At 42.7% G+C, this 60,948-nt stretch overlaps 1 protein-coding gene and 1 non-coding gene across 2 annotated transcripts; one reads left to right on the top strand and one right to left on the bottom strand.

Moving 5' to 3' along the window:
- The first annotated feature begins 16,877 nt into the window (after positions 1–16,877).
- Positions 16,878–57,680, top strand: LOC145398973 (centromere protein I-like). Its single transcript, XM_080271704.1, has 16 exons — positions 16,878–16,977; positions 19,857–19,997; positions 21,544–21,644; positions 28,672–28,809; positions 29,023–29,150; positions 30,749–30,938; positions 32,822–32,931; positions 36,768–36,931; positions 43,298–43,467; positions 44,317–44,500; positions 44,893–45,047; positions 46,701–46,825; positions 50,404–50,548; positions 53,832–54,005; positions 56,828–56,901; positions 57,608–57,680. Exons 1-16 carry the CDS (start codon positions 16,935–16,937, stop codon positions 57,678–57,680), a joined length of 2,115 nt encoding a protein of 704 aa, XP_080127830.1. The 5' UTR covers positions 16,878–16,934.
- Positions 32,357–32,475, bottom strand: LOC145399174 (5S ribosomal RNA). Its single transcript, XR_013897242.1, has one exon. It is a non-coding gene; the product is annotated as a 5S ribosomal RNA (ribosomal RNA).
- Positions 57,681–60,948: the final 3,268 nt, after the last annotated feature.

Here is a 60,948-nt window from a genome sequence, read left to right as displayed (position 1 = left end):
GTAAATACTGTTCAGGTACTCACCAGTCGCATTAGGGGTTACACTAAGAGATTCCGCCTGAAAAACTGCCTTGTAAACACACACCATGGTCATAACACACGTGTGTGCAATGTCTAGCAATTTGCAGTACTGCAAATTGCACCAGTCCATTGTTTACCGAATTACTGTATTCATTGTATGTACTGTACTCATAAAAATTGAAAAATAAAATAAAGAAATAAAAGCTTGAACATTTATTAGTGAACTGATGATGTGTTAAGACTGCACTGTAGAATTATCACAACACCTGTGCCGTGAGTTTTGTTTACGTTTCTGACCCCGACTGTTCTTCTTCTTCCCCACCTGACCTCCATCACTCCTCCCCTCACCTGCCACTCAGCTGTTTTGCAGAAAATAAAATAAATGATGTACGTATGAAATGCAGGCATATTATTTATTTATTTTTCTTCCAACAAAGTAAACTTTCATTCCTATTAACATTTATATTCAGCCATTAGTGTTTTATAATGTTTGCCTTTTTCAAGTCTGTTGCATATGTCCAGCTTCTGTTTCAAGGTAAGCACAATACACTTACGTTTAGTTTGCACTTTAGGCATTTTGGAGTGTACAAATTACCGTCTATCTGAGGAACACAATAGCAAGAGAGCTTGTTTGCTGTCTGGTGGCAAAAAGCAGACTGGTGATTTTTGGAGGGTGTGGAGGATGACTGAATTCAAGTAGGGGAAAGAGGGGGAGAGGAGGGGTGGTTAAGAGGATTTGCTAGGGATTTACATTAGCCGGAAATGCCTTCACCTCGCTTTGTCTGACTTCACCCAGCCTCGCGTGACACGATCAAACGGCGGTTTGGCGGTCCATTCAAATTGGCGCACAGTTATAACTTACTGACATTTTTACCAGCCCTTGAATTTTCCCGTTTTTCTGAGTATTCCGTTTGTCTGGATACCGGATAGCTGGGATTGTACTGTATATGAATTTAGTCCGGTAGCTCCTCGATTTTGATAAGAACGAATTCTGGTCTATTGAAGTCCGTTATATCGAGGTTTTACTGTAGGTACAGTAGTTTCTTGGAATGGTCAGAATTCAAAAATGTAAATAGCCAAATGAATGCCTAAGGAGTACTGTATTTGGGAGCTTCTGTGAGCAAGTTCTGTAGGAAAGACCTCATATCCATTAAAAGTACTAGTGCATGTTTTTTTTTTTTTTTTTTTTTTTTTTAACAGAATAGGCCTGTATCTACAGAAGTTATCAAGTTTATCACTATGATTTCCACTGTAGCAGTATTGTGATATTTCTCAATTGTATTTCAGCTAGAGAATTTAATACTGTACCTGCAGAAATTTAGAACTGAAGGGAATGAACAGCAATATCATTTTTATGTAAGATGCACTTGACATGCCAAGGCTTGAATTATACTGTGAATATTTGTGAACTGAAGTAGGCTTCAAATGGGGACCAGTGTGTCATTGCCCATAATAACAATTAATATAAACATTTGTTAATGTAAGTCATGCCTTGGCAAGCTGAGTGAATGTAGTTCCTTAATAGTATACTCGTGAAGACTTCAATAATCTCCTATATCAGTCTTTAGGCCAGCTGAGCATTTGTGAAAAAAGAGGTCCCCATCATTCAAGGTGTAGCTCATCTTAAGCCAGTGTCACAGTGTGTGAAGATCCTATTGATCCTAGTACTGTACATCTTGAAAGCACATTCTTTGATAAAATCCAGGAACATCAATTTTTAGTTTATTAAAATATTGTTATAGCAGCCGTGGCTCAGTAAGTTAGAGCGCTCCACTCTGACTGAAATCGTTGAAGTATCAAATCCACCCAAGGGTCATTGGTAGACATCAGGAAGTGCATCCAGTCATAGAATGCTGCATGCTCCAATCCAAAAGTCCTCTACCCAGAGGCAACACCTTAGCCCTTCAGGGACACCAGGCGTAAAACAAAAACAAAACAAAACAAAATTGCTGTTTCAAGATGATTTTCTTCTCCATAGGAGTGACTTTTTGACATAAGGAGGTTGACCATAACATTCAGTACCTGGTTCACTGCAAAAAAAATCTCCCCTAAGTAAAAACGATTGGAGACAGTAGGAATAAAACAAAACATACATCTTTGGATTAAATAGGTCAAGTCTTGGACAACCTATTCATTGTGTATTGTGACCATGCATGAGAAATACTGAAATACATACCAGAACTATTCAACAAAATTGGTGTCATAGTATTCATAAGATTATAGAGTACTAAGGTCAGTAGAAACATAACTCAGTGTGATGATCCCTTTAGGTTGCAGAGGGTAGCTAAAGTGTACTTAGCCTTTACATCCACATGTGCTGGTGGCCATCTAGGGTGCCAAATGTTATGTAATCATGTGTAATATTTGTGCATTGATATTTTATGTAATTACAGTATATTGTAAAGATTTCTGACACATGCTACAAGCGGTAACAATAGTCCATAAATAGCTGTGATATGCTATCCTTTTAACATGTTTGACATTTCACATAAACTAGTTTTGCAGACTGTAGAATTTGATGTTTGTTAAGATGACCAATATTTTCAGAAATCTGTTTTTTGGCCATGTGATGATGAAGAGAGAGAGAGAGACTGACAAGGAGTGTGTATGCGAGTGATGTGTAGGGGGGGAGAGGGAAGTGGAGGCCAAGGATGAGATGGAGGGATAAAATGGAGAAGTATATGAGAGAGAGGGATGTGAACTGGGAGCAGGGCAGTGAAATGGTGGGAGACAGGGCGAGGATTTGTTTGTAGCCACCGCTTACGGGATTAAGGCGTCCGGCAATAGATAGATAGATAGATAAATGTTTTTTGGCCATTTCATACTTTGACTTTAAATCCCTAACTTCATACATTGTGTTGATAATAAGTACCTCTTGCTAGAATGCCATATAGTAAAAACCATATGAATATACAGGTAATGTATTGGTTTTAGGAAGGGAAGAGGTTGTGTAGATCAGATATTCATTCTTAGATCTTTAGTGGAAAAGTTTCTAGAGAAGGGAAAGAAGTTGTATGTGGCCTTCATGGATTTGGAGAAAGTATATGACAGGGTGGATAGACAAGGATTGTGGAACATATTAAGAATATATGGAATAGATGGGAAGTTGTTAAATGTCGTGAAGAGTATGTATGAGGGTGCTAAGGCTGCAGTGCGTATGTAGAGTGAACTGAGTGAATTTTTCTATTTGAAGGTTGGATTGAAACAAGGATGCATCATGTCTCCATGGTCATACAGTCTGTGTATGGATGGGGTTATGAAAGAGATACAAGGTAGGGCAGTGGATGTTGGAGCAGCCCTAATGAGAGAGGGCAGTGTTTGGAAACTCCCTGTACTGTTGTTTACAGATGATACTGTGTTGTTAATTGAAGACGAAAGGGAGCTGCAAGGCTTGGTGGATGTGGTTGGGAGAGTACGTGAGAAACGGAATCTAAAGGTGAATGTAGGGAAGAGTAAAATTACGGTCTTCGAGAGAGGTGAAGTCAGTCAATGCGGAGTGACGTTGGATGAGGAGGAAATGGAAAATGTGAGTGCACATAAGTACTTGGGTAGTGTGATGAGTAAGGATTTAAGTTTAGAGGGTGAAGGGCTTGAAAGGGTGCAAGAGGGAAGAAAGGTTGCTGGTTCTCTGAAAACAGTGATAAGAAACAGGGAAGTGATCATGGAAGTGAAAAAGTTACTTCATGACAGTATTGTGATACCAACTCTAATCTATGGAAGTGAAGCTTGGACCTTGTTGGAGGGACAGAAGTCAAGAGTGAGAGCTGTAGGAATGAGTTATTTGAGAGGAGCATGTGGAGTCACATAGAGAGACAGATTGACAAATGAGGAAGTGAAGGATCATTGTGGTGTGGATATGGATGTGATAGGAAGCATTAGGAGAAACACATTGAGGTGGTTTGGCTGTGTGGAGAGGATGGAGAATGAGAGACTAATGAGGAGAGTGTATGTGAGTGAGGTGGAGGGGGGAGAGGGAGGGGGAGGCCAAGGATGAGATGAAGGGATGGAGTGGAGAGGTGTATGAGAGAGGGGGATGTGGGCTGGGAGGAGGGCAGTGAAATGGCTGGGGACAGAGCGACATGGAGATGATTTGTTTGTGGCCACCCTTTGCGGGATTAAGGCATCTGGCAATAGACATATAGCATAAGTTGCCCTGTGAGTGGCTGTACAGCAATGACTTCATGATAAGATCTGCATCATAGTGTATTGCATCACTGTTTATGACATAATTTGCACTTCAGTGTCTTGCATTTCAAAGTGACTCATTATATCTCCATGTGTGTGTCTGTGAATTAGTTATGGTCAAGTTTACTGTATATCAGTTATGGAATCATTGTGCTGTGGATGTTAGTTTTCTTTAACCCCTTAAGCGCGGACATGTCGGAGGCAGTCCATGCACCTCACACGGGGATATTCACTCACCGACTGACTTTTAAAAAATATTTGCCAAAAATCAGTTATTAGTCCTAGAATATTATAATTAAATATGCATATGGCACACCTTCAGCTTTCTCCTGGGATGCTTGTTGAGCCTTCGTCAACTACCATAGGACTCGTGGAAACTTCTGAAGTTGGTTAACAAAGTCTCCAATTGACACTTCCCGACACCCTGTAATATGATTACCACAGCCTGATATTATCACTAGAAACACTATTCTATGATTTTCAAGTATTTTGGAATCCATACTCCAAAAAAAAAACACTGTGAAAGCAATGTAAATTACGAGCGCGTACCAGCCTCCCACCCGCGATTGTTCCCCGCTGGTATTCTATCATTTATTATTCATAAACACACTCACACTTTATATTCCTAGTACTTTATTACACTTACAGATATATATATACAGTATTTATCCATAAGTTTCCTTCAGTAATAGTAGTTTATTTTCACTCCAGGCATTCACTTTCTCATTCACTAAACTGGCGTAGAGAGCAAAACTTTCACTTAAACTGTCATTACTCCAAGTATTTGTACTCATATTCTTATATTAGTAATTATTTACATTTCTATTTTATTTACACTATGTTATACACTGTTACTTCCAGTAACTAAGGGCTCCTTTCCCTTGGAGCCAGAATGAACTTGGGACACTGAAGCACTTGTAGTTTATCACCATTTCCTCCACTGGCTTATCACACGATTCACCAGAAAGATTGTAGTCACTGTCCATCATTATCATGGATAAATTAGCCAGTTCACATTCCACAGCAGAGTCACTTAGTCTTTTACTCCTTCCCACACGAGGTTTAGTAGGGGTAGAGGTCACATATATATATATACAGCAATCCCTCCACTATCCGATGTAATAGAGCCAAAGGCATGTCTGGAAAGTGGTCTCGTCTGGAAAGTGGGCCTCTGCCTGCTGCACTGGTACTTATGACCCTAACCCAGCCTAACATTGAAAGCCACCTAAAGAACTCCCTACCGGACATGCATAGCACTCATAGCACTTATTTAACCCGCCCCATCCCGACGTTTTTGGACCTTTTTTTTTTTTTTTGCTCAAACATCCGCTTTTGGTGAGAAACATCGAAAATTCATGGAGAAATCGCTCACCTGAGGTTTAAAATACGCGCTTTAGGTGTGAGTGCTCCCTCACCTGACTGGGTTTTCTAACAGGCTGGCACCAAAGAAAACGAGTTCTATGGGAGGGTAACTATTTTATCCACTCATAAACAGTATTTATTTATTTACTTGGTGCGAATTTATATGTAGTACAAGAGTATATTGGTTTTCAAACAGTAATCTAGGCATTATAAGCATTGTTTCACTCACTAACTCATCACCATTCATGACCTTTTTTCCCACATTACCTGATCATCATTTCTGGCTGTTTATTCCTCTGATGCTCAGTAAACTTTGTCCTCCACATTGTCATCGATTGGGGAATCATTCTGGCCCTAAATGTCTTTATTGGCCAGGTCACTGGTAACAGGGGAATTGCCAAGACAATGGCGTGCAGGGGGGGGAGAGGTTATGCAGTGTAAGGCATTGTTCCTGCTTGGCATCTTGTAGAGGAATAGAGGAAGGTGTCCCGTGTATACGTGCCAAAAATCACTCGCGAAAATTGAAAATTGTGCAAATTAGGGACCTTGCAATGTTGCCGCGTTAATTCACGTCGCCGGGAAGGCGCGGGTTAAACCAATTTAAGACTCTATTCACACCAATAATGGACATAAAGCGTGAAATAAATGAAAAGACATCAAAGAATGAGGAATTAGAAGTATGGAAAATACTTAGCAGTGTACAGGCTACTTACAGTACGTCTGTGGCCACCTCCTCTAAGGTTCTGTTAGTTGTGAAAATGCTCTTGAAGCACATACAGTAATTCTGTGTTGTGCTACACTTAATTCTTTGCACTGTGAGTTATAATTTTTTAACACTGCACATTCTGTTCTTAATGGCACCACGCCAGTTTCAACTGCCAGTTTCAACCGCCACTTTGCACTCCACACTTAATCCTTTGCACTCAAAATTCTAATTTCTTAACACTGCACAACACTGTAAATTTCCATGTGGTCTAGTGGCGAGGTATTGCAGTTTATTCACTGTTTATTCACAAAAACAAGCATGTCCGGCATCCGGTGCAATGAACATCTTCCCTTGACAAAGGTCAGGCAGCAACTGGGGACAAGGTTGCCAGATCTGAGCTTGGCCACATTATCAAACTCCTCAATTTTCATTACCAAATTTAAGTTTTCATTACCAAATTCTTAAAGGAAGCATTTATTCGTCACTAATTATATGTACAAATGGAAATAATCACTCTCCATACAATCAGCAGCATATTTATTGTTGTGCTATGTAGCTAAAAGATTAATCAGAGAGAGCACAGTCCACCGTCTCCATTCCCTATATCTTCATACATATGATAAATCTGTTTGGTAATGGATCATGCTGATTCACTACCAAACTAACTTTTCAATACCAAATTGACCCTCATTTGGTAATAAAAAATACCAAATGGCAACCCTGACTGGGGAGGGGGGAGGGGGAGGAAGGAAGGGGTGAAGGGGCCGTGGTGTAAACAGCTGTTTGATGCTACGCGACGCACAATTTCAAATTATATATATATATATATGGAGCCTCTGTGGTACAGTGGTAGAGTGTGCGTTTCATACACGGGTGGACCAGGGTTCACGCCCCGCCAGGGTAATAAACTTTGGGAGTGTTCACCCGGCCACGTACTGCATTGGCGGACACAAGGGGTGCTGTGGTTGAACCATTGTCGCATACTGTAAAAGTATGCTTGCACCCAGTCGGCTTGCGCGGGCTGATTACCCTTGGTTCACAGACTACACACACATCCAAAGCCACTCCAACACTACAGTTACACTTACAAGGACTTCTCACCCTACATACAATCTCTGCCAGACAGCCTAAGCCATTTGATAGAGATACATTGGCTGTATCGTCCCGACTTCGGTCAGGATAGGCCGGTCCTGCAGTGGATACTCAAATGGCTGATGATGATGATGATGATATATATATATACAGTATATGTATCATCATCATCATCCAATCCTGTGCAGGAGCGTGGGAGCCCGGGGCTAGGCAAGTTGGTTCTGACATTTTAGATGAGAGTGACCAGACTCTCACATTCCTGAGTGGCATTATGTGAGCAATAAAACTCAACCACCCCTTGGATGTAAAACATCACTGGCTCAATCTGTTTGGAGCGTCATAATTACCCACTAAACCACCGGGGGCCAAAATTTGGTTATATGGTTACCACCTAGCATAGTAAATGGTTTCCTGGTGTACAGGAAACCATTTACCACCTAGCATAGTAAATGGTTTCCTGGTGTACAGGAAACCATTTACCACCTAGCATAGTAAATGGTTTCCTGGTGTACAGGAAACCATTTGGCTTGTCACTTATTGTAGAGTCACCCACAGGCAGAAGGAAGAGGAAAGAATGAAGGAAAGAAAGACAGGAGACAATGGAAGGAAAGAAGGATGGAGGAGAGGAAAGGGCAGCACTACATCGAGTGAGTGAATTGTGAGCGTCCCAACCTACCTTATATATATATATATATATAAAACAAAAGTGATGTCTAGGATTGGTGGCGGTACTGTCAAAGATGAGGGAGAGTGGCCATGTGCAGTTTGCCACAAGGGAGTGGGAAGTAATTCCATCTTGTGTAGTGTTTGTGATAAATGGGTTCACAAGAGATGTAGTGGTATAAGAGGTAGACTGCTAGATAATGCTGATTTTATGTGTGCATCGTGTCGAGGAGAGCAGGTGGAGATTGTCAGGCGTGAAAGGATTGAACTTGCTGGTAAGTGTCTTGAGTGTGTGGAAGAGTTTTGTTATTTGGGAGACATGTTGTGTCCTGGAGGTGGGACTGGAGCTTGCTCTGTGGCTAGGGTGATAAGTGGTTGGAAGAAGTTCAGGGAGCTGTTGCCTCTCCTGACATTATAGAGGACTCTCCCTATGTGCTAAGGGGTCTTTGTATGCAGCATGTAGTAGGAGTGTAATGCTGTATGGTTGTGAAACCTGGGCGGTAAAGGAGGAGGATATTCGCAGGCTAGGACATACATAAATGACAATGATTAAGTGGATGTGCAGTGCATCCCTGTGTGCAAGGCCTGGGGGGGGCTGGGTATATGATGGAAGAGTTGAGAGGTAGGATGGGACTGGAGTGTATTGGTGTTATGATAAGGAGAAGTAGATTGAGATGGTTTGGGCATGTGAAGAGGATAGGGGATGATAATTGGGTGCAGAAGGTGAGAGGTGTTAATATTGGGGGTGGGGCTGTGAAGGGTAGACCAAGAAAGATGTGGGACAAGGTCATTAAGTGTGACCTCAGGGTTAAGGGACTGAACATGGAGGCTGCAATAGAGAGCCATCATTAGGTGACCAAGGCCAACGCATGCAAGCATGTTGGAGCCTTCAAAAACGAAAATGAAAAAGAATATATATATATATATATAGGTAGATAGATATATATATATAGATAGATAGATAGATAGATAGATATGTATATATATAGATAGATAGATATGTATATATATAGATATGTATATATGTATATATATAGATATGTATATATATATATATATATATATATGTATATATATATATATATATATATATATATATATATATATATATATATATATATATATATATATATATAATTTTTTGAGGGGGGGGGGATATTCCTGTTTTATCAGACAAGTGATATGAGGCATTCAGCTGCGTAAGGGCATAGTCAATCCATCACTGAAAATTAGGTTTCTTGTATCAGTAATTGCGGACATTTACAGTATATCATTCCGGGTTTTAGATGAACAGGTACATTATTCATGATATTCCAGGAAGTTTGTTAGGTTCAGAGGATCACATCTTTTTATTTCAAGTCATTTCTCATTGCTCTGCTTATAATTATGATGTGATATTTATGTCTGGAGCTGTGCATTAGTTACTGTTCTATTTCAGATAGCTCATTTGAGATTAGTGCTGAGTTGGGCCCCTCACCACAGGATGTACCTCCTAAGTTGAAGAAAATTGTTTGGTAATAGCAACAGTAACACAGAAAATATGTCATCAGATTGAAGGGATCAATCCCAGGCAACTTTTTGATACATGAGCCCCTATTTACTGTACACCATTTGGCTGATGTTCCATTATCCAGTTGAACGCTTTATATAGTTAAATGCAGCAGAGATCTGTCAGCCTAGTGAATGATTTGCCATGTGACCAGTTATTACAGGTTGGGTGTCTAACTGATTGAGATTTGCTCAATTTTGGTTAGTTGGTAGGGCCTTAAATAATTTACTGTGTGTATAACTTCTGTACAGTAGCTAATGTGCTGCAGGTATTGCAAATTATGTTTGTGGATGAACTTTGGTGTCCCAGGCAGAAGATAACATTGATTGAAGTTGCTGCTGTGTTTTGTTGTGGCTGCCTGTATTCTGATGGGTGTTTTTCTTGTGTTTGAGTTACTAATTGTTTGGTAATGTGTATATACTGCTTGGGTAGTATAAGTACTGTAGCCTTGGTAAGTTTTGTTTGATTTTGTTAATTGATGCCAGGTCCTCAGTTGTATGTACTGATTGATTTTTACATATACGGCTTATTTTGAAAGTGTGTTTCACTTCAAACCCTGTCAACACTTGAGTTGTTGTTGTTGTCATTGATCAACCCTGGTCTGTGTGGCCTAGCAGAGTCATCAACTGCAAGCAAGCAATGACCTCTACAGAGCTGTCATGTGCAGTGCACCAGAGTTCCCTTGCAGCTGACAATGCCTTGCAACAGTGAAGCACAGGGAAAAGTGTGAGGTTTGCTTCCAAGACAGACATTGCTTTGAGTTGCTCCACCCAGTTAGCAGGGCCACCATTGTAGGCTCCATATCACCTTGTTATCTTGTTATATGGTTACCATCCAGCATTGGAATAGTTCCTGATGCTTGCAGGGAAATCAATGGTGGACATTCGTGCTGTGTACTGATGTAGTGCATTAGCCCAAATTCTCTCCTGCACTCTTTCTAGATGCTTGGTGGGGTGGTGAGTTAGGCACTCCAACCTGATGTATCTCATAAAGGTCTACATCCAGTGGTGGTTGGAAGTTATCGCTTATAAAATGGTCACTCGCATTGAATATCTAAACTGAGTAGCCTAGCCCTGGGCCTCTATGCTTCTACTGGAGAAATAAAAATTTGGAAGATGGATGGATGGTTTATCATTCAGAATTGACAAAATAACAACGAACTGTTGATGATGAATGAAGAAATAACATCTCATATCTGTTACTAAGCCACTTGCTAATGGTGAAAGGGATTTTTAGACTGATCCAAAGTTTTGTTAATGTGAGTGCTGAAACCTGAAAGTAAATACACAGGAGAGTAGAGTGATAGTTGTTGAGAAACAGAATGGTTCAGTGTTATGTGCCAGTGATTGGAGAGAGAAAAAAATTGTAGATAATACTGTACAGGAGGGAGAAATGTATAAAGGATAATTGAAAAACAGATTGGCTGAAGGAAGCAAAGTGCTCATTGCTATGAGAGCCATTATACAGAACAGGACGACTGCATACAGAGGCTGTAAGAAAGGCTGTATGAAGATAAGTTATGGTAGTGTACTGAAGAAAGAATTTTGAGGAGATTAACATTACACAAGTACAAGAAAATAATTACGGTTGAATTTCACCATGTTGTCAGAGTTCCAGGTGTCTGGGTAGTAGTGGTGGTGTTTAGATAGCAATATTTGGTGATGATAGTGATAAGGTGTAAAGTGGTGGTGGTGGTGTTTGGGGTATCTAGGTAGCAGAGGTGCCAAAACTTGAAATGGTTATAGCTTCTGGATGGTGACGAATATTGTGTCTGGGCACTGATGATAGTTATCATGTCAGGATGATGGTGTTGGTGATGGTGTCTTGAGTACTGGTGGTGTTTGCATGAGGGGTGTCTGGATGGTGGTGGTAATGGTGGTGGTGACTGGGTGATGGATGATGGTGTTTGGGTGATGGTGGTGTCTAGATGGTGAGAGGGATGATGATGTCTGGGTGGTATTAGTGGTGGTGGTGGTGGTTATGGTTGCGAGGCAATGATGGTGGTGATTATGGTGTCTGAGGGCTGGTAATGGTGGTAGCAGTGGTGTTTGGCCTTCGAATGATATGGTGATGGTATGTCCAGGTGACAGTGGTGATGATGGTTTGTTGGGGATTTCTGGATGGTGGTGGGTATGATGGTAATTGGGCAATAGTGATGATTGTAGTGGCGACAGTGACAACCTGGGTAATGGTGGCAGTGGTATCTGGGTGGTGGTGATGGTGGTGCCCAAGTGGTGGTGATGGTTGTGCCCAGGTGGTGGTGATGGTGGTGCCCAAGTGGTGGTGATGGTTGTGCCCAGGTGGTGGTGATGGTGGTGCCCAAGTGGTGGTGATGGTTGTGCCCAGGTGGTGGTGATGGTGGTGCCCAAGTGGTGGTCATGGTTGTGCCCAGGTGGTGGTGATGGTGGTGATTGGATGGTGGCAATAATGGTGTCTGGGTGATGGTGATGGTGGTGTCTGGGCAATGGTGGTGGTGACAGTGTTTGGGTGGTGTTGGTGGTGGAGAGGAAGAGAAGAGTAGGAAGGGGAAGAGGAGAAAGGTATGAAGAAAAGTGAGAAGTGGGAGTACATAGGAGTCTACATAGGTTTTACAGATAGCAGTAGGTCTATTAGCTTAAAACAAAGTTGTCTGTTGAGGAAGAAATACTTTTACTACAGATCTAGGCAATGTATGTAAGAGAAAGTTAAATGAGAGGAAAGGTGTTATGCTAGGTGTTTTTAGGGTGGCTTCCCATCCCAGGAACACCTATGATATAGCTGGGTTCTTTATCTACACCGGACCTAGGATACATCACAAGAGGAACAGGGTATGAAAACTCTGGGCAACTACCTTACATGTATATTACTATATCCTTCCTTACAATACAGACAAGAGACACAGTACTCTATACAATGTCAAGGAGTGTTACACAGGACTCAGACTGGCAGGTGTATTATGTGTATCTAGCAGGATACTCACAGTTGCGAGGATATAGGACAGACACTGTAAATACTTGGCTCGAGGTTATACACAGTTTTAGTCTAGGGCTGCATGTATCTCACAGGATAGGTGTCAGTGTCCTGCTTTACTCTAAGTAATGGTGGAGTAGCGTTTCTGATGTTATGAATAGACAGGTATATGTGGTCTGTGTATTTATGACTGGAACACTGTCTTTGTCACTTACTATTTCCACTATTCACTACTCGGGCACTATGTTCAGTTTTTATATCACAGTCACTGTTTGGTGGGGGATTGTCGAGGGCTCAGGCCAGGCAGAGGTGGCCCAGGGATTCGCATGGTGTCAGCCAGGTGTAAGTGGGGTCTCCTCTGGTGTCTTCTGCACCAGAGGCCACAGGACTACCTGCAGAGGTGTCGTCGCCCGTCGTGGACTGGAGTCGGGTGTAGTAAAGGGCCCCTCACTGGTGGGGCTGGGCACGGGAATCTGGCCCCTTGGACTGGAGCCGAACAGTTCCTGCAGGCACTCCTGTCTGCGCCGGGTTGGGGAAGGGCATAGCCATCGCCTGGGCCTGGGAGGGTCACGCCCTGGGGTACTGGGGGCGCTGTCGAGGGTCTGTTGCCTATGGTCTCTCTTCCGCCGGCGTTGCCTTCGGCAGGAGTCCGTCAGGGTCTGCTCTCTTTCTGGCGCTGGCTGGAGAGCGTAGACCCCTGGGGATAACACAGGGCCACTCCACCAGTCCTCTAGGCTGAGGTTCTTCTGGGGGCTGATTTGGGTTTTAGAGGTAGAGACGCGACTCGCTCTGCCACCGGAGGGGTGGGTTGAGCAAGGGTCACCCTCAAGTTGTGAAGTCACAGGGGGTGAGAGACTTTTAAAGTCTCTCCCTGGTGCGACTACAGGCCATCGCCGAGGTCCCGTGGGCAACAGGTGGAGAGCAACTACAGGCCATCCCTTTCCTGTTGGTGTGGCTACTGGCCATCACCGGGGCCCAACTTCCTGACGGGACCGTGGATGGAGTGCAGCTACTGGCTGTCAACTGTCCATGGGTGCAGCTACAGACTGTCCTTGTGTCCTGTATGAGGAGCAATGTGTAGGCAAGGAGCAGCTACAAGCCGTCTCCTGACTACTGGTGCAGCTACAGGCTGTCACTGGTGTCGTGCTCCTCAAGGCTACTGCAGAAGGAGAGGGGGTGTACTGTTCTCTCCCCAGGTGCGGCTGCAGGCCGTCACTGGTTCTGCAGGGGGGGTGGGAAGCACTTGGAGTGGCTACAGGCCATCTCTCTATAGGCGCGGCTACAGGCCGTCACTTTATATGCGTGGCTTCAGGCCATCGCTGTGTTTGATCGGCTACAGGCCATCACTGGGATGCTGCCAAGAGCTGGGTTTTTAGCTCCACCCCGATCCTGGCGAGGGCTGGCTTGGCAGGAGGGCAATGCACCTGGACTGAGATGTTGGTGTTGGGCATGCTCCGTGGAATAGAGGCACGCAGCCGTATGGGACATATGCCCATATCGCACGGAAGGTGCGCACGCCCTCGGAACCCCTCCACAGTCGCCTCCTGGGGGTGTTGTTGTGTCCCCAGTTGCCACAGCTGGTATTTCAAAAGGGAATAAGAGAAAGGGTTTATGAAGGGGAAGAAAATAGAAAGTGGAGGAACAGATACTAAGAGAGAGGGAGGGGGGAGCAGAAGATGAATGGAAAAAGAGGTAGTAAGGGCAGTGAGGTAAGACAGAAAATAATGTGAAATACAGGGCTTTTAGTAAGCAAAGTAACAACACAAAAAGAAAGAATAAGATAAGACAATTGAAGTCCTAGGGGCCTTGACCATGAACTTGGTAATGCCTAGAGATGAAATAATATAAAAGTTATGCATCATGTAAAAGATATGAAAACTAATGAAACCAGAAGCTGATATTGACATGGGTAGGTGGATGGAAAGTGATATGAGAGGGAGGGGTAAAAGAGATGGAAAAAAAAAAAAAAATCATTCCCCCCTCTTACACTCTGCCAGTACATCAATATTGGGTTCACACCCACACACACCCACACACACACACACCCACACAGGTCACCGACAGAGACAGCTCTTTGTGGATCGTGGGGAAATAATCGCCCAATCAGCATCAAAAAGGAGACCAGCCTACTATATTGTGATTACGTGAATGAATATGTGAGTGGTGGTCCCTTCAGATATTAATAAAAAACAGCAGGTTTCGGTCATAAAAAGCGTTACGCAGCGTATATTACCCCCAACTTCTTGGGTCCAGATATGGATGTGGGCCTTGGGTTCTTTTATTCTGGACCGGGCTAGAGTATAGACAAGGGACTGGGCTCAAACACAGGCTAACCAGTTCCACACATATATTACTAAAATGCAGCAAGACATCAAAACAGACCGCAACGAGCCACCAGAAGGAGCCCACGGAGGAGTGTACATGGCGCGAATGAGCTCCAGGCGGAAACTGCTTAAGTCCACCTGGGCTGCGCACTCCTATGACACGGAACTTGCCCGCCGTCACCATAGCTGGAATACAAGACAACCTGATGGGCGAGCTGCCCACAGATCAGACCGGGATGGAACTGTTTCTCCAGTTCCTAATAGCACCCCTGAGACGGCCGATAGCCGCTCAGCATCCTACAGGAGACAGCAGGAAGCTACTCTGAAGGAAACTAGAAGACGGCCTGAAGCCGCTCGGAAGGTGCTCCTCGGAGAGATGGCCTGCAGCCGCTTGCCCTCCTACAGGAGACGGCCTGAAGCCACTCTGGAGGAAAAGAGGAGACGGCCTGAAGCCGCTCCCACCTTCGTCAGGAGACGGCCTGAAGCCTCTCGGAAGGAGCCCCTCAGAGAGGGAGCCTGAAGCCGCTCACCCTCCTACAGGAGATGGCCTAAAGCCACTCCGGAGGCCAATCAGGAGACAGCCAGTTGCCACTCCCGCCTTTGTCAGGGGACGGCAGGAAGCCACTCTGAAGGTGCCCCTGAAGAGACGGCCAGTAGCTGCTCACCCTCCTACAGGAGACGGCCTGAAGCTGCTCCAGAGGTCAATCAGGAGACGGCCAGAAGCCGCTCTGAAGGTGCCCCTGGAGAGTCGGCCTGTAGCCGCCCTGCTCTCCTGCAGGAGGCAGCCGGTACCCACTCAAAAGGTGTCCCGAGACAGCCACAGCCAGTAGCCGGGCCCTACCGCCAGAGATGGCCTGAAGCTGCTCCTTCGTCAGATGCTGAGCCCGGTCCACCTACCCACGACTTGGAGGGAACCCCCAGCCTGGAGGAGTATTGGAAAGGCCCTGTGACCACCACTGAGCTCTTCTCCCTACAGCTGGTGGAGACGCCCCTGACGGACCCCGACGCTGGCCGACGCCGCAGCTCACTCCTGACGGCATCCCCGACCTGCGGATCCCAGCCCCGTCTGTAGGGAGGCTGAGACTCCGCCGCCGCACCTGTGCCTGACTGTGACACGTCCGACTTGACAGTGAGTGAAAGTGAACACACACAGCATACAGACAGTGTAAGAGTGACAGAGTAAAGTGGGCCGGTGGTTAGAGCATAAAAGAAAGTGGTGGAAAAGATAGTGCAATAGCAAGACAGTGAAGGACGGGCCTACCATAGTGTACAGTGCCGCCGTAAGACAGTGAAGATTATACATAGGCCCCTGAGTTGAGGTTCCAGTACTGCCAGCTCCACCCGAGTACATAGTAAAAGTAATGTAAAAGTGATCTACAGGCCAAGATACTGTGAACACCAAGGTCCAAGGAGAGAACACTATGTAACAGTGACAGCACGTCTCGATAAGGTCACGCTCAGGCCCAGTGTAAAATATTAACGCTACCCTGGGAAATCGAGACAACCACCATCACCGGCCTAGGAAATCTAAACTTCCCCACCAACATACGTGTCTAGCTGAAGTGTTGTTACCCCTAACCAATCTGGTCCTGCACAGTATCCTGCATGATACTGTACTATTATTCCACATCTGCAGCCCAAGGAATAAAATTGTCCAGCTTGTTTGTGTTTGTGACATCTGCTCGTTCCTGTGTAAGATTTAATAATAAACATGTAAGGTGTTGCCTGAGTTTTTACGTCCTGCCTTTCTCTTATTTATCTAAGCTCCGGTCTAGAAAGAGAACTCAGCATGCTCTGGGGACGGGAGGCCGAGCCTAACTCCTAGCATTACAATTACCTTACAAACAGAGTACAACCGTTCTATATAAAATACAAGTATAAAATACAAGTATACTATATGACACATTACTATATAAAAATACAAGTACACTAAATATTGTATGCAGCTTGGAAAGAACCAACGCACTAGCCCTAGCTGCCCAAGTGAAGTTTAAAAGAAAACATCAAACTTCAAAGCTAGTGGTTGTCAAATTTCCTACTAATTTGTTGAAGATTTGCATCACCGTATTTGATTTTCTTTCACCATGATTGTGGACGTAGGAGAAGCCCTTACGTTCTTGATGACCAGTAAGTGTTGACTTTATTTCACATAGCCTGTGGTCGTGAAATGAGGATAGCCTTCATGTACTCTTAATTTTCTTGTAGCGAGTGTAACTTTCAGTTATATGTTTTCGTTATAATACAAACCAATTTACGGAAGTGATATTTCAGGAGCCTGTGGGATAGATACCTTGGATAAATACTGTTTATCCAAAAGTTCAGCGAAAATTGGCAGATTTTGAAAATCAGCAAAAGGAGTGATTGATGTACAGCCACGGAATGTATGGTCAGGACAGCTCAAGTACATACCGGTACTTGCTTCCACTTAAAGGCAGATGATTGTATTAATAGGAGCGTAAGTAAGCATATATAGTATGAGTGCTGACATTATATACCAAAATCAGTAATCATCTCTTGGTTGGGACTGCTTTACTACAGTACTGTTCAGACTAATGCCAGTTGATTTTATTTTGCTTGGAGTGAATGGCCATGATCTTTTCTGGTCAATTCTTTACTGAACAGGCACAGCAATTTCAGTTATATTAGAACAGACTCATGATCTCAAGGTACCATAAGTAATTTTGGTTCATATGTATCACGGAGAGTGAACTGTTGAATCTTGACTGCAAGAAGTGATTGGAAAAAATATATATACCAATTTTTGGGGTGCGACAAAATACCAAATCAGCGGCAATTTACCGAAGTGGCACTTTTAATTGGAAAATATAATTTTTATAACTGTATAGGTTCATACACCTACTTATCTGGAATCCAGTCAAAATTTTGTATTTAATTTGGCCTTTAGTGAAAAATTAGCATTCAGAGAGAAAATTAGCTAAAGTTTGCGGAGTGTTTCATCTTTAGCTCGACAACTTGCCTTAACAGACTTCTAGTTTGTATAAATATTGATTTAACATGCAGATACATTTATTTGCACTGTAAATCAATATTTATGCAAAATGATACCGTAAACTGGGGTGAATTCGGACTCGGGGCGAATTCGGATATTATTGCAATAAGCAACGTTGGGTCTGGTTAGTACTTGGATGGGTGACCGCCTGGGAACACCAGATGCTGTTGGCATCCCTACGTCAAGTGGGGTTGGTGGAGGATTAGTGCCCCTCCCTGTAAAACAATTAACTCTCAGCCCTTGGCCACCCTGTCTGGGATACATGGCGTCTGGCAATGAATGAAAATGAAAAAAAAAAGTTGTTTAAATTAATTTATAATTAATGAATAAACATATTAGAAATCTGTTTGCCCCCAATTGTTTGTAATTCTTTACTGTACTTTTGTGTATAAAGATGCTTAATATATCACGTGACACATACCAAATATGGAATCAGACACTTCAATGTTCATCCATGGCTTTACCAAGGTAAATATTGAGCTAATATTTTATTACTATATACTTTGGCATGTGCTCTCTCAATTCCTAAGACAAAATTTGGCCTTTGGGAAATTTCATTTTTACCCCTATGTCTGCGCACCACGGACACCTCCCAAAAGCCGCCATGCGCAGTTAACGGGTTAACAAGTTAATGGGTAAGCGTAACTCATGGCCCAACATCAGTTTTGCAGGAGTGTAGCCGGTAGACTCGTGATGCAGACCGATATGCCATCAGCAACGCAGGTAATTTTTGGTCCCATTCTGTTTGTCCATCAGTGCATTACTTGGCCAGTTCTTGTCCCAGGGTCCAGTTGAATTTCTCCACCATCCCATCTGATTGTGGCTTTAGGGGGATCATCCTGGTCTTCTTGATCCCCAGTAACTTGCAGTGCTCACGGAACACAGCAGACTCGAAGTTTCTACCCTGGTCTGAATGTAGCTCTTGTGGCATCCCAAAACAACAGAAAAATTGGTCAACAAACACCTGAGCAACAGTAGCCGCCTCTTGATTGGGGATGGCGTAGGCTTCTGGCCATTTTGTGAAGTAGTCCATGGCGACTCATATGGTATATGCCAGTTTCCTCTTACAGTGAGTGGCAGAGGTCCAGCAGTGTCCACTGCAAGTCTTTCCATCAGTGCACCCACTTTGTACAGTTGAAGGGGGGCGCAACCACGTTTCTTGGGTCCCTTCTTGGCACAGCATACATCACAGTCCTGACACCACTCTTCAACATCCTGACACATGCCAATCCAGTAGAATCTCTGTTGCAGCCAGCTTAGGGTTTTCTTCATCCCTAGGTGCCCACTAGTGATCTGGTAATGAGATTCATCCAAGATCTTAGACCTCATTTTCTTCAGAACCACCAGCTGCCAATACTTGCTGAGGCCATCGGGTGTCTCCCACTGATGCTCTAGTAGTCTGTTGTTCAAACAAAGAAGGTCTCACTGACTCCAGTGACTCTTGGTCACTCCACATGCCCAGACATCTCAATCTACCTCTCCTCATCACAACACCAGTACACTCCAGTCCCATCCTACCTCTCAACTCTTCCATAGTAAACCTAGCCACCCTTGCACCCAGGGATGCACTGCACATCCACATAATCATTCCCATATCAGTATGTTTGAACCTGTGGATATCATCTCCCTTTATGGCTCAGGTCTCACTACCACACAGCATTACACTCCTAACACATGCCACATACAAAGATCCCTTAGCACGGTGGGAGAGTCCTCTCAGTGTTAGGAGAGGCAGCAGCTCCCTGAACTTCTTCCAACCAGCATTCTAGCCACAGAGCTACGGTACCTCCAGCCCCACCTCCAACACATAATATGTCTCCCAAATAATAAAGCTCTTCCACACACTCAAGATACTCACCAGCAAGTTCAGTCTTTTCATGAATGGCAATCTCGTCATAAAATGGGGACGTACTGTAATATTACTTGAGTACAGTATCTTACATAAATTTGGCGGACTTCAACATACATCTTCTAATAGTTTCATTTTTTAATACAGACAGGAAGAAGCGACCACGAGACATATCACAAGCAGCTTTACAGGAGGCAGTGAAAGTCATAGAGAAGACAAGCTTGGATGGCTTTACCACCCAACAAATTACGACCTTGGCACGCAAGATTGTGTTCACCGACTCTTTCAGTAAGGACTGTGGGGTTTCTGTCTTAGATTATGTAATATTTCTGAGGGAGTGGCATTATCATTCTCTTTTCCTCTACCCATTAAGACATATTCTGAAGCTAGGCTTCTTTTCAGTGTTGTTGCATATTTTATATTTCTTAAACAGGCTGTTTGATATATGTAAAGTACATATATGTGGAAAGTATACCTGTGAGGTGTAGCCAGGAAGCATTCCGGTCACAGTACAGTCAAGTCGCCTATGGCGCATGCTTCCATGGCACAGTTTTCTATGACACAGCAAGGTGCAGGACCCCCCAAAATGAACCACATGCATAAGCTATTCCTATGGCGCGGGGGCAGCAAGGATTGAAACGCGCCTCTTGCCTTGGAACCCCCAACTTTGCCCTTTCCGTTTAAGCACTATCGTCGTCAGAGTCAGGTACATACAGTACAGTCACTACTCGTTCTACGTTGAACCAGTATACGATAATTTGCTATGACGATAACAAAAAAGTTACACCCTAAAATAAAATTTACGATGAATTTCCCACTATAATGATATTGCTGTCGGAAAATTTCGTACAAAGTGGCAGGCGCATGCAAGGCGACCGTCGCTCGTCTCAGGCAAGATGGCGGCTCCGGTGTGCAGTGCATTGTTTTGGTTCAGTTGCGCAGTCCTGCCACCCCTTCAAAGCCCTGTCTTTTCCACTCATTCACGTGTGCCCCTTTGCTATCGTCACCTCTCAGCCAAGCATTGTACTACAGAATACATAGTGTAGCACCAGGCTAACGTTATGCAAGTGAGATTATTGTGTTGTTGCAGCGATTTACTGTACGTGTGTAATGCTGCCTGTATTGGTGTGGTAGTGTTTGTTTTGGTCCTGGAGACGAGTTGGACCAACACAGGAAGCGATTAAGATGGGTTGTTATTTTTGTTTGGTTGCTTGATTGTGTACGTGTGTAAAGTAGGGAAAATATGGGGAAAAGTGGGGTGAAAAAGGGGACCTTGATTGAACATCCAGAACCAAATTGCATTTTTCCCTTAGGTTTAATTATTTGTATGGCAGGGGTTCGGTCCAGAGCCAATTAGCCGCGCCTTAGGCGACTTGACTGTACTTGAATAGTGAATGAATGCAAGTGTGGCTCATTTTATTGGGTAGGCTTTTGTTAGGTCTTAGTCTGTCAAGAATTTTGCCTTTCTCTCTGTACCCTACGTCACCCTAACCTTAGGTGGAAAAGGTCTGGATAATGATTTTTGATAATGATGTGCATTTTGTTCACAAGCTGTGTTTTATGTTTGAAGGATAACTAAGTGGTGACACATGAAATAGTACTGGTATTAGTATGCATGTATAAGAGTGCTTTCTCTGTCCTTGCATTCTGAATCCTACCTCACCCCATCCTGAGGTAGGAAAAGAAGGTCAGAATTGTGATGATTATGTATGAGCTGCATGTTTAAAAGATGTTTAATGATTTTTGTTTCTTTTCATGTCCATGGATGAGAGAGAGAGCAACTTATTTAGTGTTTATGGCATGATTTTGTCAGATATTTTCTCTCGTATCCTAGACATGCTAGTGCGGCGACGGTTATTGTACTGTTTGATACCTGAGGATGACAACTTCCCCCTGTACCTCATACCACTTGCAGTCTCAAGTGCCTGTGTTGTGGTAAGTTTTCGTCTCAAGCTGAACATTTGTTTCACTTCAGTATTATAGTAATAAAACACACTATCAAGACCTAACTGACAAGTTATTTTTTTCACCCCATGGAATGCTTATATATACTGTACAGTATTTATATGTAATTGTGCTGTATATAGTACAGTCATTCCTCCAATTTTGCGAGAATCAAAATTCGCAAAATTGAAACAATTAAATATATGTATTTGAGAGAGGTGAGGTTGGATGGTGAGGAATTGGAAAATGTGAGTACATTTAAGTACTTGGGTAGTGTGATGAGTAAGGGTGGAGGTTTGGAGGGTGAAGTGCTTGAAAGGGTACAGCAGGGAAGAAAGGTTGCTGGTTCTTTAAAAGCAGCGATAAGGAACAGGCAAGTGCGCATGCAAGTGAAAAAGTTACTACATGACAGTCTTGTGATACCAACTCTAACGTATGGAAGTGAAGCTTGGACATTGTTGGAAGGACACAAGTCAAGAGTGAGAGCAGTGGAAATGAGTTATTTAAGAGGAGCCTGTGGAGTCACATGGAGAGACAGTCTGATGAATGAGGATATAAAGGAGCGTTGTGGTGTGGATGTGGATGTGATAGGAAGCGTTATGAGGAACACACTGAGGTGGTTTGGCCATGTGGAGAGGATGGAGGGTGAGAGACTGACGAAGAGAGTGTATGTGAGTGAGGTGGAGGGGGGAAGAGGGAGGGGGAGGCTGAGGATGAGATGGAGGGATGGGGTGGAGAGGTATATGAGAGAGTATGAGAGAGTGGGGTGTGAGTTGGGAGCAGGGCAGTGAAATGGCGGGGGACAGGACGACATGGAGGCGATTTGTTTGTGGCCACCCCAAATGGGATTGAGGCATCTGGCAATAGATAGATAGTATTATAGGCAAATTGGTTAACATCACCCCAAGGTAAACACTTTTTCCCACTCCTTCTCTTGATTCTACCCAATAATTTTACGATGATAAATGAAACAAACATGAACTGGTGTACTGTACAGTAATATTAATAAAGAAAAGAAAACATCATTGGTAACAAGCGTGGAAAAAAAAAAAAAACTCATTTACATCAGTGTGAAAACTGGTGTGGTGTGTAGGACTGGTGGCAGGGCGAGGCTTGGGTGCAGCTACTATGGCCACGCAGGACCTACGTCATCACTGTCATTGTCGACAGATATATCCAAATCTTGCTGTGTTTTTTCTGCCTCTTTCATGAATCCCTCAAAGTCAAAATTGTCAATGGGGTCATCAGGTACAAAAAGGTTGGGGATTTTAGGATCGCTGGCTGCTTGGGGAGTGGTGGCAAGGCGGCTGGTCGATGGGGCATGGTCGCTTGGGGTTCTCATGAATTTTGTGATTAGAGAATGTTTCCTCCTGTTAACCCCATCTCTGTGGAGGTCAGCATAAAAGCCAAGGGCCCTGTCAACACTGCGTCATGCTTCCTCAACCCTAAATTGGTCATACTCATTGTTCACGGTGGTTTCTTTCAGCTGGTCAGTGATGGCAAGGATATTGGCCAGGTTATGCATCGTTAATTCTCGGCATGGTTGTGGTTCTGGTTGCACTGGTTGCTGTCTGGCTAGTTCATCTTCTTTGTCAACTCTGAGCATGGTGGTCATGGCACTTTCTTGTTCTTGTTCTATCCCTCACTTCCTCAGCTGTAACTTCATGGCATCCAGCAACTGACTGTGCTGCTGCCAGCACTGCCCTTTCAGCCCCTTCCACCTGCTGAACCCTGCTACCTGGCTTTTTAGGGCAAAGGTGGGGTACCAGACAGCATCAGGCATGGTTGATAGTAGCCTCATTTATTTCCTTCCATGAGGCAACAACAAATTCTAGGGCCTTCTTGACAGTAAATTGCCGCCAGAACTGCCATACTGTCATTTCTGGGGCAATGGGTTTATCTTCCGGGGCTGGGGCAGGGTCAGGCAATTCTTCCTGTGGCAGGGGGTCGTCCATATCCAGGTCTCCATGCTTATCCTTTGCCTCTATCGTCCTTATTTCCTCATTAGTTTCATTTTTTTCTCTGAGGTAGTTTAAAAGTTTGGTGCGGTAGAAGTTTTTGATGTTTGCTATGATCCAATCAAGGGGCAGCATGAGAGAGGCGGTGCTTGGGGACAGGAAAATTATTTTAACAACGGGGTGAACATCTGCGTGGTAGTGTGGGTGGCAAGGAGCATTGTCCATCAGAAGGCACACTTTGAAGGGAAGCCCCTTCTGATGGCACATGAGACGAGCATCGGGCACAAAGTGGTTCAGGAGCCATTTCTTCATGATGCTGGAGTCATCCAACCATTATTGGACTGGTACCAGTAAAAATCAGCGATGCTTTTCATACTCCTTACTTTATTATAGCACCTTGGATGCCTTGCCTTGTGAATGATCATTGGTTTCATTTTGCAGCTGCCTGATAAATTTGATCACCATGACTGTAAACCGTGACTTGTCTAGTTTTTTCCCTCTTGCTTGTTTTTGGTGCTTAGCAATGTAGGATGACCTTGGCATGGCCTTCCAATTCATTCGTGTTTTGTCTAGGTTAAAAATTTGGCCCTTGGTGTACCCTTCATCCTCTATAATGCCCCTCAAAACATTGGGAAAGGAGTTGGCTGTTTCATAGTCAGCACTGCCTTGCTCGCCACTAAATTTGATGTGTCTAAATCCTTCCTTTTGAGGAATTGGCATAGCCACCCACTTGATGCCTTAAAAGGTTTTGTTGGAGAATTTGTGGCTTTTTTAACCCACAGAGGTGTCCATGGTATGCAGACATATGGATAAAAATGAAATTTTCCAAAGGCCAAATTTTGTCATGGGAATTGAGAGAACACATGCCAAAGTATATAGTAACGAAATATTAGCTCAATATTTACCTTGGTAAAGCCATGGATGAACATTGAAGTGTCTGATTCCTTATTGGAATGTATGGTTTTCAATTTCCTGATGTAATAGAATCATTGAAATATCTCTGTCCTTTAGGAAAAAGTGATCATGTGGTCATTGAGTTCCAGATGTTAATAGGGAACGTTGAGCCAAGAGACAAGCTTCATAGACAGGGAAGATACAACTTTGGGAAAGCAAATTTTACAGGATTGAGAAACTTTTTTGAAAATGCGGATTGGAGAAAATTCAGAGAAACGAGAGATACAGAGGAAGTGGGATATCTTTCTAGACCTCTATAATTTGGGAGTGGAAAAATTTGTACCAAGAGTAAGAGGGAAAGAAAACAGGAAAAAGGAGTGGTTTAATAGAAGGTGTATGATAGCAAAAAAAGAGAGATAAGGCGTGGAACAATTGGAGAAAGAGAGTTAACAACAGAACAAAGGAAGAATATAAAAGAACAAGAAATGAATACACAAGAATACGTAGAGAAGAAGAAAGGAATTTTGAAAAAGGTATACTAGACAAATGCAAGGATGAACCCAAACTGTTTTATAGATTTGTTAATGGTAAACTGAAACAAAAGGAAGGAATCATCAAACTGAAAGTAGAAGGAGAGGTCTATAAGGATGCGGCAATGCAAGCAGAAATAATGAACAAACGTTTCCAATCAGTTTTCACTAAAGAAAAGGAGCTTGTGGAAGGGGAGGGAGTGATTAGAAATGTTCCCGTGATAAAAGATATAAAAGTGGAGGTACAGGAAGTGTATAAATTACTGGAAACTCAAGATGTAAGGAAAGCCCCAGGACCTGATGGAATTTCTAATTGGGTACTGAAGGAATGCAGAGAACAACTGGCGGATAAAATTCACGGTTTAATCGAACGCTCACTGGAAGAGGGGAAAGTGCCACAAGAATGGAAGAGGGCAAATGTGGTACCAATTTACAAGGGAGGAAACAGGGAAGAACCCCTGAATTATGGACCAGTGTCTCTAACCAGCATGGTCGCAAAATTGTGTGAGAGAATCCTGAAAGACAGATGGATAAAATATCTGGAAGAGATGAATATTTTGGCTGAATGTCAGTTTGGATTCAGAAGTGGAAGGTCATGTGTTTCTAACTTGTTGAGCTTTTACTCAAGAGCGATTGACGTGATACAGGAGAGAGATGGTTGGGTGGATTGTGTGTACTTAGACTTAGAGAAGGCCTTTGACAAGGTACCTCATAAGAGACTAATGTGGAAACTAGAATATATAGGAGGACTGAAGGGGAAACTTCTGGAATGGATGAGAGACTTTTTGAGAGACAGAAGAAGTTCAGGGAGCTCTTGCCTCTCCTGACATTGAGAGGGCTCTCCCTACGTGCTAAGGGGTCTTTGTATGCAGCATGTGTTAGGAGTGTAATGCTGTATGGCAGTGAGACCTGGGGAGTGAAGGAGGAAGACATTCGCCGGCTCAGACGTACAGAAATGACAATGATTAGGTGGATGTGCAGTGCGTCCCTGCGTCCAAGGCCTGGAGGGGCTGGGTTTACAATGGAAGAGTTGAGAGGTAGGATGGGACTGGAGTGTATTGGTGTTGTGATGAGAGGTAGATTGAGGTGGTTTGGACATGTGGAGAGGATGGGGGATGATAATTGGGTGAGGAAGGTGAGAAGTGTTAATATTGGGGGTGGGGCTGTGAGGGGTAGACCGAGAAAGACATGGGACGAGGTCATTAAGTGTGACCTTAGGGTTAAGGGACTGAACAGGGAGGCTGCAATGGATCGTGCAGCGTGGAGAGCCGCCATTAGGTGACCAAGGCCGACACATGCAAGCATGTTGGAGCCTTTAAAAACGAAACGAAAACGAAACGAGACAAATGAGGACAGTAATAAAGGATAGGATGTGTGGATGGAGGGAAGTAACAAGTGGAGTCCCTCAAGGCTCGGTGTTGGTGCCAGTAATGTTCCTGATTTACGTAAATGATATGGTAGATGGAGTGAATAGTTATGCAAGCCTGTTTGCTGATGATGTAAAGATCTTGAGGAAGGTAGAGGTTGAGGAGGATTGTAAAATACTGCAGGAGGATTTGGATAGGATACACGATTGTAGCCGGACGTGGGAAATGAAATTTAATGTAAAGAAATGTAAAATATTGGAAATGGGTAAAAGTACCAGGAGGCCATCATTGAATTATTTGTTGGGTAATGAATTAATCACAAAAAGGAGAGAAGAGAAAGATTTGGGAGTGCTGGTCCAAGATAGTTTGTCATCAGAAAAGCACGTTAACAAGATAGTTGGAGAGACTTATAAACTCTTGACTAACATAAGAGTAGCATTTCATTATATGGATGAGGAGATGATGAATAAATTGATAGTGGCCATGATCCGGCCCAGGTTAGAATATGCAGCGGTAGTGTGGTCCCCACACAAAAAGAAAGATATGAACAAGATTGAGAGAATACAAAGAACAGCAACCAAGATGGTCCCCAGTCTGGCAGACCTGTCATACAGAGAGAGGCTGGAAAAGCTGGATTTGCCTTGCTTAGAGGAAAGGAGAAAGAGGGGAGACATGATTGCAGTGTTCAGGACCATGGTGGGAGTAGATAAAATTGACCAAGAAGATCTGTTTGTATGGGATAAGAGAGCAACAAGAGGACACGGAATGAAAAAGGATGGGGAAGAGACCAGAGCAAGTTAGTTGGTTTTCAGTTCAGTTTGAGTTTAGTGCAGTGTCAGTGATGTTTGTATATTTTCAGTGCTTGCAAAAACAGTGATGTGTTGTTGGCAAATAGTGAAGTGTTACTGAAGTTTGTATATCATCAGTACTTGTGAAAATAGAGAAGTGTTTTCAAGCATTAAGTATACTGTAACTTACGAGAATAGAAAAGGGAAGTTTGAAAGCATCAAATGGAATTATTTGGAAAATAAAGAGAGTGACTTAAGAAGCTAGTGTTTATTCATGACACCTGAGCTGATCCTGTGTGCTGTACACCGGAAGGCTGCCTCTAGGAAGAACAACTCATTGGGCAACATCCGTCTTGTACTGGACTACTGCTGTTGGAGCCTGTGGCAGTGTGGGATAGGGACATAACAATAATATAAATAAATGAAATAACTGACCAAAAAGTAAATTGCTTGTTTTATAAAAATATTAGGTTCTGCTTTTTTTTTTTTTTTTTTTTTTTTTTTTTGATAATGAATGGAGGAAGGAAAAACAAAGGAAAAAAAATAAGTCCATGTGCCTAAAGGCATCCTCCTTTCATAAAGTACTTATAACAATTGGATTTAAAATTGAGAGGATTAAATGTATGTGGGAAGCAACTCCCAGGAATAATACACATATGTGTTATATAAAATGCTAAAAAACCTGTACTGATGTGTGTAAATGGTCGAACGGCAGAAGTAATTTAAAAAAAATCATAAGTTGCAGGTACTGTACAATCACAATAGTTTCCCATCAGGTATGATGGAAGATGTGTAAATTATACAAAGAAACTAATATTCTTTGGCTAATAACCTTAAATAAATAACTAATAACAGATATACATTCCATTGCATAAAGCAGGTCGAGGGTAATAGTTTGTAAGTCAGTGACACAATGGCGTGGTGTTTGATTTGCTTGATTTGGGTATGAGGTGAGTCGGACGAGGAGCCAGTGGGGCAGAGGGAGGTGGAGTGGGTGTGGGGGGCCCTGGAGGTGGAGGGAATATGCCTGCTACATGTCCCCACAATGGTATAGAGGGGATATGGGGGAGATTTAGGTGGGAGGAAACTGAGAGGAGGATCCAGTGGCAGAGGGAGGTGGAGAGATGGCCCAGGGGGGGGAGGGGCCCTCCCACCATATCTAGGGAGACCAATCATGCCAAGCACCACCAGATATTGTTGTTCCCATTTGCTGGCTTCCATTTACATCATCAAGGAGATGTGGCAACTTCTTCCTAGTTTTTTGTGGCTTCTACTAAATCGATGTGGATCGGGCTGAACGTACCTTGTCTAAAACACATCAATTATATAATGATGAACGAACTTTAAGGGTTAAGAACTCTGGGATATTTGTTAATGTAATCATAGTTCAGCAAGTTTTTATTTACATCTACAGTAAATTAATGATTTAATTTATTCTGTGATTGTTTCTGTAAAACTCATTTTCCCCTTTCTACCCGAAGCCTCGGAATTTGGCATGGCAACATGCAGTGCTGACTTGGCTGTCAGGGCTGCTGGAGTATGGGATCATTCCACCTGACCATCCAGATGTCCGGATTTGCTATACCTCAATCTTCAACCTCACAGTCCACCTCCACTTAGTATGTATTACAAGGGTACTGGTATAGCAACAGATATTTATTTGCCATTTAATCATCAATAGTTGGGGGGGAAATCAAGATGATTATGATAATGTTGATTATTGAATTACAGTGATCATTGTGTTATGAATGCTGCAGATACAGATGATGGTGTACCTTGCAATGCTGTGATATACTTTACCTTCATTTTCACAACTCCAACCTTCGTAACAGTGCCAGGTGGCATGCAAGTTACTTACCCTGATGACAGTGCGGGAGGATGTTACATCATACCGTGCCCTGATCCTCATGAGGCTTAAACAGAAACTGGGCTTCTTCATTCCAGTTTCTCAGATTCTCCGGTTAGTGCCAGCAAATGAATTTGAGTTTTAGAATCGGGTCTAGATTTCTTTGCTTGATATGGTTAATCCCTACAGGGTTAATTCTTTGTAAGGTTGTTTACCTCCTCTGAGTCATAGTTTCATAACCTCATCTGAGGCATATTGCTTGGCCCATGTAGACCTTCGTTGTACCTCATAATTATGAGGTCTGCAGCTAAGCAAGAGATAATACAGTAACACTTGCATCCAGAAACCATTATACAAACACCTGGACCTGCTCCTTATGCTCCTTCCTCCCACCCGCTAACCCCCCCATTCCTACTATCTCCACACCTCCTCAGCCTGACCCACTGATCCTTTCCACACCATTCAATCCCCCAGCCCCTCCCATTCCACCCCAGTGTAATCCACCCCAGCCCTTACCTCCATCACAACCTTTTCCTACCCGTTCCCCTCCACCGACAACCCCACCTCCCCCCACCGTGGTGCAGCAGCACCCAACACACATCGCACACACTACATAAACATCCTTCAAATAAACATAGATGGCATAAACACCCCAAAACAAGAACTCACTCAGTCCATCAAACAGCAAAATATACACATAGCCATCTTACAAGAAACAGAACTATACAGAACACAAAAAACGCCTATCTATATATCTATTTATTGCCAGACGCCATAATCCCGTAAGGGGTGGCCATTTGATTTTGAGTTATTTGTTTTACGGGGAGGGGCACTAACCCTCCACCAACCCATTTGTTGACACGTAGGGAGCACGTATGGTTTGGTTATATGGTTACCACCCAGCATTGGAAATAGTTTCTTGGCTTACAGGAAACCATTTGGCTTGTCACTCAATGTAAGCCACCCTTAAAGGAAAGAAAAGCAATTAGAAGTGACAGGAAAGATGGGAGAAATAGGAAGAGAGGAGGGCAGACACAGAAAAAGAATGAAAACACTTTTGGATGCTTTAATGGTAATGATAAGTGATTTTGCACGAACATAATGCAAAATACAATAAATTGTACAATAAAAGGTTTTAAAAATACCATACAGTACAATACCTAACAGTTTATTCATTATGTTGAAATGGCGGCTACAAGGAGCATAAGACATGCCTCCTTTTATTTTCTTGATTAATTCACATTCCTCATCTAAAGTCATTACCTTCATTTGCCTTTTGGCCTTCTTTTGTGCATTTCTCTTTTTTCGTTGGTTATCTAACTTGCGTTTTTGGGCCATGTTGACAGCGAATTGAAGAAAATTATATGAGAGTGGGGACATAGTACACAAATACAACCAAAGTTTGGGTGGGAGCTGACTCATGACTGAGTGACACTCTTCCATCTGGTGGCCACCAAGTACATAGGCCTGCACCATTCAAACTCTGCATTTTTTCATTTTATTTCACTGTTCATTATTATTTATCACCAGAGTGTAAAATCCGTGAGTAATCAAATCTGTGAGCTTCAAGTCCGCGAGCATCTAGGGTTTACTGTATATTTTTCCACAGCCCCAGTATTTTTTTGTTACCTTCATGCTGAGTTTTTGATAGGCTGTGTCAGCTCTTTCTGTCAGAGTGTATTTCCATTACCTTCTTGCCCTGTTATTGGCAGGTTATATCAACTCTTTCGGCCTGACCTGGTTGCTGGTGAGTTGTCTGACCGGCGAGTAGCCACTAGTTACTCCAAGACCCTGCGTGAGGCACTCCTGGCAGCACGACACCGCAAACAGCATTTACTTAGTGAGGGAATTGGGCGGCAAGATGACAACCAAATTTGGCCTGAGAGCACCAGGGTCGAGAAGGTATAGTAGAGGATTGTGCCATATAGTTTAGTCTGCAATTAGTACAGACAATCCCCATTGATAGTAAGGAACATGTTCCAAAATATAAATTTCCTCATACAACTGGTACTGTAATTTGGGAGAAACTAGCAGCTCAGCTTTATAGGTAGCTGTAAAAATAAATAATAATTTGATTTTATGCCAGATATCCCCGAAGGGCTAAGGCGTTGCCCCTGGGTAGAGGACTTTTGGACTGGAGTGTGTAGCATTTTATGACCGGATGTCCTTCCTGATGTCTGCCATTGACCCTTGGGTGGATTCAATCCTCCAACCCTTCGGTCAGAGCAGAGCGCTCTAACCCACTGAGCCAGCTGTGAAATTTGAATTGGCACTTTTTCTGTAATTTGTTGTTGACTAAACCCCTAAAGACATTGTATTTCTGCTGAACAACAATTTCGGAAAATGTAGCCTTAAGTCCTGTGTCTGTCAATGGTACAGAGCCTACCAAAAACTGTCTGTAGATAACACTGCCTCTTTTATGATGTACTGTGTATGGGACCAAGCCAATGGGAACTACAATATCTGTTGGGGTATGGCTGAATTGGGCCTCTAGAGGGGGGGTGACACCCCCCCACCATCTCTCTGCCTACCTTTTCCCGACTGGGCCCTCTCCTCGTTATGGCCTTCTAGCCACTCATACCCCCATATACCCCCTGGATACTGTAGCTGGTGTGCGTAGCAAGCATACTTCCTCCCATCATCCTAACCTCCAACACCTCCCTTCCTCCCTCCATCCATTACCACACTCCCTCCACCTTCATCCTTTCCCTTTATTTCCAGGCACATGGGGTTTTCCCTTGCTACGCACCACTATAAACTTTATTTTCCTTTCATGGTCATTATTTCACCTTGTTTTATGCCTTGGAATATATATTATATTGTTTATTTACAGTTATGTTTGTTTGGTTATTAGTCATTCTCTGGCAGATTTAAGGGTAGACTTTTTTTTTTTTTTTTTTTTTTTTTTTGGACATGCTAGTACAATAACCATTGGACATATGCATGTTAGATATACGTTTTCAGGTGTGTAAATTCAGGCTCTTGAAATCTGTAAGAAAAAATGTACAGTCCAAGAAAGTTGAAAAATTGGACCCTAATTGCAGTTCTGGGGATAGATGCTCTGAGAAATTTGCAGTCTTTAGGGGTTAATTGTATGTGTGTATACTGTATATAGACAGATATTGCTACAAGCTTAGAAATTGCTACACAGTCATCATATAGGCATGAAGTCCAAACCGAGATACTCACAGTTACATGTCATCATTTTTCATTCATTGCCAGATGCCATGTATCCCAAACGGGGTGGCCAAGGGCTTAGAGTTAATTGTTTTACAGGGAGGGGCACTAATCCTCCACCAACCCCACTTGACACGTAGGGATGCCAACAGCATCTGGTGTTCCCAGGCGGTCACCCATCCAAGTACTAACCAGACCCAACGTTGCTTAACTTCGCTGATCGGATGGGAAGCGGTGTATTCAACGTGGTATGGCCGTTGTACAGTTACATGTACTGTACAGTATTTCATATTAGACATCTCATTCATTTTATTGGCAGTTTCCAGCAATTGTTGGGAAGTGATTGGGAAGTAATCAGGTAGTTTAATTCCCAAACTGTAGAAAACACCAACTATACCACCGCTAACCTCAGCATGGGGATTCCTTGCAGAGGAAGCGTGGCATCATTTGATTTTGTGACTGGTAAATATCCTCCATGTTTGCCCCATTTATCAAAGTATGCTCTCCAGCTCAATCTCATGTATTCCAGCATAACAGCAGTTCAGAAATAGAGCTTTATGTCATGTTATATAAAGTGTGGCGATGTTACGGTGCATATCGTCTTTCAGGTAAATGTCTATCAGCGCAACACAGCCATCCCACTCCCACAGACTCATACCTACCTTGTTACCGTGGAGGAAAAGAAGCAAAAGATGATATTTGTGACACAGTACCGTAGGTGAGTATTTTAGGCTAAGGGCATGTAAAGGGTGTAATATCCCATATGATGTGTTTGACCAATATTCTCATACGCTAAGAGGCTTTCTAGTAAGGCCACTGCAACAAACCTTGAAACTCTCCTATATTTAGCAAGAAAGCTTCAACGTGACATAGAGTTTAAACCATACAGTCCTGCCGTCGGCATAGTGCCAACAGTGCAAAAGTCTCGATTAATCCCAGCGATGTGATGGTGCCCACAGCAAAATTTGAGCATTGTAGCATGTCTCAAACTGCTTCAGTCTAGCTAATTTTTTGCCAAAGAGTAGCTTAATGTATTGGCAATACTGTGTCCATGCAGCTGTAGTACTGAGTTTGGTTCTGCATGGCTGGGTAACATCAGTTTGCCACTGTATATCATAGCGTCAGAATGTCGCGAAAACCACGCCATTTTTCTGCCTCATTGGGCTGGAGGAGGCTGTTGAAATTGTCACATGGTCCCTTCTTTCCCTTCATTTAGTGATTCTTCAGAACAGGAAGACCTGGATGACTTCTATCTATCTATCTATTGCCAGACGCCTCAATCCCGTTTGGGGTGGCCACAAACAAATCGCCTCCAAGTCGCCCTGTCCCCCGCCATTTCACTGCCCTGCTCCCAACTCACACCCCCCTCTCTCTTATACCTCTCCACCCCATCCCTCCATCTCATCCTCAGCCTCCCCCTCCCTCTTCCCCCCTCCACCTCACTCACATACACTCTCTTCATCAGTCTTTCAGCCTCCATCCTCTCCACATGGCCAAACCACCTCAGTGTGTCCCTCATAATGCTTCCTATCACATCCACATCAACACCACAACGCTCCTTTATATCCTCATTCGTCAGCCTGTCTCTCCATGTGACTCCACAGGCTCCTCTTAAATAACTCATTTCCACTGCTCTCACTCTTGACTTGTGTCCTTCCAACAACGTCCAAGCTTCACTTCCATACGTTAGAGTTGGTATCACAATACTGTCATGTAGTAACTTTTTCACTTCCATGCTCACTTCCCTGTTTCTTATCACTGCTTTCAAAGAACCAGCAACCTTTCTTCCCTGCTGTACCCTTTCAAGCACTTCACCCTCCAAACCTCCATCCTTACTCATCACACTACCCAAGTACTTAAACGTACTCACATTTTCCAATTCCTCACTATCCAACCTCGCTGTACATTCACTGACTTCACTTCTCTCAAAGACCATCACTTTACTCTTCCCTACATTCACCTTTAGATTCCGTTTCTTACACACTCTCCCAAACTCATCCACCAAGCCTTGCAGCTCCCGTTCGTCTTCACTCAACAACACAGTATCATCTGCAAACAACAGTACAGGGAGTTTCCAAACACTATCCTCTCTCACCAGGTCCACTCCAACATCCACTACCCTACCTTGTACCTCTTTTATTACCCCATCCATGTACAGATTGAACAACCATGGAGACATGACACATCCCTGTTTCAACCCAACTTTCAACGAGAAAAATTCACTTAGTTCACCATCCACACGCACTGCAGCCTTCGCACCATCGTAGCTGGGGTTGATGAGGTGTATGCAGAGTTGATTAAGTGTAGTGGAGAGAGCAGAATGAAGTGCTTGTTGGAGATATGTAAGAAGGCATGCATGAGGGAAACTGTGCCAGCAGAATGGAAAAAGGCTGTGGAGAGAGCAGAATGAAGTGCTTGTTGGAGATATGTAAGAAGGCATGCATGAGGGAAACTGTGCCAGCAGAATGGAAAAAGGCTGTGATTGTACCCTTGTGCAGAAATAAAGGTGAGCAAAGTGAGTGCAAGAATTATCGTGGCATAAGTTTATTGAATGTGATAGTGAAGGTATATGGAAGAATTATTATAGAGAATGGAAGAGATATATAAGAAGTCCTAGTGAGTGATGAACAGGGTGACTTTAGGAGTGGCAGAGGATGTGTGAATCAAATATTTGCAGTGAGACAGATAGTAGAGAAGGCTTGTGAGAAGGACCATAATGTGTTTATGGCATTCATGGATTAGGAAAAAGCAGACGACAAAATGGATAAAGAAGGATTGTGGGAAGTTTTCCACATGTGCCGTGTAGGTGGTAAGCTGCTAGGTGTCATCAAGAGTTTTTATGATGGTAGTGAAGCATGTGTAAAGGTTAATGGGCATCTAAGTGAATGGTTCACAATCAGTGTGGGCATGCGACAAGGTTGTGTGATGTCCCCATGGTTGTTCAATATATATATGGATGGGGTGATGAGAGAAGTAAAAACACGAGTAATGGAGAGAGGGATGGTGTTGGTAATGAATGGTGATGGATGGAGTACCGGTATCTCAAATTTGTTGTATGCTAATGATGCGGTGCTGCTTGCAGGTACCGGACAAGAACTTGGTAGGCTAGTGCAGAGTTTTGCTCATGTCAGTGAGTGTCATGCCATGAGAGTAAATGTAGAAAAGAGTAAAGGAATGGTTGTTGAGAGAGAAGGTGACTCCCAGTGTGATGTTACAGTGAGTGGAGAGAGACTGGAATTGGCGAGAGAGTTCAAATACCTGGGTACAGTGATAAAAGAGAGGAAAATGTACAAAAGAAGTTGAAAACAGAGTGGCACAAGGAAGAAAAGTGGCCAGTGCAATGAAGGCCTTGATAAGAAACAGAGGCTTGAGTGCTGCAGCTGCATGAGGCCTACGTGAAGGAGTGTTAGTGTCAACTTTAATGTATGGCTGTGAGACTGTGGTGTGGCATGAAAATGAAAAGTCAAGAGTAAGAGCAGTGGAGATGGGACTGCTGAGGAATGTATGTGGAGTACAGAGGGTGGATAGGATACGAAATAATGTCATTCGTCCAAGATGTGGAGTGAGGAAGTCTGTGGACACCAGAATTGAAGAGAGTATACTGAGATGGTATGGTCATGTGGAGAGAAGGGATAATAAAGTGGCAAAAAAGGTATATCTAAGCAAATTTGAAGGAGGGAGGAGGCGAGGTAGGCCAAGGAGAAGGTGGAGGGATTTGGTGGATGAGTGTGTGGGGAAGTCAGTGAGGCTAGGGGACGGACAAGAGATCTTGCTGGCTGGATGAATATTGTGAGCGCATGATCAGGGATTTGGCACCCCTTTTTAACGTGACACCAACTGGATTGACTCAGTCGGATACATTTATCTGAAGCTACAGAACATGGTGAGTGTTTTGGGTGTATCAGCTAGAGCCAGGATTCTGGGGGCTTGAATGGTGAGTGAATGGAATCGTGGCCCATTGGATTGGGCAAATTTGGGCTGGCTGGACATTGCTACTCCTCTACAAAACATGGTGAGTGTTTTGGGTGTATCAGCTAGAGCCAGGATTCCAGTGGCTTGAATGTTGAATGAATGGAATCGTGGCCCATTGGACTGGACAAATTTGGCCTGTCTGGGCATTGCTACTCCTCACCCTGCCCTAAGATAGGAAAGGAGGTCCAGATGATGATGATGATGATGATGATGATGTAATGCTGATCATGGATGAGTGAGGTTGGTCACTCTTATCATAAATGTCAGGACCAACTTGCCTAGCCCAGGGCTTCTATGCTCCTTGTGGGGCAACACAGGCTTAGTTGATGCATGTATGTATGGAGGTATGGTATATGTAAACTTTCAAACATTTTTCTTTCTTTCTTTCATTCATTCTTTTTCTTTCTGTGTAGGAGAATATGGCCCATTCAGTTTGGCAGACTTTTATTAGTTCTCCCACTATCAGTTCTTCTTTTTATCTGGATCCTACCTCACTCTCTCTGTAACAGTAGCAGGGAAGAGAGATTGAAATGATGATGATGGTGACTTTATATGTCTGCTAATGCCCAGATAATTACTCAGGTTTGGAGATATGGTGCGTGGAATAGAGGAGCATCAGCATTGGCAGTGGCCCAGCAACCCCGCCTCACACCTGGCCTATCCCCTCATCATTCCACTCTTCCGCCCACATGACCTCCACATGCAAGTCAATCTCACAAACTGGCTTGAAATAGCACTCAGAACAGGTATGAGTACCATTATTAAACCTTTCAGTCTGATTGTGTGCCTGTACTTTATGGTAAAATATATTTTGGCATCCGTCAGACACCTTTCATCTGCAGTCCCCTGGGTTCTTGACCAGATGAGACAGGGGTCACAACAACAATAGCTGCCAAAGAAAAGTCCCCAAGTAGTGTAGAAGTTAATGAAGACTATATCTAACCCCTCCAACTCAGAAAGCTGTTTCCAAAGCTAATTAAAACAAGAAGCAGTGCCAAGGCATGTAAACCCGTCCCCGGCAGTCATTTTAGTGCTGACGTTTAAACACAACAGGATATCTAGTCAAAGATGTTACATATATAATTTGGAGCAAATTGGTTGAAAATTAACAATTTTATGCTCGTTTGAAATTTTTGGCCCAACCAACTAGACATTGACCCCCTATTGCTAACTTGGGGATGACACCATGATGTAATGAGGCATGTTACAGGATGCAGATTTGAAAGATGCACCTTTAAGTTTTGGTTTCATGGCTGTGATGAATTTGAAAGGTGATATGGCAAAAAAAATTTTTTGGTTACTACTCCCCCCCCCTCCACACACACACACACACACACACACACACACACACACACACAGCCTGAGCCTGCACCCAGTTTGGCCCAAAATTTCATCAGGTGATCAGAAGGTCATAACCCATCATCCCTGTAATTTTAGTCAAAATTGCACCAGTATTCATATAGGCTAAAGTTGTTAACAAACAGGCAGACAGACAAACAAACAGGCAAGCCAAGTAAAAACAATACCCATCCCTGAGCCCCTCCAGAGCGGGGATGGGTAATTATCTGAAGTTAGCAGAGCTGGATGAAGTAGTAGGAGAAATGCCCAGGAGTTGTATAGTGTTTGTAATGGGCAACATGAATGGGAGAGTAGTAGTAGTAGTAGTAGTAGTTGTTGTTCCCTAGGCAGTCTGGCCGAACAGCCCTGAGTCCCTATGGAAGGCCACAGCCAAGACCGGGCTATCCCACAGAGTTCTTGAGGAGTGTATGTTGTGTTGTTGACGTAGGTGATTGTGTGCAGTGCAGTCTTCCATAATGTGCTTAATAGTATGGGATGCTGTCTTGCATCCTGGACAGGCATCAGTGATGGAGTCATCCACCCTCTTCTGATAACTCAAGAGGGCTGGATGATGCCCACATCTCAGCTTGGCCAGTTGGACCCTCTCCCCGTGAGGGAGATAGGATTCAGAAGGGTGGATATCAGGAGGCCGTGCATGCAGCTGCATGTTGTCTTTAAGTGACTGAATGGAGCGGCGATTGATATGAATATGGATATGCTTCTGGAAGCTGGTCTGAGGCGGGCAAGGGGGAAGAGATGACAGTATTTGTGTATGATATCATGTGCTGGATGTTGTTCTGATGTTCCTTGGTGTGTGTGGATGTGCTGCCCTGTAGTGTAGTGGATGGTGTGGGTTTGTGGAGGCTGTGGCGACAATTTAGGTGCCTCTCATGCCTGGATGATCTTTGACTTTGAGGACTTTGATTTCTTGGTGTAAGTGGTCTGTGCAGCCTGTGATTATTTTTAGGGCCTTGTTCTGTATGGTCTGTAAAGTGTTGTAGTGTGTTTTAGTGAGCTTAGATGCCTAAGCAGGGCTTGCATATTTCATCACTGAACATATACAGTATATTGTTTGTATACTGTGGTGGTGGTTTCTCTGTTGTGTCCAAATGTTGTATGGGCAAGTGACCTCAAGGTGTTGAGTCGGTGTTAATTTATTTTTAATGTTTGTAATGTTTAAATGACATTGATGTATGTTACACCAAGGATTTTGAGTGTGTGTGTGTATGTATGTGTATGGTTGCGGAGGTGTGGAATGTGACTGTGTTCTGCCTTCCAGTTTGTGAGAAAGGTCACTGTAGGTTTGGCAGGGGCTATTTTGAGCCTGTTTGTGGTGAACCATTCATGTAGTGTGTTGAGGTAAGGTTGAAGGATGTGTGCGGCCATGTTTGCATTTTGGTGTATACATGTGTTATGTCGTCTGCGTAGGAAGCTATGTGTTTTTGTGGTGTGTGGGATTTGGGTATGTCATGCATGTATAGGTTAAAGAGAATAGGGGACAAAACAGATCCTTGGGGGATGCCATTTGTGAAGTTTCTGATGTTCAAAGACTGACCAACAAATGTTGTATGTGCTCATCTGCCTACTAAATAGTTTGCCAGCCATCTTTTTGTGTTGTGCATGTTTGTCGTAAATATTTTTTTGGTGAAGTTTTGGCAGGGGATGACACCAAAGCTTTGCTAATGTCCAGTGTGACTAGGATTGTTCTGTGTGGTGGCCTAGCTGAATTGATGCCATCAAAAACTGTCTTTGTAATGTCTGTAAGAAGAGTGTTTGTGGAGTGTAGTGGCCTAAAACCATGTTGTGATGGGCTAGGGGTGTGTGAAGTGTAATTTGTTGTAATACCAGTTGTTCGGTGACTTTGGAGGGGGTGCAGAGGAGTGTGATGGGATGGGGGGTGGTGTGAGGAAGGTAACGTGGGGTCTTTGTTGGGTTTGGTGATAGTGATGATAATGCCATGCTTCCAGGTGTTGGGTATTATGTTGTGTGAGTAGCTGTAGTTTGGCCAAACCACCTCAGTGTGTTTCTCCTAACACTTCCTATCACATCCACACCACAACGCTCCTTCACTTCCTCATTTGTCAGTCTGTCTCTCCATGTGACTCCACATGCTCTTCTCAAATAACTCATTTCCACTGCTCTCACTCTTGACTTCTGTAACAAGGTCCAAGGATCACTTCGATACGTTAGAGTTGGTATTACAATACTGTCATGTAGTAGCTTTTTCATTTCCATGCTCACTTCCCTGTTTCTTACTACAGCTTTCAAGGAACCAGCAACCTTTCTTCCCTGTTGCACCCTTTCAAGCATCTAAACTTCCATCCTTACTCATCACGCTACCCAAGTACTAAAATGCACTCACATTTTCAGTTTCCCACTCATTCAGCCTCACTGAACATTCACTGACTTCACTTCTCTCGAAGACCATAACTTTACTCTTCCCTTTAGATTCTGTTTCTTACTCTCCCAAACTCATTCAACAAACCATGCAGCTCCCCTTTGTCTTCACTCAACAACACAGCATCATCTGCAAACAACAGTACAGGTAGTTTCCAAACACTGCCCTCTCTACTAGGGCTGCTCCAACATCCACTGCGCTGCTTTGTATCTCTTCTATAACCCCATCCATATACAGATTAAACAACCATGGAGACATGACACATCCTTGTTTCAATCCAACCTTTAAATAGAAAAATTCACTCAGTTCACTATCCACACGCATTGCAGCCTATGCACCGTCATACATACTCTTCACGGCCTTCAACAACTTCCCATCTACTCCATATATTCTTAATACTTTCCACAATCCTTGTCTATTCACCCTGTCATATGCTTTCTCCAGATTCTATGCACCGTCATACATACTCTTCACGGCCTTCAACAACTTCCCATCTACTCCATATATTCTTAATACTTTCCACAATCCTTGTCTATTCACCCTGTCATATGCTTTCTCCAGATCCATGAAGGCTGCATACAACTTCTTTCCCTTCTCTAGAAACTTTTCCATTAAAAATCTAAGAATGAATATCTCATCTGCACAACCTCTTCCCTTCATTAAACCTCCCTGTTCTTCTTCAACTAATTCCTCTGTTATTTCCCTAACTCTGTCAATATGTATCCTACCATATACTATTCCCATTACACTAGGTAGACAAATGCCCCTATGATTACCACATACTTCTTTTTCCCCTTCTCCTTTGTACAGGGGAATAATTATGCCTGACTTCCAATCCTCCAGGACTCTACCTTCCTCCCAGGCCAATCTGCACATCTTCCACATCCATTCTACTACTATCTCTCCCCCATGCTTCAGCATTTCACCACACACTCCATCAATTCCTGGGGCTTTCCTCATTTTAACTTTCTTCATTGCTTCCACAACTTCCATCCTACTGATTTCTTCCTCTCCTCTCATATCCCTCTGTCTCCCAGCCATTCTCCAGCCACTTATACTCGCATTATTTTCATTCTCTATGTTCAACAGTTCCTTAAAGTGTTCTCTCCATTGGCTCACTTTTTCTCCCTTCTCCACTAGTAATAAACCATTTTTATCTTTTACTCCCTGACTAACTTCTTTGGTGCCCTGTCTAACTTTCTTTACCTCTTTCTACAACATTTTCTTACATTCCCTTCACTTTACACTCAAGTTCCTTCCAAGTTCCTCATCCACTCTCTTCTTACTCTCTCTTACTAATCTTTTCACGTCTCTCTTCCTCTCTTCATATAACTCTTTTGTCTTTCAGCTTCTTCCACACCTCTGTTTCTCATCCACTCACTATACTGTATGCTTTATTCTTTTGTGCCACAGCCTCTCTCACCTCTTCAGTCCACCATGCTGTTCCCTGCACCCCCTTTTGTCTTCTCTTCATCCCATACACCATCTCACATGCTGCACAGATTTCTTTTGTGAATACCTTGCATGCACATTCTACATCCCCGATCAGCCCCAGTCTATATTTACCCAATCGCTCCTCCACTTCCCTCCTATATTCTGCCTTTTTTCCATCCTCTTGTAACTTTTCCACTTTCCATGTATGTACTACTTCCTCCTGTCCTTGTCTTCTTCTGTTTCTCCATTTTATTTGGACTTTATTTCTGACCACCACCAAGTGGTGGTCAGAAAGTTCACTCTCTCAACCTCTAAATACTCTTGCAGCCATTACACACCTTATCCTTTCATCCACACAAACAATCAATCATTGCCTGCCATTCATTCAGTTCACCACCCACCCTTCTCATCAAATGGCGGAAAGGACAGTTCTTCCCTAAGTGTTTAACTAAACCTGGCCTAACTGAGCTTATCTGTATCTAATAATTTTAACCTTACCTAACCTCCAGTTGGGAAATTGGGAAACGATAACCACCTTTGAGCACACTGAGTTTCTTCCACTGCGCTGGAAACGATCATAGGGGAAAGTGACGATAATAACAGGGAGGAAATTTTTCAGCGAGAAAAAGTAATTTGCCAAACTGAAAGTTGTCAGAAAATTACAGAAACAAGCTGGAGGATTATGAATTGAATTGGTAAGGTCTTTCTGCTGCATCAAGTGTACAATGAAAGACACAAGTATCTTCCCAAAGTCTGACGAATATAGCTTGGAAAAATTGAACCATTTGAAATACGCACTAGTAGAAACAGGGTTTTCATTGTATTTCGCCTGGTGTAAATTTTCTTCAGACTGAACTGGGAAGATAGTTGTGTCTTTCATTGTACATTTACCGGTAAATAAATCGATCTAACAGTACTTGTGTTTTTGTTTCTGCCAGATTAATCGTGATTTCAGACTATTCAGGCACTTCTTCACATCATGTAGTCTGGATAATCGGGCTATCTCTGCATTTCCTTTCATATTGAGTATCAGTTTCGTATCATCAAGACAGATATTTTTGTACTGTGGAATTTGTCCTATATTAATCAATTTCATACCATCGAAAATTCGTATTTTGGGTTTTCATATTTCGAGGACTCACTGTACTCAGCATTGGCCCAGTCCCATAGATGCCAAATAATTGGGCTTTACTGTATTAATACTGGATAAGTTATCACTATAGTGTGTGTTTTCTAACCTGACAAAGGTCCCCAGCCCCTCTTAGTTCGGGTATTAGCTAGTTGTAACCACTGACCAGTGTCAAATTGCTTTTAACTGGTAAGAAGGAAACTCATTCCTACTTTGTAATTTAAGGCCCATCAAATTTCATGTAACCAGAGTTCTAGGAGTGGTTCAGTATTGCCAAATGAAAGCAAGCCAACTACAGTATAGCATATCACTGCAGTGCACTGTGTAGAGGATGGGTATTTGTGCCCAGTTTGTGGTTTGTAAAAGTATGACATCAGAAATGGTTACATACAGTTTATAGTAGCAGTGGCATTATTTTTTGAAAATATACAGTATCAGCTGTGTTATGTATAGAAAGCCATAAGATACATGTATACTCATAGACTGCTGGACTGTAACTATAAAATTGATATACTGTATACACTATTGTATGTATTGCAGTGATCAGTGTACACACATTTGGTAAGGGCTTGCAGCTCTACTAAATATTTTCAAGCCTTATTTTGTAAGTCCTGACAGGCAGCTAATTCCAAGGGCTGGGGAACATTCATTTATACCACTGGGAAAGAGATCTGCTTCACATACTGGTATAGGTGTGAAAGGGTCTTTTAGCAATAGTGTGTGATGTGTATATGGAAATTTGTGTTGAAGTGGCTGCATTTATAAATGACAGTCTTTATATCTGTGTACCTAACTAGACTTCTTAATGTGCAGAGTTGACCAACAACTTGGGCATCCCTGGTGAGTCAAGACGTGAGGGGTTGCTGGAAGCTGTGTTGAAGCTGTCACGTGTCACTGCTCATCCTCAGCCATTCCCAGTCATCAACCAGTTTATCACAGAGTTTATGGTCACTGGTTGGGACCAACGGCATAGCTATGCTAAGGTAAAAAAAAAAAAGAAAAGAAAGAAAAGAAAAGAGAGAGAGAAGAAAAAAGAAAAAAGTAACAGCCCACCCCCGTACTACCTTGTTCAGGGTATTAGGACCTGAGGCTAGGCTGATCTAGTTTAGTACATGAAAGGATAGATGACCAGTCACTTCCCTTGGTGGCATTACATGATCAAAAAACCTTTAGTCACCTCATCGGAATTGAACCTATGCTCGTACTTCAGCTGCGGCATTCCTACCCGGGAAATATGACTAAACATTGGCATGCACTGTTTAACCCCTTTAAGCCAGTGATATATTTTTTATCTATTTCCAGGTAATTATACGTAGTTTTTTGGGAGCGTGTTCAAATTGTGCTTTCATTGTCTGTGTTTCTAGAGCCTACTTCATCCCGGCATGTATTGTTGTCAGTTAAGGAAACTTTTTGGCACATTTTCCATCTTCATCATTCTCTTCATCACCATGTAAACTTCTTTTTCCATGTAAAGATGGGGTGAGGTAGGGACCAGAAAGCAAGAAAAAAAAAAAAAAAATGACATAAAGAGGAATTCCATATCAGTATATTCCTGCATATGACAGTTTAAGGTTTGCACATGTGTTATTTTTGCCATCTGTATCAGTATTTAAACAGCATAAGTTATGATAAAAGAATATCAAGGTCTGATATAAACAATATATTGCCAAGAAAGAGATTCTAAAAATCCTACTAATCCAACAAGAAAACAAGCTCTCATCTCTTAGGTGGGAATAGGAGTCAGGATGATGATGATCATGATGGTGTTGATGATGATCATGATTGTGAAAATTTGCTTGAGAAGTCATATTTTGTCTTTAATATATGAACAGATGCTTCAGTTGCTTGAGCATTCATCCTACACCTCTCCCGAATTCCTCTCTGAAACCTTACTGAAAGTGGTGGGACAGTTAACCAGTTGTGTGACGCTTGTGTCATGGTGCCGTGTGATAGAAGCCATCACTGCCACTGCTGCTGCTTGGTGTCTTGTGGCACAGGAGGAACTGTACAATAAAGGTTAGATTTCACACTACTCAACAGTGTATACAATATCTACCATCTCCTGGGGAGTAAGGAGCCAGATGGTGCCAGAGAGCCCAGATGCGATCTCACACTGGCACAGTTATAATCAGGTTGTTCCACAGCCCAATTATCCAAACATCCCTATCCCTTATCTCCCAAAGGAGGATGGTAAACTGCAGGAGAAGGGCAGCTTCCTCTGGCAGTCCACCAGGTTCACATCCAGATGAGCATGGGACGATAGAATTTGATAAGGAATTCTTTAATACAGTACTGCTTTACTCTTATTATAGTGCTCTGAACCCAGACTTAGTGTTTGAAGTTAATGTTATAGTATTTAATTCTGGAATCTAATATGAACATTTGTCTTCATTTATTTTTGTGTACAGACAAGGAGGTGCAACCACAGGAGCTGTTTCATGAGAGATGTGTGGTTGGTCTGTGGTACCTAACGCGCCATTTAGAGAAGATCTTCAGTGCTGCTATCCTCACTTACCATGCTCACCCCCTCTGTGTGCATCATATTCTCGATTATTATGTCAAGGTACTGTACACACACACACACACACACACACACACACACACACACACACACACACACACACACACACACACACACACACACACACACACACACACACACACACACACACACACACACACACACACACACACACACACACACACACACACACACACACCTTAGTGTAACATACTATACATCACTCTCATTTAAACAACACATCACATACGTTAGAGATAAATTAACACCAAGACTCAGTGCCTTGAGGCCACTTGCCCATACAACATTTGGACACAACAGAGAAACCACCACCACAGTATACAAACAGTATACAGTAATCCCTCCACTATCCGATGTAACAGAGCCAAAGGCATGTCTGGAAAGTGGGCCCCAGCCTCCTGGACTTGTACTTATTGACCCTAACCTAGTCTGACTCAGAAAAACACCTATACAACTCCGTACTGGACATGCATAGCACCTATTTAAGACCCAGTTCACACCAATAAGGGACATAAAAGCCTGAAATAAAGGCAAAAGAACCAGAGAATGAGGTTTTAGAGGTGAGTATATTCAATATTAAACATTCTGGGTACTTACAACAAGTGCCTGGCTCCTGGACTGGTACTTATGGACCCTAACCTAGCCTAACTCAGAAAAACACCTCCCTACTGGACATGCATAGCACCTAAGACCCTATTCACACCAGTAAGGGACATAAAAGAGTGAAATGAGGTTTTAGAGGTAAGTATGGAAAATACTTTCCTCTGTGGGGTGATATAAGATTGGATGATGATGATGATGATTATCTTGAGAGGACTATAATGATTCAGACATCCATTGTTTATAAATATGGTTACTCCTGTCATCAAAATGTACTGTCTCCGGTGTTAACCACTTCAGTACAGTGATGTATATTTTGTATTCTACCACAAACAGACAGGTGTATTTTGCCTATGGGAGATTTTTCATAGTAAAAGTGGTGAATGGAGTTTTTTCCTATTCCCCTCATAGCCAGATGTCCCTCCCACTTTCAGTAAATTCATCTGTTGGTAACAAGGATAAGTTACATAATTATAGTGCATGGGTTAATTGGATGTACAAGTTTGTGCTGGATGATATGTGAAAGACTACATAACAGTAAGGGCTTGTGAGCTGGTCTCAAATCAGTTTTCCTCGTATGTTTATCTTATGTTTTGACTTCACATGCCTCTCACAGGTCCCAGCAATCAAGCATATGATGATTGTAATGTTTAATGGCTGTGTCATCATGAGTATTGGGGCCTGCAGCTAGGCTATTCAGTCCAGACATTGAAAGGCAAAGGTGACCATCCTCACTAACCCCAGAGTGGCATTATGTGAACAATAAATCCTAGCCATCCCCTAGGTGGAAGCCCTTATAGGCTTCTTTGGTTGGAGTGAATTAACCCTCTAGACCACTAAGTGCCCTTTTGTTAAATAGTTTCATCCCGGTGCAGTAAATGGTTTCCATGGTAACAGGAAACCATTTTGCTATGCAGAGTAGTCACCTGAAATTTGCCCTGCAATGAGTGATTGGATGGAGGGTGCCTTATTTACCCCATCTGTAATTGTGGAAAAAGTTCAGGATGCTAATGAGTATTATGATCTTTACCATTGCAGAGTTGCTCAGAAGTACAGTAACTTATATTTTGACAGGTGAATGAGTGGAGTAGAGAGCTCAGTTTGGCTGTTGTCTTCTTCCCACCGGTGATGCTGACACTAACTATCATCACCTCCACTGACCTCACTGCATCACATCGCCTTGGCAGCCTCTTAGCCAGGTCAGCATCAGGCACCAGTCTTATGCAGCTATGACTCATGCTGCAGTTTTCATCACACCACTCAACTACTAACCCATCATTCACCCAGCGTTAACTGTTGCAACCATATTATATTATCATCACTACCCATCATTGACACGTTATTTATCATGATCATCATTATCTGTGATGCCTTGCTCCCTTCTGAGAGCCTTTCTTGACAAATACACCTCCAGATTGCTTGTTTTTACATCCTACTCAGATTTCAAGTACAGTAGATCTTCAGTTTATGCAAGATTTGTGATATAACATGTTTTGTGCAGAAAGGTAAGCCTTGACCCAGGCCAGTAAATGCAGGGGGAAAAAAAAAAAAAGTTTGTGCTGGAAAATCCAGAAATCAGCCTGTCTGTGGCCATCCCCCCCAAAGTTCCACTGTCAGACCATGTAGATGCATTTTCACCCCACCTAGAATTTTTTAAAATCTGTCTTTTTGTAAGATTTTTCTAAAATAAACTGCCTTAATGGTAGGTGGGGGCGCTCACCATCCTCTCACTCGATGTAGAGCTGCTTTGGGTGTCTGCCCTTTCCTCTCTTCTTTCCTTCCTCGTCTGGCTTTCTTTCCTTCATTCTTTCTTCTTCCTTCTGCCAGTGGATGACTCTACACTGAGTGACAAGCCAAATGATTTCCTGTATGCGAGAAAACCATATACAACGCTTGGTGGTGACCATATAATCAAATTATGGCACCTGGTGGTTTAGTGGGTAATTAAGGTGCTCCAGTCGGATTGAGCCTGTGTAGGTTTATATCCAAGGGGTGGTTGGGGCTTATTGCTCACATAATGCCATTCAGGAATGAGTGAGGCTGGTCATTCTTATCTTAAATGTCAAGACCAACTTGCCTAGCCCCGGGCCCCTGTGCTCCTCATGGGGTAATGTAGGATTGGGTGATAGACGATTGGAACTGCCCTGATTCAACACTGCTGAATTTATGAGACATGAGCTGGTGTGATTACACTCAATCAGCTGGCCATACACACACACAAATACATGCACACACGCACGCATGCATGGGAGGAGTACAACCAGGTAAGAAATTAATGTGTAAGGGTGCGGAAAGAAGAAGAAAGGAAATACGAAAAGATATTGTTAGTAAATGTAAAAAAAGAGCCGAAGCTATTTTATGTGTGTAAATGGTAAAATGAAAGATTAGGACAGTATAATATGATTGAGGAATGGAGATGAAACTTACAAAAGAGAAGAAGAATTGTGTGAAATAATGAATTACAAGCTGCAGTCATTTTATGTGTTGGAAGAGGAATTTAGGGAACCTGAATTGGAACCTAGGATGACAGGAATGGCAGAAATTACAGTTGATGTGAATGATGTGCTCTAGCTGATGAGGGATTTGGATGTGAGAAAAGCAATGGGACCAGAAGGTGTGGCTGAATGGATCCTGAAGGAATGTGCAGACCAGTTAGTGTGGCCTGTTTATATCATCATCAAGACCTCACTGGAAAATGGACAGTTACCTAAAGATTGCAAAAGAGCAAGTATTATGCCAAGGGAGGAGATAGGGAAGATCCACTCAGCTACAGACCTGTATCATTTACTAGTATTGTTTGTAAAATCTGCAAGAAAATTTTTAGAAAATGATGGATAAAGTATATAGAAGAAAATGAAGTGATAACACCAAGACAATTTGGTTTTAGGGAAGGAAGATCATGTGTTACTAACCTATTAAGTTTCTACAGTAGGGTAATAGATGTTATACAAGAGAGAGAGGGATGGGCAGATCGTGTCTATCTTGATCTCAAGAAAGCATTTGACAGGGTGCCCAATAGGAGACTGCTGTGGAAGTTGAAGACCTTTGGAGGGGTGCATGGGAAACTATTAAATTGGATGGGAGATTATTTGATGGGAAGGCAGATGAGAACAGCCATAAGGGACAAGGTGTCACAATGGAGAAACGTGACTAGTGGAGTACCCCAGGGCTCTGTCTTAGCCCCAGTAATGTTTCTGATATATGTAAATGCTTTGCCAGAGGGTTTGAATAGTTGCATGAGTATGTGTGGGTAAGATTGAGAGTTGGACTTCAAATGTGGGTGATTGTGTGTGTGTATGTGCCAGTGCAAGATTGTGCAAGCAGAGTGAGAGAAGAGTTCTGGACAAATGTGGAAGTGTGCATGGAAAAGTTTGAAAGGAATGAGAGAGTGTTTTTAATTGGTGATATGAATGGTAAAGTAGGGAATGTGAAGGTGGATGGAGTAATTGATGAGTGGAGTGTGCCTGCTGAGAAATGAGAATGGTAGTGCTTTAGTGGACTTGTATGCCGGGAGGGGGTTGGTGATAGCCAATACTCTCTTCAACCACAAAATGTTCCACAGGTATACATGGCGAGTGATGAGAAGGGGGGTTGGTGAACTGAATGAGAGGAAGGCAGTGATTGATTATGTGTGTGTAGTTGAAAGGATGCGAAGATGAGTAATGGATGCAAGAGCATATAGAGGTTGAGGGAGTGGACATTCTGACCACTACTTGGTGGTCAGAATCAAGGTCCAAGTAAAATGGAGAAATAGAAGAAGAGAAGGACAGGAGGAAGGAGTAGATGTAAGGAGAGTGGAAAGCGTACAAGAGGATGAGAAAAAGACAGAATATAAGAGAGAAGTGGAGGAACAATTGGATAAATATGAATTGGAGCAGATGGGGGACATGGAAGATGTGTGCAAGATATGCATGGAGGAAATATGTGCAGCATCTGAGGGTGTGTGTAGGGTGAAGCAAAGACGAAAGGGGGTGCAAGAACGACATGGTGGAATGAAGAGGTGAGACAGGCTGTGGCACAAAAGAAGAAAGCATATAATGAATGGATGAGAAATAGGGGCGTGGAAGAAGTTGAGAGACGGAAGAGAGAGTTATATATAGAAAGGAAGAAAGAGGTGAAAAGATCAGTAAGAGTAAGAAGAGAGTGGATGAGGAATTTGGAAGGAAGTTGAGTGTCAAGTGGAGGGAATGTAAGAAAATGTTCTGGAAAGAGGCGAAGAGAGTCAGACAGGGTGGCAGTGAAGTTAGTAGGGGAGTGAAAGATAAAAATGGTAGATTACTAGTTGAGAAGGGAGAAAAAGTGAGCAGATGGAGAGAACACTCTTGAATTGTTGACCATAGAGAATGAATGTAATGCGAGTATAAGTGGCTGGGGAATGGCTGGGAGAAGGAGGGAGGTGAGAAGAGAGGAAGAAATCAGTAGGATGGAAGTTGTGGAAGCAATGAAGAAAGTTAAAATGGGGAAAGCCCCAGGAATTGATGGAGTGTATGGTGAAATGCTGAAGCATGGGGAAGAGATGGTAGCAGAATGGATGTGGAAGATGCGCAGATTGGCCTGGGAGGAAGGTTACAATATCAGTACAGTATATTTAAGTGCCAATCTGTGTTTGCATTGTTGGTAATTGTTACTTTAATGATTACCTTTACATTTATATGGGTTGATAATGTGTTAATGCTGTTTGATTGTAGTTTGAAGTAAATGAGGGGAAAGTGCCTTGATAAATCAGAAAGGCCAGAACCCAATATTTTCTGACTTATTTATACCTCCTCTTCACCAGCATGCGGGAAGGACATGAAAGACTACGAGAACTGAAAACAAATGGTGACACAAGTTTAGATGACTTACGACAGGAAGAACTTGAAGCTTTAGTTGGGGTGAACAGTGCTGTGCGATACTTCTGTGGAGCTGTGCACACTGGCAAGGTAAGGCAGGGTAGGGGGCACTATCTCTTTTGGAGGTTTTGTGCTGCTACATTTATAGTAGTGTCATATCTCCATCATTTATCACAAGAGAATGATAAGTAAGTTCATGTTATAAGTCACCTTTTCTTTTCTTTTTCCTGTTAGTCCACAGTAAATTGAAGAAAATTTTTCTATTAAAGTTCAGTTGCTACCCTTAAAGCTGATTTGCCAATTTTCCTCCAGAGTGCGATTGCCCAAACAAGTGATTTTTCGCTTCTTTAAGTTTCGGACAAAGCTCCCTGGGTCTGGCAGTGTTCACTTGATTGGGAATGAGGAGACAGTAATAGTCTTTGCCTGCCCTGCAAACATTATTTATGGTGTAAAAAAACTAAACCTGCAATAATATTAGCTAAGTTTAGCGTTTATTTATTTATTTATTTTTTAGTCAAACTATCTATCTATGTATCTATTGCCAGATGTCTCAATCCCATGTGGGGTGGCCACAAACAAATCGCCTCCAAGTTGCCCTTTCCCCCGCCATTTCACTGCCCTGCTTCCAACTCACCCCCCCCCTCCCTCATATACCTCTCAACTCCATCCTTCCACCTCATCCTCGGTCTACCTCTCCCTCTCCCTCCCTCCACCTCACCTACATACACCTTCTTAGTCAGTCTTTCATTCTAGGACACAGTGCATAAAATTTCAGACCAAAGCGCTTGCATTTTGTTATTATGAACTGTCTAAAGTGTAATCTACCTTTGAACAAAATCAGTGACTCGTCCACAGCAAAGTCTTCACCTGCAGAGAAATATTCCATGCACATGACACGTAACAACTGGAAATATGTACTAAGTCTTGTCATGGGGACCCTAGGCTCAGCATCATCAGGGTGTGAAACTCTTATAAATCTAAGAAGCTGAGAGAATCTGTTACGACTCATTTCAGCTCGAAAAACAGGTGGTCCCCGGCAGAAAACTGATGTACTTCAGTAGTCTGATATCTTGGGTACATGTGTTACTCCCATGAGTAGCTGCAATGAAATGAAAGTATACATTTCTTCCTCTGTAACATCTGATCACTTTTTACCCATAAATGTCTTACGACTTACATTGGGGTTGTCTCGGAAAAAATTTGCAGCACGTGTATTTGTCCAGAGACACAGAGCAGCAATCATATCCTTCCTCATAAATATCTGAAAACAGTCAAGGACACTCATGGGATGGCTTTGATGATGTAGAATAATACTTGGATCTACATCAGGAAAATCAATGTCACATGTAGGGAGAGGGTTACGTCTGGTGTCAGAAAAAGGGTCAGAAAGAAGTGTAAAGTGTGTGGTTGTGCTGGCAACTGCACTGGTTGGGGAGGGAGGGGGGGCTACGTGACTCATCACTGGCCGCAGACAACGTCTCAATACCCTCGTCATCACTTCTCTCAGTTTCAACTTCACTAACATTGTCTGGGTCAAATTCAGTATCATCACCTTCCATTGAATCATCAGAGAACTCAAAATCACTCACTGACCCACCGTCATATTCACCCTCGCTATCAGACGGTGGCAACTGCTCCATAATTGTGTAATGAATCACACAGTTCTCTCCCCTCACGCAATGCAGGTGGTACTGAATTTGAGGGAAGCCAGTGACTGATATATATAGTCCTGGGAGGCATGTGTTGCCAAATATATGGGGTGTTAATTTGGTAAATATAAATGAAATATTATGATTGGTGTGTAGAAATTGCATCACAGAATTGGCAGTACATGAGTGGTCGAAGTTCATGACGTTTCATTGACATATGGATCGCACCACCAGGGGCTGGAGCTCTTTGTTTACAAACACAGACACAACTGCCACCACGTGGATGCACATTACCCATAAACCGAGTCCATGGGAGCCCTGTACACACACAGGTTATAACTGAATCATATGCGTGTCACAGGGGACAGACCCGATAAGGCACGTGCGCATGAAATTGTGACACGCATGTGACACACAACACATTTCTGGTAATGATGGGGTTAAAACCAAACTGTGGTGCCTGGTGGTTTAGTGGGTAATTAAGATGCTCCAACCAGATTGAGCCTGTGTCAGTTTATATCCAAGAGGTGGTTGGGGTTTATTGATCACATAATGCCACTCAGGGATGAGTGAGGCTGGTCACTGTCATCTTAAGTGTCAGGACCAACTTGCCTAGCCCCGGGTTCCTACGCACTTGATGGGGCAATACAGGATTAGATGATGTATGAATGTATGTATAAAAGTACAGTAAACTCTTCATAAGTCGAACTGTATGGGGCTTTAGGGTAGTTTGACATCGGATTTTCCGAATAACCAGAAATAATTGCAAAACACCTACACAGTATTACCCCCAAAATGGTTGTAAATTGTATGTGATTATTTGTTTATTATCACAAAACTAAAGAAGCATCTATAAATCAATAAAAATAAACATTAAAAAATTTGGTGCATGTCATAGGCTATGATAGGATAGGAGCTTGCATAGCTTAGGCTAGATTAGGCTAGGCAAGACAGGTAGAGATGGGGAAGTACTGTACCGTATGTGAATCTTTGAACACAAACCAACAGTGTTGGCTATTAACATGGGTAAGCAATAGAAATAAACAACAGAAAACAATTCAGTGCATTTCATTTACCCTATATTGGTGGATGTCTGTGTGAAGAGCTTTCGTAAGTTAGGCAGCTTGTGTTGGAGACGGAGGTGGAGGGACGCAACGGTCACTTAATTTCGTAAAGTTCTGCGCTTCTTTACTTCATATTACAATCAGTTAAACTAAAATGTAGCACTTGGAATGTAATAAACTAAAGTGTACCACTTTGAATATAGTAAACTAAAATGCATAAGTGAAACAATCCAAATAGGCGACAAAGGAAGAGCGGCACGACCTCACCAGATGACGGTCAGTGGCAGACTGCCTGAGTGTCTGCCTTCAGCCAGCTCCCATTTCTGAGTGTTGCCAGGCTTATTTTCCCACAAAATTCATACAAAAGTTCCCACATGCAGATAAAATTCCCACAGATTTAATGGCTGAAATGTCATCCCACAAAAGTTTCCATGAAAGGCCAGTTCTCCCATAAATTTGTGGGAAATTCCTACATAGTGGCAACACTGGCATCTTGGTCTGAGTTCAACTTACCCAAAATTCTGCCTTCTGCAGGGTTGATTTATCGGGATTTTACACTGTGTGTATAAAACCGATGTCATGTAACTGAACCTCATACTAGAAGGCTGCCTGTATTGTATGTTTTGTGTATATTCATAATTTCATCTTGATTCTTTTCAGGCTTTGACACTGGCTTGGGAGAGAGGTCTGAATCAGTTCTATCCCTTCCACTTCTTGGAGGGTGTGCGAAAGAGGAAGAATGCCAGCCATGCCCTTGCTGTCACTCATGCACTGTCCTATACCCCTTATCATGCCTTAACCATGTTTGAAAGGACAGAAAGTGAGGATGCAGAGGTGAGTGGGAGTTTTGGTAAAGTTCATTAATGTTTAATAAGACAGGGTGCGAGGATGCACAGGAAAGTGATAGGTCAGGTTTATTTCACCTACTTTAACCCCTACTGTAGCCACAATGATGTCTGTTAATCACTGTTGTTACTGCTTGATGATTTTATTTGGCTCAAGAAGAAACCCATGTTGTGAAGAAATTAATGGAGATCATTGATCACCCTGTCACTACCAGAGACCTCCCGTAAGCTGAATAAAATTGTTTGATACTCTCAAGAATGAAATAGAAGAGAAGTCATAGTAATCAAGGGGTTTACCTGTCTTCTCAGATGACGTGTTTTTCATTTTAGTCAGGCTACCACCAGATGCATTTTATTCAGAGAGTAAGTTCATCTGAAGTAATGAAGGGCTTAATTAAGGATATATCTAACCCTTACAGTGTGAAAGTCCTTCCGAAGTTGAATAAAATCAAGTTGGTAGGGGAGCACTTGCTATCCGCTCGCTCAGCGTAGTGCTACTCTCGGGTGACCACCCTTTCCTCTCCTCCATCCTTCTTTCCTTCTTTTTATGTCTTTCTTTCCTTCTTTCTTTTCACTTCCTTTTGTCTACGGGTGACACAACACTGAGTGACAAGCCAAGTGGTTTCTTGTACACCAGGAAACCATTTACTGTGCTTGGTGGTAACCATATAACCAAACATTGGCACCTGGTGGTTTAGTGGGTAATTAAGGCACTTCAACTGGATTGAGCCTGTCTTGGTTTCTGTTCAAGGGGTGGTTGGGGTTTATTGCTCACGTAATGCCACTCAGGGGTGAGTGAGGCTGGTCACTATCATCTTGAATGTGAGGACCAACTTGCCTAGCCCTGGGTCCTATGCTCCTCATGGGGCAACACAGGATTAGATGGTAGATGTGTGTATGTATGGAAAGAAAGAAATATTAAATGTCACTACTGATGGGATTAACTTGGTGGAAATTTTTGTTATTTTGCGGCTAATTTCCTGCAGCTCATTGGCGGCAGATTATGATGATACTTTGGCGCTACATAATTACTGAAGTACATTTTCATAACTTGCACCATTTCTATTGTTCATCTTGTGTTACAGCTCAGTCTTCAGGATGGAAAGGTGTCATTTGTAAGCCAAGATAAAGTCAGAAGAGTATAGTACATTCTACATAATGTGACATGTGGATGAGTATATCTGAAATACTGTACTCTGAATTAACGCTTAATCATTAAACATGCGTACTTTGCCGTACAAGTATATTTCTAGGATTTTCTAGGAAGAGTTAGAATCAGTGAACTGGAATGAAATGGATCTGGACAGCCTGAGGAATGCATATAGGGATTGCTTAGTTAGGAATGCTAAAGCGGTGTGTGGTGTGGCAAGAATATCAACAAAAAAGAAGGGTACAGCATGGTGGGATGAGAAGGTTGAGAGAGCAGTGGAGGAAAAGAGGAAGAAGTGGCTAAAGTGGTTACAGGATAGGGGTTCAGTTGAAATAAGAACTGAGTATATTGAGAGCAAGAAGCACATAAAGAGACTACTGAAGAGGAAAAAGGAGGAGGTAAATGATGATCTGGGAAGAAAAATGAACGATGGGGTGATGAGAGAAGTAAAAACACGAGTAACAGAGAGAGGGATGGCGCTGGTAATGAATAGTGATAGATGGAATATCTCAAATTTGTTGTATGCTGATGATGCAGTACTGCTTGCAGGTACCGGACAAGAACTTGGTAGGCTAGTGCAGAGTTTTGCTGATGTCTGTGAGCGTCGTGCCGTGAGAGTAAATGTCAAGAAGAGTAAAGTAATGGTTATTGAGAGAGAAGGTGACTCCCAGTGTGATGTCACAGTGAATGGAGAGAGACTGGAATTGTTGAGAGAGTTCAAATACTTGGGTACAGTGATAGAAAAGGGAGGAAAATGTGCAAAAGAAGCTGAGAGTAGAGTAACACAAGGAAGAAAAGTGGCTGGTGCAATTCAGGCCTTGATAAGAAACAGAGGCTTGAGTGTTGCAGCTGCACGAGGCTTACATAAGTGTGTGTTAGTGCCAACTTTAACATATGGGTGTGAGACTCTGGTGTGGCATGAAAATGAAAAGTTAAGAGTAAGAGCAGTGGAGATGGGATTGCTGAGGAATGTATGTGGAGTACAGAGGGTGGATAGGATACGAAATAATGTGATTTGTGAAAGATGTGGAGTGGGGAAGTCAGTGGACACCAGAATCGAAGAGAGTGTCCTGAGATGGTATGGTCATGTGGAAGAATGGATAACAATAGAGTGGTGAAAAAGGTATACCTGAGCGAATTTGAAGGAGGGAGGAGGCGAGGTAGGCCAAGGAGAAGGTGGAGCGATATGGTTGATGAGTGTGTGAGGAAGAGAGGTTTGGAAGTCGGTGAGGCTAGGGAACTGACAAGAGGTCGAGCTGGCTGGAGGAATTTTGTGAGGCGAAGTGCGTGATCAGGGATTTTGGCACCCTTTGTGAGCATGGCAGCGTCTGGCTTGACTCAGTCGGATACGCTGTGTGAAGCTGCAGAATGTGATGAATGTTTTTGGCATATCTGTGGAGCCAGGATTCCAGGGGCTTGAATGATGAGCGAATGGAAGTGTGGCCTATTTGGATTGGGCAAGTTTGTGCTGTCTGGGCATTGCTACTCCTCACCCTGCCCTTGGGTGGGAAAGGAGGTCTGGATGATGATGATGATGATAATGATGATGATGAATCTGTCAGCTGCATAAAGGTGAAATCGTGCAGTTGATACAGTTCATTACGTTACACCTGTGAATATTGCAGTAATGACTGAATTTCCCCTCCTTATCCCCCAAACAGGCTAACGACTCCAAACTGGTGTTACTAGAACTAAGGAAGACTGGACTGACTGGCATAGAGGAGTGCATTATGGAGTACTCTTTGAAGTGACAAGAGCACACCAACATACAATAGGTGTACATGTCTTATTTGCCTGAATGTTAGTGCATATTTCAGCACTCCTTATTAAGCTCATACAGTGAAGCAGCAGTTGTATCTATTGGTAAGAAGAGATTTGAACCTTCCAGCTACTTTCTGTATTTTTTTATATTGCCATCATTATCAATATCATAAGCATAAGCATCAGCAGTCTGATCCATTTTACCATCAGAAGCTAGATTTTTGTAGTGGTTACTTGAAATTTCATCCCAGTATTGCAGTTTAACTCCCACTCCCACCCACAACCAACTTTACATCAGGCAGCACATCTCTCCTTACATCAGGTACCATTGATGTTATTTACAGATGAGTAATCCATCTCAAGATACGCTAGTTTAAGATGCATTTGGGATGGTTTAACAACATTCATTGTTAAATTATAAAAAAATACAATTTAAACAAGTATATTCTTTTGTCTGGGTATGTTTAGGGGCACTGCAAAGGATTTTCAGGCAATCACGTAGTTAATTTATGGCTGCAGTGGCCCTTTCAGATAACATTTTATTATTCATACTGTTGCATTCTGCTGGTGTGTGTATTCCCTAACTTGCTAAAAATGAAGGATGGCTGTACAATATATAATTACTGTTATTTTATCACTGTGTAGTGTCACAATTTAATGCAGGTGACACATTTTTGCAGATGTTATAAGAGAACTTTTGAAGGCAACATATCTGGAACTGTCCTGTACTACCATTATATTAGCATGGAATAATGCAGAGTTAGTTCTTTTTCCACTGGCCATAACCAGTAGCACCTCCCATTTGGTAATTACAGTTTTTGTACAAGATAGTTGAGTTGCACTTCTTATCCATACAACATTCTGTACTGTACCCCACTGCTAACGTTTATCTCCTTGTTCTTAATTATTTTGTTTTGCCTTTAATATTCTGCCGCTCTGTGCTGTAGTAACAGCTGCTGTAATATGCTGATCATTATAATATTAGATTGTATGCTTAATAATGACAGTTTATTGGTGTGACTGGGTGTATGACACCTAGTTACTGTTAAAGTGGTGTTATATCCTCACATAACTATGGGTTCGTAATAATGCCAAAGAGCACTCAGTGCCATACCTCTCAACTCCATCCCTCCACCTCATTCTCGGTCTACCTCTCCCTCTCCCTCCCTCCACCTCACCTACATACACCCTCTCAGTCAGACTTTCATTCTCCATTCTCTTCACATGTCCAAACCACCTCAGTGTATTTCTCCTAATCTTCTCAACCACATCCACATCCACCCCACAGCGTTCCTTCACTTCTTCATTCGTCAACCTGTCCCTCCACGTCACTCCACATGCTCCTCTCAGGTAACTCATTTCCACTGCTCTCACTCTTGACTTGTTCCCCTCTTGCAAGGTCCATGCCTCGCTTCCATACGTCAGGGTAGGGATCACAATACTATCATGCAGTGACTTCTTAACTTCCATACTCACCTCCCTATTTCTCATCACTGCTTTCAGTGTACCAACAACCTTCCTTCCCTGCTGTACCCTTTCACGCACTTCATCCCCCAAAGTTCCATCCTTACTCATCACACTACCCAAGTACTTGAATGCACTCACATTCTCCATATCCTCACCATCCAACCTCACTGCACACTCTGTGACTTCATTCCTCTCAAACACCATAACTTTACTTTTGTCTACATTACAAAGAACATATTAATCAAGTTGTCAGAGGGTGTAACCTGCATATCAGAGTATGTACTATGTGAGAAAATTCCTGTATAGACATTGCCTCATAACATTGGTCCTTGTAGTGGTCTTGTCTTGTGTCGAGTATTGTAATTCACTGTGGATTGGTCTTCCAAATAATATACTAACAAAAGTTCAGTCTTTGTTGAACAGGGCAGCACGGCTTATCTTTGGTCTTCCCCCGAGAAACCTCGACTACCCCGTTCCTAATTGATCTGCATTGATTGATCTGCATTGGTTACCAGTAAAGGCTAGAATTGAATTTAAACTGTGTCGTATTACATTCAAGGTTCATAAGTTTGGTGAACCAAAGTATCTTGCTGAATTGTTAAAACTCCCATCGTTTCATATAGGTGTGATGTTATGTAGCGAAGATGATTCCTTGTGTCTTGACGAGCCTGGAGCCATTCACCAGTCATCTTTCTCTGATTGTTCTTTTGTGTATAGAGCCCATAGATTATGAGGTGTGAGAAAAAAGAAACAGGACTTTGGCTGCTAATCACACGATTCAGCAGCCACGCAGTTATGAAATACATCATAATGTTGCCCAACATCTCAGCACTGTATGAGAAAAGCAGCACTTCAGTTAACCTATTGTCTTTCTTTTCACAGGTGGTTTTGCAGCTCCTATCAAGTGCCCTGTTACAGAATGAGTCTTGAGCAAGGGATTAATATCAAGTTCTTGGCTAAGTGGGGAAAAACTCCAGCAGAAACCCTTGCCATGCTGAAGGATGTGTATGAAGAGGAAACAATGTCCCATACACAATTCCATGAGTGGCACAAGAGGTTCAGGATGGGGTGGGGTGATGCTCCAAAATGTCCCGTGACACATCCACATGGTGAGTCTTTTGGTCCTCAGAGGGCAGTTTAGGCACCAACTTTGCACAAATCTTCTGTATGCCCAAATCTTCCAGTAAGATGGGCCTCACTGACTCCCTATTTATTCCCAGTTGCTCAGCCATCATTCTGATTGTCAGTCTGTGATCACTTCACACCAGTTCCCTGACCTTCTGGATGTTGGCATCATTTCACATTATTGAGGGACGTCCTGGTTTTGGGTCATCCTCCACGACATCTTGCCCTGTCCTGAACCTCTTGCGCCACTCGTAGACATGTGTACAGGACATTGTATCCTCTCCGTACACATCCTTCAGCATGGCAAGGGTTTCTGCTGGAATTTTTCCCAAGTCAGCCAAGAACATGATGTCAATCCTTTGCTCAAGGCTCATTCTGTGACAGAGGGCACTTGACAGGAGCTACAAAACCACCTGTGAAAAGAAAGATAATAGGTTAATTGAAGTGCTATTTTTCTCATACAGTGCTGAGATGTTGGGCAGCACTATGACGTACTTCATACTGAATGGCTGCTGAATCGTGTGATTAGCAGCCAAAGTCCTGTTTCTTTTTTGTCACGCCTCATATATATTAGGCTGCCATTGTCCATGAGACAACTCTTCTGTTGAATCCTTTAAGCGACAGCTAAAAGCCTTTCTTTTTTCAAAATTGCTATGACCTGGAGAGAGGTACTTTTTTTTTTTTTTTACTGATGAAGTTTGCATTGTATATGAGAGATGTCACAATTCATGCAATTGTAAAAATAATTCTGGGGGCTTGAATGATGAGCAATGGAAACGTAGCCCATTGGCCTAATTAGCTTGGGCAAACTTGGGTTGTCTGGACGTTGCTACTCCTCACGCTGCCCTAGGGTGGGAAAGGAGGTCAGGATGATGATGATGATGATGTAAAATTAATGTATGTGTGTCAAGCGTCAGTGAATTCCCTATGGAAGAACTGGCACTTTTGAGAAACAAAAGACCAGATTATTATTATTACAGTATTTATTATTATTATCATTACTATTATTATTATTATTATTATTATTATTATTATTGTGGTACACAAAATGTATGGTAATTTTAAAAGAGCTGCCTCAGACCTCCAAACCACAGATGGAGTAGGAGAAATGTGGACATTGGATGGTTGGATTACATATAGCTGCTATATTTATCATATTGTACTATAATTTTCTTCTGATACAGTACAGTGTTTTGATATTCTAACTCATTTAGCTTTATGGCCTTCTTGATTTTATTCCACCTAATGTTGACAACTCTTCTCAGTTTTTAAGAGACATTATCAAACTAAAATGCTTAGAAACAATCTCTTTTACATTATTCACCCCAAAGGATGTATTTTAAAATTTTATCTTCGCTAATACCATGATTTATATTTAGCTACAACACTTCCTCGGACTGAAAGAGATGAGTGCTTCTTACGTCTAAAA

Source organism: Coenobita brevimanus, chromosome 47 (genome assembly GCF_032717465.1).
Source record: "Coenobita brevimanus isolate Jiangsu-jjx chromosome 47, ASM3271746v2, whole genome shotgun sequence".
Classification (NCBI taxonomy): domain Eukaryota; kingdom Metazoa; phylum Arthropoda; class Malacostraca; order Decapoda; family Coenobitidae; genus Coenobita; species Coenobita brevimanus.
This window is presented reverse-complemented; position numbering and strand designations above follow the sequence as displayed.

Excerpts from the sequence above, each read along its gene's own strand:
- LOC145398973 (XM_080271704.1), top strand. The coding sequence starts at position 16,935 with ATGATTGTGGACGTAGGAGAAGCCCTTACGTTCTTGATGACCA. Across the intron at positions 16,978-19,856 it reads CCTTACGTTCTTGATGACCA|ACAGGAAGAAGCGACCACGA; the intron begins GTAAGTGTTGAC and ends TTTTTAATACAG. Across the intron at positions 28,810-29,022 it reads TCACAGTCCACCTCCACTTA|TGCCAGGTGGCATGCAAGTT; the intron begins GTATGTATTACA and ends CCTTCGTAACAG.